We start from the raw sequence: 67,141 nt of genomic DNA on the forward strand, positions 1-67,141 counted from the left end.
AGTAGGGGTCAATAGGGTCCCAGGGCAAGAATCGAGAAAGGCTGTGACAGAGTCCGGAGAACAAGGAGCATGTGCATAGAGATCCCTGTAAAAAGCCTCCAGTGCCAGACTCTTGTCCACCTCCGAGATGGCCCAAGAACCATCCGGTCGTTTGAGCTTCGCGATGTGAGATCGGGTAGTCTGAGCCCGAAGGCGCCGTGCAAGGCATGCCCCAACCCTGTAGAATTTTTGTTTGATTTTAACTAAAAGCTGCTCCGCCTTATTGGTACGCTGTAAGCACAATTGGCCGCGAAGTTCAGCGAGGAGACGCTTATTGCAAAGGGACGGATGCATGTGATCTTTGCATTCCATGGCTTTAATATCCCTAGAAAGATTGGATTCAACCAAGCGCGCCTACCTGGACCGGGCGATGGATATCGATGTGATGACCCCCCCAAATAGTGGCTTTGAAGCCGTCCCAGCAGACATCTTCAGGGGTGTCAGAAAGGGAGGTGGCAATAAAGAAGGCCTCAATCTCCTTGCGAATGTCTGCCACAGGGCCTCGGAGGGCCTGGGGGGCAGTCTCCACCAAGGAAGGGGTTCTCTACGAGCATCAGGGGTTTGGAGTGTAAGCAAGACGTATGCATGGCCTGAGATAGAGATATCGGAGATTTCCGCGCTGCATAGCATGTGAACCAAGGGGAGCGAAAGGAAGACGTAGTCAATATGTGAATACGAGCAGTGCACGTGAGAGAAGAAGGAGTAATCTCGGGAATCCGGGTGTAAATGCCTCCAACCGTCAACTAGACCAAAGTCGGTGATGGCAGTCTGCAGCGTCTCTGACATCGCCCCAGCAGCGTGATGCGCCTGCGCAGTACGATCCCACTTTGGGTTCCAGACCAAATTAAAATCACCTCCAAGGACGACAGGGGTAGAAAGAGAGCGGAGGAGGGCCCCCAGGTGTAGACGAAGAAATGCGTCTTGATTCTGATTAGGTGCATATATGTTAACGAAAGTACAAGAACCCCGACCCCAGACCATGTGGACCTTGAGAAACCTCCCCCACCGTCATCAGCTGTACACCTGGGGATCACTTCTCGCCAGCCCGACTTAAAGAAAATGACCACCCCGCTAGTCTTGGAAGGGGAGCATGCCCAATATTGGATGGGGTACCTGGGGTGAGACATAAGGCGGGTGTCAGTGGAGAGCAGGTGGGTCTCCTGAAGTAAAACCACATCAAGATCATGTTGAAGCAAATAGTGCCATATCTGGCGACGCTTATTAGGGGAGTTCAGCCCCTTCACATTAAGAGAGAGGAATTTAACAGGATTCGTCATAACACTAAAAGGAGAATACTGCGCACCCCCTCAACCCAGGCGGGTCGTGAGCCCCTCCGGCTCCCCCCAGCTGCCAGCCACCGCTGTGAAAGGGCAAGAAGGACAGCCCAACCCCCAGAACCAGCAAGGCACACCCCAGTAGGTCTCAGAAAGGTAACCCCCAGAAAGAGAGAGGGCAGCCCCCCGAATGCGCGAATCTAAGGCAAAAAGGCACACAGTCAAGAGAGATAGCAAAGTAAATGAGAAAAAGACAGAGGTAGAGAACCAACTGAGTCCATAAGTCCAAGAGAGACCCTGCAGCGTTCCCCCAGAGGATTGCGACATCACAGCCCCCAGCAAAGGAACATCCTAGGTAAAACAGTACGCAAGGAAAGAGAGAGAGAAAAAGAGAGAAAATATAAACAAACGGCCAACTGGGAAAGGTAAGTACAGAGATCCCACAGGCGGGCCATTCCAGAGAAGTCACTCTCCTGTGGAACTCCGATGTGGGGGCGGGGGGGGGGGGGTGGACGACACATAAGAAGTCAAAGATCTCAGCCGTCTGCATCCCGCATGGTAGAGGACTAAGCAAGGTTCAATCCGGCCACCGGGCCGTATCTGTAAGAACCGCCAGGCGTAGGGCAAGGGTGAGGCCATGCCACAGAGAGTCGTGCAACTAGAGGTCACTAGGTCGTAAGAGATGGAGAGCCACTCAAGGAGCGGATGTGGCTAATGATGTCCTGTTTGGTGTGCATTGATTCGAGCCCCTGCGATCGGCATCTAGAGTTGGGAGGAGGAACAGTGGACCACTCCAGGTAAAGAGTGCCAGGCAGTCACGCTCGAGAAGATGGAAGGTCATCAACGTCATCATCAGGGTCCACAGGAAGATGTAGGAGCTGCTGTGCCTCCCGCAGGGACCGAAGAACTCGCCTTCTGCCTTCCCCGGTGAACATCAGGGCAAAAGGATGGCCCCACTGATATTTAACATCAAGATCTCTCAATTTGTCCGTTACAGGCTTGAATTCCTTCCTCCGACGGAGTGTGGAGGGTGCCAGGTCTTGGAAGAATTGTATTGACAGACCATTGTAAGAGACCGACTTGATCCCTTGCACCTTTCTGAGGATGGCCTCTTTATCTGCAAAAAATGAACTCTCGTGATAATGTCTGGGACAAAGTCAGGGCGGTTGCGAGGGCCGGGTACTCGATGTGCTCTGTCAAGCATAGGTGGAGAAGCATCCTCATTCTCACAGATGGCATACAAAAGGTCTGCTGTGTACGCCAGAATTTCCTTCCCCTCCTTCCCCATGGGAACCTCCCTGATACGTAGGTTATTCCGACGACTACGGTTTTCCAAATCCTCCTGCTTCAGTTGTAGGGTAATATTTTGGTCCTCGAATTCAGTCCCCTTATTCCAGAGATGGTCTAGGTCTTCTGTCCTGGTATCCATTGTGCGTTCAAGACCATCAACTCTGTCACCTATCTCCGTAACCTCTCTGCGGATGTCTTGGAGCTCAACCTTGAAATCCTATCGGAGGGAGCCAATCTCATCCTTAATTTCTTGTAGAAAGGATGACATGAAGGCCTGAGTGATCAGTACGTCTGTGGCGGCCGATCCAGACGGCGCTAAGGAAGCGTTGGAATCCTCCTGTGTATGCGCGGGCATCTTGGGCCAGAGGGAAGTAACTGGATTCTCGCGGGCGGCCGCAGAGTCAGTGTCCTTAGTGGCCCTGTGCTTGGGAGGCATAGCAGCAGTGTCCCGAGTGACCAAGGGCCCGGCATCAGAGGAGGAACAACAGTGAGGCAGGGGATGGACCCGGGAGGGCGGGGGGCGGCAGCAAGGCGACGAAAGGTAAGGGACCCACGCCACACACTGTTGTCCAAAGGTGATCTGCGTAGAATGGGGGTCGCAGAAGGCCAAACATCCCCAGTCAGGAGAAGCTTCCCAGTCGGAGGTGGAAGAGGTGTGCTGTACCCCCCAGGGGACAGGACTCCACCACAGGCAGTCGCTAGGTTCCAGTTACATCAGGGGGGCCCCTAGCCAGGGGCCAGGCACAACAGTTCAGCGGAGGAGAGTATGCAGCAGGGCCAGGGAGCAGAGGTAGTCCCTAGGCCTGGTCTGGAGCCCCCGTAAACAGAGCGGTAACGTCCCACTCATCGCGGTCCCTCCAGAGGATCAAGAGCGACAGGGTCTCCACCAGGCAGTCACACAGTCAATGCAGGGCGGAAGGACCAGCAAAAGCAGGTCAGACAGCACGTGCAATCGTGGCATGGGCTCCCACTTGGGAAGGAGCCCAGGGCCGCAATCCGGTAGTGTGGGCACTGTCACTGGAGCAGGAGCACAGCAGGCCGCAATCCAAGTAGGGGTGGCCAGGCGCAGGGCCGGGAGGCCAAATCCGACAGGGCCCACCCAGCTGCCGAGAAGCGTGCTCGCCCTGCCCCCAATACCTGTCCTCCGGGGGTAACGGGCCACCAGCGATAGACTCTCAGGCCGATGGCAGGGCCGGGGAGTCAAGCTGGCGGGGGCTTAACGATCGCCCCAACGGGCACTGGAAGCCAGGAGGACCCCAAACAGCGTGCTGGGGCACGGACTGGCCCAGCGTCAGCGTCATCGCCCAGAGCTCCCCCGCGGAGGTCGGTCCCTCTCTGCTTACAACGGCAGAGCCAGCGATCGTCCGGCCGGCCTTCACCGCCGCCCAAGATGGCGACCAAAGGGTGCTGCGCTGCAATCGATCGGGAGACTCGATCCTGCAGGCTACCCCCACAGCATCACCAGGGTAAGCCAAGAATTCCGCCCGATGATCAGGACCAGTGACCGGGTTTGCGAGCAGTTGCGGGACACAGCGGAGCGGAGACTCTGCAAGGCACGTCTCATTCCATTCGTGCCGAAGCCATGTCCCCCCAATCCAATTTTTTAAAAATCTAAAAAAAACTAAAATAAATATTTTTTGAAGCTAAAGTCAATTAAATGGATTGCTCGTGCAAAATCACTTATGACCACATGGTACTGCAAACACAGGTTCAGGATCGCCACCACTGTAACACCAATGTAGGAAAGGGGAGTATTATGTGGTGTGGGGGTGAGGCCTCACCTTGTAATACTATCACAATATCCCAAAGTTGGTCCTTGGATTCACTTTAATACATCCTTAGTTCAGTCCTGTAGTGTAGCAAAGAACATTCCGACTTTACTAGAGGAACATGTGTTAAGCATTTTAGAGTACCAACGTGGATGATACGTAATTGACAAGACTTAAGAGAAATCCATCACCAATTTCAAAAACATAGAGTGTATTTTTATCTTAATTTAGACACTAAAACAAACAGGATAGCATACGTATAGCCGCAGTTATATATATGTGACGCACTATAAAATCAGTACAAAATAATCCAGTAAGAATTTAACACTGTGGTCAATGAGTAAAATCCACTAGTGACAATCGGTCTCTTGCAGGTCGACTTGCATTGTACTCTTGCAGGGAAAAGCTGATGCGGATCCCAGAACCAAGCCATGACTGTCAGTTAAATTTTACATGGCCCATTGAGCCCTGGTGCAGAGTTGTTCTGCTGAAAGTGAGCCATGGGAGAGCTACTTTTACCGCTGAAACAGTGCAGCTGGAGAAAAAGATGCAAAAGCACAATGGGCCTCTGCTGATGGTGGGTAAATGGTGGATGAAGCCCCCTCCAGGTGCAGAGTCAAATGCAGGGGTCTGTTGCCGGACTGGCGACCAACAGACTTTGACAGAGGTAAGTGGAGCAGAAAGTCCGGTGGTCTTGGGAAGCACAGAAGCTGCCTGTAACATTGTTGAGGCAGGACACAGTTCCCACAATGCACTAGACCAGCTGGATTTGGGTCATCCCTCAAAGGGCCCGATGGCCAGCAATTCTTCGGATCCAGAGCATTGTTTTACCTGCAGTTTGCAGGGGACTAGTGCCACTAGTCAAGGAGAGTCTGACGTTGCTTCAGGCTTCCACATGGGTCCCTCCGTCTTGGTGAACCAAGAGATAGCCTAGGAAGAGTCTTGATTAGACAGTTGAAGGTGTGTTGCCACAGGGACAGAGTATCCCACTTTTGCTTTGGTGTAAGTCCTGTGTCACTGACAAAGGTCTCTTCTTTGTCCTCTTCAATGCAGGATGCTCAGAACTGAAGTTCTGGTGTTGGGGTAGCCCTTTTATCCTAGATTATAGGGTGTTAGGGGTGTGGGTGCACATGGCCAATGGCCTTGTATCCCCAATGGCTAATCCGCCCCTGAAGTAGCCACATACAGGGGTGTAGGCCACCATTCCTACCCAGAACCCACTATCTCTACCACTTAAAAAAATGGCAGATGTCTTCCTCAGCTGTACAGAGCAGGCAGCCCACCCTAGAGATGTGGCTAGCCTTCTGGGGGTGTATGCTTCCTGACTATCTAATTTCCCACCTGTCCAGGTGGAAATGTGCCTGAGGGCAGGAGGATGGCTGTTCCTTCCATGAGGGGGCAGCTAGGACGCATATCAGAGGCAGTGTAGCCTTTGAAGTTCACCAGTCTGATGTTCCACTTCATTAGCTAGTCTAGAAGGAAGTAGGTGTAACCTCCTTCCTGTCCAAGCCTTTGTTCCTGACTCTTGGCAGTGTTCACACTGCCTGGCAGGAGATCAGAAACCTGTCTTGGCGGCAGCAAGGGCGGGCTGTCAGCCAGAAGACAGGGAAGGCTGGGGCACACAAGAGGGCAACCTCTAAGGTGCCACCTGGGTGCATGCACATCATTCCTGGCATGAGATTCATGTCAGGAGTGAGAAGGCATGTTGTTTGATATCAAACATGACATATTTAGGCAGTACCATAATGGATCTGCCAACCTCTGGATTGCCAGGTGCCAGCCCATGGAGCATCTATCACTTTTAGTGTCATTTAATGGTAAAGGGCACCATAGGGACTAATAGGCGGCAAGAACAGAGGGGAAGGCATACGGCTCCTTGCGGGGTGACTGACTATATTCATGTGCACTTACCGTTGAGCGCCGGTGAGGCCAACCATCCTTAAGACAGGGGTTGGGTTATGGAATTCGAATTAGAGTTCATAGTCAGCGCTAATACGCACTGACACCAGATTTTAGGTACAGTAGGAGTATAGGGCGCTTCTTCCCAGACTCATATTTTTATTCTCACTTCACTTCATCACATGGTCCTGACGAAGAGCTATTGGATCCACTAGGGACCGGCTGCAGCGCGAAACATGTTGACCTAAAACGACACTTTTCACACACATTTTACTTCACGGATGTGAGAGCAGCGGTAAAATACTCACTTCTCCTCCACATTTGTTCTAAGGAGGGTCTCCACATCCTGCACACCTTTTAACCTTATCTTCTGGACCCCTGAATAAAACTTGGTTCTGGGTACCACGAAAGACAATTTTAACTCACCCACTCACTTCTACAGGCCCACACACCCACATGCACAACTGCTGCATCTCCTTAAAAGATCTCCGCTAAAGAGCCCTCTCGCGGGACCCGTCGGGGACAGCAGCGCCACCCCCACGAGGAGCAATGCCCGATGATGAAGCATGACACTTGCAAGGGTGTGTGAGGGCACCAAGTAAAAAAGGAGGTATTCCCCACCTTCACCACTATCCAACTTTATTGAGAGAACACCCTCACCAATTCCCCAACCATAATAGGCTGGTCTATCCTCTCTGCTTTAGGAACAGCTACCCCTCCGTGAGTATAACTAATAGCCTTGGACCTACATGCCCATACCCTTGATATAATGCCCCCTGGACTTTAGGAGGCCTTCCTTAGGGGTGACTGGCATATATCAAGGACAGTGAATTGACTTTGCCACACATGGTGAGGGAAAAGTCGAGTTCGAGCAGTTTGCACTGCTTCTGCAGTCTGCAAGGGCAGGTGCGCTGTCAGTAGCTTGTTTGGGTCACTCAGGGTGGCACAAACAGTGCTGCAAGCCCTGCGAACCCTTTTACCACCCATGCCCTGGGTACCACTGGTACTATATACTAGGGTCCTATAAGGGGGTAAAATCCTTGTCAAATTGGGATTGCCAATTTACACAATCATTTTAGGGAGAGAGCATAGGCACTGGGGCCTGAGCAGCAGGCTCCAGTGCACTCTCAGAGACATAACCATCAGCATTGGAGAAAATAGTTTGCGTGGGAGGGAGACTATCCTAAAAGGGCCCTTTCATACAGTTTAAAGTTCCTTTGTTTCACTTATTTGGGTCTTGCCACTGCTTTCTAGCATATTTGTATGTTTTCCTTTTATATGACCCCCATATACACTGCATCATGCTGAGGCATGGGGGCTGTATAATCTAACATCTTTTTCTTTGCCTGATTACGGTGGTGTAAATTATACTGATTCTATAGTGAAGCCCTTATTAACTTTCAACATCGAGTTGCAAGGAGACTTACCTTCTGTCAATGTGCATGGTCTGGATAATTTAATTCCTCCTACTATGCATAAGACAGTTAGCCCCATTCTTTCTGGTGAGCCGAATTCTCGAGTTGGTTGTGTTTCAGCTCCAAGTTGTATACAGAGAGAGTATATTACTCACAAAAATACAACCAGCCACGGCAGTCTTTTTTGGAATATTGCTGGATTGCCGAATGAATTGGGATCCGAAGAATGGGTGCCTTCATTGAAAAATACAGCATTGTATGCCTACAGGAAACTTGGATGTGTGATATTGTACATATAAATGTTTTTTACTCTATTCATACTCCAGCCAAAGTCTCCTTAGGTGGACATAACAAAGGAGGATTATTAACTCTGGTCTCAACGACACTGAACGGTGGACTTGGAAAAACCCAGCTTGAGTTGCAACATTTCCAGTTCATTAACATTTTATTCAGGAAAAATCTGACACTGGTTGTAAATTTTTATCGTAACAACTTCAACACCACAAACATTAGTATAGCGCAAGAACTGGAAATTGACACATAGAGGAGATAAATGTGGACTTTATAGTGCTTTGGCAGGCAATTTTAATTGCAAACTATGCCCCCTTTCAAAACAGTCTGCATGTCATTTATTGGCTGGGAACATGGACGGTGGTTGTCATTTTTAGGTCTCGGCTAGCGAAGGCTGCTCTTGCGCAGTCTCGCTTGCGAGAGATAATGACTTGGAGAAGAGGGGCTTGAACCCGCCCCTCTTCTCCCCTGTTCTCCATTGGCTGGCCTCTTGAATGCTGGCCAGCCATTGGAGAAGAGGTCCGTCACTCCGAACAGGCCCCGTCCTTTTCGGATTCTGGGGCGTGTTTTTTCCAACTTTTCTAATTATCTCCTCCAGCCAATGGCAAGAGGAGAGTAAAGAAAAACACGCCCCCGAATTCGAAACCGCCGCTGCCTTTCTCCGAGGCATTTCTGCTTCGCCTCGGAGAAAGGCGGCGGTGTTCATGGCTCTCGCCAGGTAAGTCAACAGTGCTTTCCATGTGTGTGTTAACAGCTCACTCGCTGCTTGTTCCTCTACCTTCGCTCTCCTGGCGCAGGGGGGGGGGGGTGGAAGCTGCTACTTGGGTTCAAATTCCATGTTCCCTTGTTGACCAGATTGTGTGAGTTTAGTCACATCAGTTTACTTCATTGCGTCTCATTTTCTGTGCTCGTCGCACGTGGGAGATTCTTCAAGTAATTCAGTTCAGCGTGTGTTATGTAAATAACTCGTAGGTATGACTGAATAGCCTCTAACGTTGCTCGATCTATGCTAGAATATTGGCCACATGTAGGTGGAGAATGACGGTTTACTTATAGAATCGTTGTTAGGACAGGGAGGTTATCACTCTGTGCGGTGATATAATCTAGCAACACATTGAAACTTTTAAATGTTCAATACATTTGTGTGACTTTTAGTCTTTTCCTTATTTTTCAAGTACTTTTGTTGTGCGATTTGCATGCCAGTACTTTCGATGGCTCGGCTGGTGCTTTGGCTTCTAAGGCCAAGCAGCAGCCATATGGATACCGGGTCGGAACTGGCTCAGCTCTCCCTATTAACGGCTACCGTGCCCTCTTCTAATCGGGCGATCGCCACCCTTCCAAAACAGACGTCAGTGGGAGGGCCGAGTCTGAGGGAGGGAGGGAGGACCCTTTCGCGAAGCCGCCTCCCTGCGCTCCCGGGGCGAGGAATCCTACACAGTGGCAGAAGTGCGCCAGCGAAGCATTTGTTCGGTGTTGTGGTGCATGTAGCATTTGGCACCAAATGAAGTTGTGTATCCCCTCCTTTCATGGGATACCGAATGCACAGCACAGGCTTCTCTCCATTTCCTTGTCTCTTCCCCGGGCGCACTGAAGGTATCACTAGAGCTGCCTGTGTTGTTTATGTTTAGACCACCGCGTGGTTTGTTTTGTAAACACGTCTTGTGATTTTTTTAAACTCCTACAAACTGAGGTGCTTTTAATAACCAAAGACGCCCACGTGTAGTCGTGGTGTTGCAGCAGCACATAGTTATGTGAACTGGAGCTGCTGACTCAAGCTCAGTTCTCTCTCAGAACAGAGTCTCTTTACTCTGGAATTTTAAATCACAGTCACGGGGAAACTCTCGGGCATCTCACTGGCAATCAGTCTGTGTGTGACGTCTAAAAAACAAGATATCTATTCACACACAGGGGTTTCTTTGGCGTCTTTGATTGGACTATAGTGTCCTGCTGGAGTGTTTTATTTCTTTTCTGCGCATTTAGTATTTCCCCGTTCGCCAGCAGTTGGCACTTTTTAACCTTCTTTTTTCCATCGAGCGTTTTCAAGTATTTCGCTAACATCTAATCACCCCAAGCCGCCTATCAGAGTGTAACAAACACCAAGCCAACTCGCAGAGCGGTTGTCACACCGGCCAAAATAGTTTCATAGTTACGTGTGTTACAGCTGCTTCCATCACTTGCTATGATCAGACTCTGTAAAAATTGTTCCTTTACAGCTTCTAATCGTAGTTTTGTCTATATTTCTGGCCATTTTTTTTAATCAGCCTAGTTCCTTTATCCACTAAACAGGTACCTGTGGATACTGATGCCCCAGTCTAATTGTACAGTATGAGAGACACTTCCGTAATTGCTATTATTGGCGTTATGACACCAGTTAAAGCACTCCAATCTTTATTAGTGAAATTTACTTCATTTTTTATCTAGTGCATACATAATGCCTAGTGTTGTTTCTGTGCTTTACAGAGACTGAAATAATATTTGCGATTTTAGATTGACAGTTGTGCTCCCGATTTACCTTTACATTGATCATCACAGTTTGTATTTATATATGTTATCGGAATATTGATACCGTATACGGTCAGAGAGTAACAGCGCATTGCAACAGTGCTGCATATTCTTGAGTAATGTAAACAAAACAAATGAATATGGACAGAATAACTGGAAAAGACCGTAACGTACAAGGAGAGGTTCCGTGTTTATCAAGCATTGGTTGAGGTAGCATGGTTCGAATCAAGCTTTCCTCTTTAGTGTAGTCGCTTCGCTCAATATTTTAAAGCACAGTTGGAAGTTTACCGCTCCTGCCCGGTCACCTCTCCTGCTCATGCCTAAACACCGCTCCTGCCCCATCAGTTCTCCTGCCCCGTCACCACTCCTGCCTTGTCACCTCTCCTGCTTCGTCACCTCTCCTGTCCCGTCGCTTCTCCTGCCCTGTCACTTCTCCTGCCCTGTCACTTCTCCTGTCCCGTCACTTCTCCTGTTCCGTCACTTCTCCTGCCCTGTCACTTCTCCTGTCCCGTCACTTCTCCTGTCCCGTCACTTCTCCTGTCCCGTCACTTCTCCTGTCCCGTCACTTCTCCTATCCCGTCACTTCTCCTGTCCCGTCACTTCTCCTGTCCCGTCACTTCTCCTGTCCCGTCACTGCTCCTGTCCCGTCACTTCTCCTGCACCGGCACCGCTACTGCACCGTCACCGCTCCTGCCCGTTCACTGCTCCTGCCCGTTCACTGCTTCTGTCCGGTTAGCACTCAGTGGCTCTGTGTGTGGGTGCAAATGCAATAGGTCTCGCATTTGAGAGTGATTAAGCCATTGACATTGTAAATAACAATGTTGTTTCTTTAAATGTTTTAAAAACAAAAATATAAACAAAAATAATGTCATGAGCAATGGCAATAGCTCTAACTTTACCAATGCCGAGACCATTGCATTGTAAATGCTTGTTATCATAATTCTTGCGGGAATATTTTTAATTCACTGTTGTCAAAATTTTCTCTATTTTTAACTGTTGATTTTACTGAAACAGAAGGTTCCGATTAAGTAACATATGTTGGGAGAGACCAAGGCACTTTAATTGATTTTATCGCTTTTCTAATCATTTTAATTCACATTCTGTGATTTTTTTACTATACATAAAATGTGCTTTAGTGATCATTATCCCCTGTCTTTGAAGCTGAAGAGTCAACTTGATGATCTAACTGCACCTCCCAGATCATCCCCCTTAGCTTATGTTAAAAATAAGGGGCTATTACGGAAGTGGTCTCCTCTAAATCCTGACTTTGTTTTATATCAAATCATAAAAACTAATTTAAGACAAGTTCTGGCCTGCCTGGAAGATAATATAAACTCTCAAAATATAACATCTTTCGAGGCAATAACAGAGACAATAAAGGTGCTATTAACCAAGAAACAAAATGTCAGACCACGGAGTACTAAAAGGTGGTTTAATAGTCAATGCACTCACCTCCATAACAAATTAATTAAGACACTAAAAGTCAAACCCCGAAATACACTGGATGTAAAGCAGTCACGCCTTGAATACAAGCAGACGCTAGAGAAGCGCAAACTAGAAATCAGGCAAGAAACCTCGGAACAACTCCATGTTGCATGTCAGAGCAAAGACTCTAGACTCTATTGGCAAATTGTCAATCAGGAGTGTCTTAATGGTACTAATAATGGTAACATCGATTTGACCATTATGCCTGAGACTTGGGTAGATCACTTCTCTGGTCTTTACAAAAGTGGTAGTGACCCTGATGCTAGTATTAATTTCCAATATGGAGCATCAACTTTAACACCCCCGACATTAGATGAGGTGGACAGGGCCTGGTCACAGACTGTGAAGAACAAGGCCTCTGGCCCTGACGGTATACCCGCGGACTTGTTTTTAGCTAATATTCCCTTGTGGCTCCCGCTGCTAACAAATATTTTGAGATGCAATGTGGTCCAGGGTCCCCCTGATTCTTGGAGAACAGTCACAATAGTCCCCTTATTAAAAAAGGGAGACAGGTCGGATCCAAAATGCTACCGGCCCATTCCTTTAATTGATTGTTCCTGTAAGATTTTGGGCCGGGTGATATTAGAGAGGTTGGAGACCTGGGTAACAGAAAATGGGAAGTTTTCTGATATCCAATATGGCTTCAGGAGAGGCCGGGGCTCGGTGAAACAGTGCCTTGATCTGCACCTGGTCATAATTAAGTACACTTTAGCCAAGTCTGGATCTCTCTATCTTGGGTTCATGGACTTGACGTACGCTTTTGACTGGGTGCAGAGAGGAAGACTCTGGGAGAAGATGTTGACCTTGGGCATGGAACCGCCTATTGTGCATTCTTTAGCAGCAATGCATCAATCAGGGAGTGACGGGGAGAGTCCGATATGGAGCAGGTGGTGAACTCACCGCCCCAATAAAGATGGATCGCGGGGTCCGACAGGGCTGCGTTCTCGCCCCTTTCTTATTTTGTTTATATATAAATGATCTAGAAAGCCACATTAAAAATGGGAATGTTGATGCTCCCCTTATAGATCGCAGGCCCCTACCAGCATGATTATATGCTGATGATTGTGTTTTAATGTCCAGAACGGGGGTGGGGTTGCAGAGGCTTTTAAACAGTTTTAATAATTTTATGAATGATCTTGGCTTAAAAACTAACGTAGCGAAATCTCACATTATGTTGGTGGGTAAATCCCCCAAGATTTTAAAGACATGTTTTGTAAACAATGAAAAACTGTCCTACGTACCCACTTTTTCTTATTAGGGAATTCTTTTTGACCAAAATAGTTCTTGGTCCTATTTAGTAGAGGCAAGGACCAGGGGATTCAATCAAAATGTGGAGGCTATCTTCAGATTTACTAAAAAAATTAGGCTCCTGGCCCATAAAAGCCATCACAGATATCTATAAAGCCTGTACGTGTGCTGTCCCTTTATATGGCGCGGGAGTCTGGGGCTCATGTAAAATCATGGGCCTACAGAGAGCTGAGAACACGTTTATGAAATGACTGCTGCCAGTCCCTAAAAGCACTGCTGCTACCATTTGTCATAGTGAACTCGGTGTTATCCCGCTGTCTTTTCATATACTATTGGCACCTTTATTACTATGGCACAACATTTGGGCAAAAGAAGAAGCAGTTCTGAATGGCGCTGTTATTTTAGATTTTTTTAAATTGAACTGTGCAAAAGAAATTCCCTGGATTACCTATAAAAATGATCAGCTGGAGAAACTGGGACTGTTGGATTGTCTCGACAGCCCCGGAAACATAGCTAAAATATCAAGAGTGAATCTGAAAAGAGAATTTTTAACACACTCCTATTTGATTAGAGACAATCAAGAGTTGGTAAAGAAAAGGGTTGTTGACCATTCATTGCTAGTTTGCTCTCCAGGAACTGAGCCCTATCTTTCTTTTTATTTTACCCATGTCAAAATGTTTTTTCTAATAAGGTTCAGGATGGGGATTTCCCACTGACTGGTTTCATATCCTCGTGATGTGTACTGTGATGCCAAACTGGATTTGTGCCCATGTGATTCAGTCCAGAGCACCTTGCATTTTATGTTTTTTTGTAAATTTTATATTCAGTCAGTCAGAAAAACTTTATTTCGGCTACAAGCCATAAAAGTCATAAAATAGCATGGTATAATGTTAACAAGAAGGATAAAAAGATTTAAAACATGATTCTGAGTACAGATACAATTCAGCAATTCACGGATTAAAACAGAATAATAACAATAAATAGTACCAATATAGTTGCCTTAGTGAGGTAGTAGTTGTCTTCTGGTTAGCCACATAGAAAAGAGAAATTTAGCTATCACAGTAACGTATAGGGGGGAAGAATCATATTTCAACAACCTGAAAAGATCTCTGTGGTTCGTAACCCCTAAATTCTTAGCAAGTTGAATTATCCATTTTCTACGGGAGGTTTTATATGCCGGGCAGAAGATTATAACATGAACCTCCGTTTCATCAGTGGCACCACACCCAGGACAAGATTGTCTGGGTAAGCCAACCCATTTATTTGTTCTCGAAAAAAGGGGGAGAGACCCATGCCTAAATTGTAGGAATAATTTTTGGGCCATTACCGGGTGAATCAAATCTATTGCAGACTCGAATCTGTAGCTGATTTTGACCTCGAGAAAAGCCGAGGTCAAATTTGCAGTGTTAGCAGATCGAATGATCTGAGTCAACTTGTGTTCCTGCAAAATTTTTGCCATGATCTTTTTGGCAGAGAGGGGCAAGTATCCTCAGGTGAGAGCCAAAGGTCTTCTCTCCCTATATCTCTGAGTGATTTTCTAACGTGGGCTAACCAAGGGATAGCGCCTGCCTTTGGTAGGAATAAAATGGACTTCAGTTCCTCCTGAAAGATGGCAAGTTCAGGAGTGCTCCATAGTCGTCGCCAATACATTACTGGTCTGGAGGCGACCATGTCCGCAATTGGTTGAATACCGAGGTCCATCCTGAGCGGCTGTATAGGGGTGCTCATCGGGAGTGCAAATAATTGTCTAAAAAATGTGTTTTCTGACTTAGTTAAAATCAAGGATGGGTTATGGCCCCATAGTTCGGCGCCGTAGGCTGCCACCCCCCTTGCCTGGGTTTTATAAATCTCTACCAATGGGCTGATTAGTTTTAAGTGGCTATTTTTGAGCATCTTTAGAATCCCCCCTGATATCTGGACGAGTTTTAAGTTTACTTTTGAGATCTGGGCAGCCCAGGTCATTTTGTTATTGAGGGTCAGGCCAAGATAATCAAAAGTGTTCACCCGTTCTAGAGGCAGGCCATCCAGTTTCGGTATGGGACGGTTGGTGGTATCTGCGTGAAACACCATGTATTTAGTCTTGTTCACGTTAATGGTTAGGTTCCTTTTCCTACAAAAGGTGGCAAAGCCATCCAGGACTCTGACCATACCCATAGGTGATCTGGACAGAAGCAGAGTATCATCCGCAAACATAAGTACGGGAATTTTCCTGCCTGCCAACTTAGGGGAATCTATATCACTTAGGGCCAGAATGTCTTCAACCAGTCCATTCAAGAAGAGGGCAAAGAGTGTCGGGGCTAGAACGCAGCCCTGTCTAACTCCCTTTTCTACCCGGAATGGTTCTGTGAGTTCTCCATGGAGTCCGAACCTGACTCTAGCAAAGGTATCTTTATGGAGGCGTTCTAATAGATCACAGAGGTAGAGAGGTAAGCCCATCCCCTTTAGTAGCTCCCACAGTTGGCTGCGGTCCACCATATCAAAGGCAGACTTTAAGTCAACAAACGTGAGGTAAAGACTGCCCCCTGCTAAAATTATACTTTTCCAGTGGATCATTTGCAGCCTAAACAATTGGTCCACAGTTGACATTCTAGCTCTAAAACCCACCTGGAGAGGGGTCAGAATGTTGGTTTGTAGTCTCCCTAAGAGAATGCGAGCAAAAATCTTCTGGGCAACATCTATTAGGCTAATAGGCCTATAATTGGCCGGATCAAGTGGCGAGCCCTTTTTATGTATTGGTATGATCTCGGCTCCAGCCCAAGTAGGTGGTAACGGCATTCCTGCTAGAATTGCGTTAAAAAGACCAAATAGATATGGGACCCAGATGTCGGGCTCACTTTTAAAGAGATCACCTGGGATCCTATCTAAGCCTGGGGCTTTATTGGGTTGGACTTTGCTAAGAGCAACTCTAACCTCACTGAGGGTGCACATCGGGGTCAGGGCCTGAGTTGGAGGTAGGCAAGGACTAGTGTGGGAAAGGGAGGTGGACAATAGTGAGGTCTGAATAGCGTAAAGTTCTTTAAAATAAGTACGCCATATTTCTTGCCCAAGATTAGGTTGGAGCGCTTGGGTTGGGCGTGACGTTCCAGTTTTAACTAAATTCCAGAATGATCTTTGGTCCCTGTTTTTTAGTGCATGGGAGATTTCCCCCCATCTGCAGATTTCCCACTCTTTTTTAGCTTCATTGATGATTTTCTTAAAAAGGGCCCTAGCTTCCTTTATTTTTGGCTTGGTTCCATTTTTAAGCGTTATCAGGAGCAATAGCTTTGCTTCCCTGCACGATTTATTAAACCAAGTTGGATTCTCCCTTGTGGATGGAAAATTTCTCTTGATAGCCCGGCTAAAGTGGGTCTCAAGGGTGCCACATAGTTCTATGTGTGTGGCTCCAATCAGCTCAAAATCTAGATGAGCCTCTGGTGTAGTTGGGGCTCCCATTAATTTCTCCAAAAGAGGATAGATCTCAGAGTACATTGCACCGAGATTCCTATCAGATAGGGCGATCTTCTCCCATCTAACTCTTCGGGAACCATCAGATGTAATCAAGGGAACAACACTAGGTGGATCAATAGAAGGGGAGTGGTGGTTTGTAAAACCCTCCAAGGTGACAATGATGGGATTATGATCGCTTTCGCAGCGTTTAATAACTCGAAAGTCCAGGATCCTTGGCCACAGTCCCATACTAAGCATCATATAATCAATGATGGACGTTTGGTCATTTCTTTCAAATGTTGGATTACCTGGATTATCTGCAGGGAACCTACCATTGCATGCCCTTAACGAATAAGTAAGTGTCAATTGAGTAAGTTGGAGAACCAATGGCGTCCAGGCCTTCGTAGGATAAGAATTGGAAGGTGGTATAGCCCACTCTTGGTCCTCTTCCTGGGATACAGAGGAGATCAGCCCATTCAAGGGTTCGTAGTGACAGTTAAAATCCCCACCAATTGCCAGAAATTCAGTGTTAATAGTGGAACTCAAAAAAGCATCCAATCTACTCAGAGTGGTGGACTCCTGGCCATACCTCACAGGACGAGAATATATGTTTATGATGGACAATACCTGGTTTTCACAAGCGGACATAACTACACACATGATATCCGGTGAGTCGGTATTAATTCTCTTGAGTGCACATTCCAAGTGAGTCCGTACCCAAATAGACAGCCCTCCGGAGGGCCTTCCCCCATTTGGCCTTACTGCAGGTTTATATTAACCCAAGATGTGTTTTTTTTAAAACCACTCTTAAGAGTTTTAATATTAGAGTGTTTATCTGCGTTACATTATCTTTTGCTTTTAAAAGATTAATTAATTTGCCTTATGGTCTACAAGTATATTTCTTCCGCTGTCCGGCTCCGGAATATTGTTGGAAAATGACTCTTAGGATTATGTGCTTAGGCCTCAAGATTTTCATATGTTGACTTAATACATTATAATGATTAAGCCTGACAATTGAAAGTGATAACTATCTATAGGGAATCTGTATATAGATGTTCCTCTCTTTATCCAGCTGTTAATTTTTGCACCTAGGCACTATGGCTCCCTGCTCGCCAGACCACTTTTAAGTTGTATTCTGGCTGGCAGGCGGCAGTGATACTTAGAGGTGCAGGTGTGCGGCAGGGGCATGCTGCCACCCCCGCACCGCCATAAATCGTTATCGTGCCCTTAGTGTTTGGGCTGCTATTTTTACTTAAAACTATAAAAATTCATATCTCCTGTGCCCCTTATTGGATTTTTTTGTTTTTTATGCCATTTCTTTCAGTAAAATGTACTCTCTTTTTGAATTTGGTTTGGAATTTTTATTATTTGATGTTTTGAATTTGTTACTGTTTAGGCACCTCACAAATACTTAACATATTTCCCAAATTAAGCCTGCATGCTTAGATTAAATTAGTGATTTCAGGGTTCACCCTGACATGTTAGTGTCATTATTCCTTGAGATGAGCGAGCTCACCCCAAATATTAATCCACTTTCTTGCAACATTCAAATCGTTCTTAATCCAAAGAAAGATAATGTAATAAAATAATTTTCTACATTCAAATAAAATGTAATATAATTAAAGCGATCTAATTTTGAGGTTTGATGCAGGGTTCTGTTATTAGAAGATTGCCCTCTGTAATCTAAAGCAGGGTAAAGTAATCTGTCATTTCCCATTCCATAATTCAGTACATGTAGGAAAGTGCCCCTTTATGAATTGTTTCCCCTAATGTTTTGCCAGATACCTGATGCCAGCTTGACTGTGTGTGCTGGGCTGTGGGTACTGCTAACCAGGCCCCAGCACCTGTGTTCTTTCCCAACATGGTCCGTGACTGGCTACCCTCCCCTCCCAGCTTTCCACACCACCTTGAAGAATTGTCATAAGCAAATTATCTTTGGAAGGCGGGGGGTCAGGGACCCCCCGGCCGTATTTATTATACAAAACAATAACAGGATGAATATCAGCATTACATCAGTTATGTAAGAATAAGCAAAATTCATGACATTAGATTTACAGTATCGTAGACAAATATCAAAGGCTAACCTTAACAAACGTCTAATACAGCGTGTTTCCTATCCGAATCTAACATCCTGCCTGAATTTTGCATTCTAACATTTCTGGCCGGACGGCAAGGTCGCTAACCGGTGTCAAGTCCTACTAACCACGCCCTTACCCACAGGTGCGCATGTGCGACAGGGGACCGCCTACCCCGTCGGCATTGTGAACTCCATTTAACCAACAAGGAGGGCCCTTACACTTTGCGTCATATGCTGACGTCATGGTGTATGTGCGGGGTGGCTACCAGCCTAAGGAAAGCGTGACTCCCTCCCCCGCATTTTTAGCAGCTAGCGGATATTCCTGCCTCTGAAGTTCTAGGAGGGACCAGTGGCCCCTCCCCCTGGGCCGCCCCCTCCGTGGATGGTGACGCCCCCCTTAGGACCTTAAATTGCTGCTCACCGATCATGACCTTACCGCCTGACCAACCCTAATAAATACGACGATGAACCTAGGGAAAAGAACTCGCTAAAGGACAACTACACTACACTAAAACCAAACCATATAAATACAAAGCATGCTGTGCTAATGGGAAAAAAGGCCTAAGTACACACCATATTACCTTTTTAATGACAACATAATCAAAGCTATATAACGGGAAAAAGGCCTAGGTACCCACAACATTGTTTAATAACATAATTACACCTGTACAACGGGAAAAAAGGCCTAAGTACAGACAACATTCCTACCTAGCCACCACCAATCCTACCTTTCAACGGGAAAAAGGCCTATGTCAAACTTAACTAGCACCCCTGACTAGCATTGTTCAGTAGCTTGTTTTTAGGGCTGGTGGGTGGGGAAATAATTAGTACGCCCCGAGCGTGGGGCACACGGAAGACGCGGGGAGCGAGCCAGGGGCAAGAGGGCGCCCAGCCCGCTCCCCGCGCCTTATATTGGGAGTTAACGTCGGCCCGGGGGGCCCGCACCCTGGTCGTCCCGCCCCCCTGCCCCGGAAGCTGAAAGGCTGCTTTCGGGTCACGGGGGAGGCATCAACCTATCGGTGTTGGGGGCGCGCCGAGCGCGTCATCGCCCCGCGACACACCCCCAACAGCAAAAGGCCGGGGGAGGGGGGCGCCGCACCGCCATGTGGGCGTGAGGGCCGAGTGGCCCCCACTTTACACATGGTCCGTGACTGGCTACCCTCCCCTCCCAGCTTTCCACACCACCTTGAAGAATTGTCATAAGCAAATTATCTTTGGAAGGCGGGGGGTCAGGGACCCCCCGGCCGTATTTATTATACAAAACAATAACAGGATGAATATCAGCATTACATCAGTTATGTAAGAATAAGCAAAATTCATGACATTAGATTTACAGTATCGTAGACAAATATCAAAGGCTAACCTTAACAAACGTCTAATACAGCGTGTTTCCTATCCGAATCTAACATCCTGCCTGAATTTTGCATTCTAACATTTCTGGCCGGACGGCAAGGTCGCTAACCGGTGTCAAGTCCTACTAACCACGCCCTTACCCACAGGTGCGCATGCGCGACAGGGGACCGCCTACCCCGTCGGCATCGTGAACTCCATTTAACCAACAAGGAGGGCCCTTACACTTTGCGTCATATGCTGACGTCATGGTGTATGTGCGGGGTGGCTACCAGCCTAAGGAAAGCGTGACTCCCTCCCCCGCATTTTTAGCAGCTAGCGGATATTCCTGCCCCTGAAGTTCTAGGAGGGACCAGTGGCCCCTCCCCCTGGGCCGCCCCCTCCGTGGATGGTGACGCCCCCCTTAGGACCTTAAATTGCTGCTCACCGATCATGACCTTGCCGCCACAGGCCAGCATTGTTTACCGACGATCTGGCCCCCCCACAACTCCTGCCTAAAGGTCATCCTTACCTCAGAGAGCCCTTCAACCAAGCTAGGATATTATCACACCATATTCTATTCCCTGCCTCCGTCAAATGGACCCCATCCTGTAAGTACAAATCCTCCCCCCAAATAGTCCCATGTGGGATGGTCTGTAAGTGAGTGGTTCGGAAAAGTTTTTCTAACTTGGTATTGATCCTCTTTACCGAGTGATTCAATGCCCTGACAGAATCACCCCCACGCCACTGCAGCCGCGGTATCAGCTGGGACCAGACTACAGTGCAGTCAGGGCACACCCTCCTTACCCAACCCGCTGCTGAAATGATCTCTTCCAGGAGGACCCTCCTACCCAGTCTAGCAAGGTCATTCCCCCCCAGATGAAGAATCACCACCGCCGGTGGGGCTGTATGTTGGGCGACCAACTCCGCAAAGAATCCCCTAAACTGACTGAGGCAGAGACCCCCCCCTCCCAAAGAAGGAGATGGACCAACCTTCGTGTTCTAGCTCCCTTCTACCCTTGCCTGCAAAAAAGACATTTTTAGCACGATTGACATAAGAATGACCAACAATCCAAACCCTGCCTGACCGCGTCCTGTGTTCCTGACTGTTCACACCACGATGAGTCGCCGATGAATCCTGATGATGACCCGAAGCCAGCTCTCCACCTGCGTCACAGAGCGAAGGAACTGCAAAACCAGAACAGAACAACCCGATGTCAGTAATACCCTAGGTACTTTACAAGATGTGTACCCGCACATACCGTTTGTAGCAATTGGAAATGGGTGACCATCTCCCAATTCTTCTAACACTGTTCACATGTAAACCCCTTGTGATTGCCTCAGTGGCTGCACCTATCCTAAAGGAGTGTGTGCCAAATTCCTTCGGGTCAAGGCCCACCCTGGCAATAGTCAACTCCATGACTCTTCTGAACTGGTATTTAGTTAACGGGGTGCCGTCCGCGTGTAATAGCAGCGGCCCACCCAACAGTGCACCTCGCTGCTTGATGAAAGTTTCCACGTGGTGTACCGGGCAGCAAGGATTGGCCCTCGCCCTCTGCAGTACCACAGTCTCCCCCCGGGACTCCTGATCAGTTTTCGATCTCCGAATCGTCACCCACAATGTGTCTCCTTGAATTGTTGTGTTCAGGAATTGGATACCCCCCTGCCTATCTGCCTTAGAAGCTGCCACCAACTCGCTCAGCCTCAACGCCCCATAAAAGGCTAATGTAAACGCTGCTTTAAACAATTGTATCTCCCAGCCCGAGCTACAGACGTCATGCAATGCAGGCAGTAATGCCGTCATCCTCTCCAAGCCTATTGGTTTCCTAGTGTCAGCCGTGCTGCCCTGTAAGCGGCGCCAACCCCTCAGACCCTTCCGCACCGCAAAGCTGTTAGTCGGATCTTTTACCCCCATCGCCTGTGCGTAGAAGGAGACAGCTGCCCTATGCCTGTTAGCTGTGGCCACTGAGCGACCCTCCTGATGCAAACTACCCAGATAATCTGTAAAGCTATTTTCCAAAGCCCATTTGGATTCCCAGTCACGCCCCAAGAAAGTGCAATATGAACCAAACGCCCCTTCATATGCTGTCCTTGTCTTGGGAGCTAAGCTAGCAGCCACGAGGTCCTGTAATTTGGGGCACCAATCTGCCAGAGTGCTGACGGGAAGTGAGTCGGTGTAGGCTCTGCTGATGGAAGATGTTCCCTGAATACCTGCATTTTTTGGCGAGAGAGTGCATCAGCTGCATTATTAAGGACACCTGGTACATGTTTTGCCCTAAATACAACATTCAATAGCAAGCATCTCAACACAATCTCCTTCAAGAGGCGGAGTATGAACTTACAGCGTGCCGCTTGCTGATTGATGCACTCCACCACCGTCATGTTGTCTGACCAGAATATTACTGATTTGTTACGCAGAAGGTCTGGCCAGACCATTAATGCAACCCAAATGGGGAACAGCTCCAGAAAACCAATGTTGGTTGTCAACTCACTGTACACCCATTCGTCCGGCCACCTGTGGGTGACCCACTTGTTTCCAAGGATGGCACCAAACCCAACACTCCCAGCAGCGTCAGTCCATAAACCTAACTCTGCTGAAGTAATGGGGGGGCCGGACCACACAACCCTGCCGTTGAAGTCCTCCAGGAATGCCATCCATATCTGCATGTCCTGGCGTACCTCAAGCGACAGTCTAGTGCGGTGGTGTTTTTCTCGCAGGCCCCTCATAGCCTGCGCAATTGAGCGAGAAAAGGGGCGAGCCATTGGTATCACCCTCAATGCGAAATTCAACTGGCCCACTGTTTCCTGAAGCTGTTGTAACGAGACCTTCTCTTTGGCCAGGCACGCGCGTAATGCCGCCTTGAATTTACATACCTTCTCCTTTGGGAGCCTGAAACAACCCTCCACAGAGTCTATTTCAATGCCCAGAAATTCTAAGCAAGTAGCTGGCCCCACTGTCTTCCCCGGCGCCAGCGGGACCCCAAAAGCCCGCATGAGCACGCAAAATTCCTGCAATGCCCGTGCACACTTCTGAGACCCAGCCGCACCCAGGAAGAGAAAGTCATCCAGGTAGAGCATGACCTGCTGATGCCCGGTTGCCTGCCTCATTACCCATTCCAAGAAGGAAATAAACGTCTCGAAATAGGCACACGAGATCGAACAACCCATGGGCATGCATTTGTCCATGTAATACTTCCCATCAAACTTGAACCCCAAAAGGTGGTGATCCCCCTGATGCACGGGGAGAAGACGAAATGCAGACTCTATGTCGGACTTGGCCATCAATGCCCCTGGACCCAGGCCCCTAAGCAACACCACCGCGTGATCAAAAGAGGCATATTTTACACTGCAGACATTCTCATCTATGGCATCATTCAAGGATGCCCCCCTTGGGGCTGAGAGATTATGAATGAGTCTATATTCGCCTTTCTCTTTCTTAGGGCCCACACCAAGTGAGGAACAAACAAAGTTGGGCACTGGCACCTTGTCAAAAGGTCCTGCTAACCTACCCAGGCGTAATTCTTTTTCAATTTTTGTAGCCACTACCCCTGGGTTATGCTTTACAGACAGTTGGTTCCTGCACTCAGTCTTACCTGTGTACCCTCCCGCCGGTATCCTGAAACCCCAAGAAAATCCCTCCTGAAGTAATTTAGCCGCTGCGTGATCTGGGTATCTGTTCAGCCAGGGAATCATTACCATGACATCAATGGGAGTGTGCGATACTAAACCCTCCTCTAGTCTATTCAGGTTTCCTTCTCCCCCTGGAGCCCTGGTTGCCACCCTTAAACCTGCAGGAGGTCTCGGGTGTGAGGGGTGCCCGCACAAGGAACAGGCGTGTTTGAACTTACATGTGCCCGCTGCCCTAGTGCAGGACCGTTTGTTGAAATCCCAACATACGCCCTTTTTATCCCCGACCCCTTGCCCTTTCCTGGTACCTCACTTCCCTGCGCATGCCGAAAGGGCTGTTGCGGCTTGGCCGGGTATATTTTCTGTGAAGCGGTTGCCCCCATCGCTGCTGCCCCCACAGATATCTGATTGTACCATGACAAGGAGTCCACCACATCCCATGCTAGAGAGGGACTGAATTCCCTAGCCTTCCTGAATGAAATGTCATACTCTTTCCACCCATTCCCCACTTGCGTCTCGCTCCACATGGCAATCCGGCACTGGTAGCAGGCCATTTCAGCTTGTAAATTGGGCGACCTTTCAGCTGTAATGGCACTAAACACGGAAAAGGCCCTCATCCAGTTAACAAATGTCTCCTCAACTCTGAACTTAACCAACTCTGTTCTCCATTCACTGGGCAACATCCATTCCTTTTGTGACTTGGCGTATTCAAGTTCCCTATTATCGAGCAGCAAGGAGAAAATGTTGATATATTTGCCCGCCCAGATCATCTCTTTCACAGCCTGAGACACATGTTGCCCCAAATTCTCCTTCCTTGAGGGCATAGCACCATCTTTAAGAAATGGCAAAGCCACCTCCTTACCATTGTCAATGCCTTGCGACGTCGCCCCATCCTTCTTCGCCGTCTGCCCGCTGGCGGAACCTGTTGGGGGAGTAAGTGGTGCCAATGGAGCCCCTTCCCCCGCCCTGGCCAACTTAATCATCTCAACCAGTTTCAATGCTTCTGCTGAATGATCCTGAGAGGATGGCAATACCCCCCCCCCAACTGTAACCAGGGCAAAACAGCGGCTATCTGGGATGCCAATTCCACCGGGACAACATTATTCGGGGGGATTGGGACTCCAACGGGGGCAATGCTCCCAGGGGTGGCAGGGGGAATGACCCCGCCAGGGGCGACCGGCAAAGCTGGTATAAGCGGAGCTGGCCCCGCCGGTGCCAATAGGGGCATACCGGGAGCATCCTTAGGCACTTCCCCTGGCAAATCCTCCCCCTCAGCTGTCTTCTTGTGCGTTGTGCATGCAGTTTTCTTAGACTTGCCCCTCTTAGGAGGGGTGACAAACTCCCCTCTAGGCTGTGGTGGGTTGACTATCCTTTTTGGCCTGCCTTGTGGACCCGGCGGCCCGTCCAGCCTCTGATTAATCTATGCCACATTCCTACCCAACTCATCCACCTTACCCAAGCGCCTATCAATCGCCGTCATCCTGCGCATCATAGCCTGCATCATTTGCTCCATGCGGGAACTCCTATTAACTCATGCCCCCGGCATAATTCCACAATCGTAATGCAAACTAGTCCTAGCCAAACACCGGCGATTGTACCTTTTTCAGATGTAGGATGTGAAGATGGCCGTAAGCACCATGCAACTGTGACCGCAAAACACACCAAGCTAGTCTTAGCGTGTGGGCGAGCGCCAACCCCTTGTAGGAAGGTCTCAAGCCCCGCGGCCCTCCAGAAGCAATGAAATGCAGGCCCGCCTCACTCCCCTTACCACCGAAGACCCGTGTGTCCTCAGCCCGTTGCTGTGCTCTGCCGTGATCTGCCGTCCGCCACCGGAAAGAAGCACCAGCGTCAAGCTTCCTACGAAAAAACAAATATTACTAGCCTGGACAAACACTTTGTGAAATAAACCCCAGTGCCTGGAATAAATTCGTAGCAATCAAAAAACAAAACCCCTTATTGAGCCCCACAATTCACACCAAGCTCATTAAATTACTTCGAAAACCGGGTTAAAAACTGTTCAACGTAAGCCGCCCTGCAAATAAACCTTCCTGGGAAAATGAAATGAGTACTGGTCGGGAGAAATCACTCAAAAACCTGCTTCAAACTATTTAAAATTAAGCATATACTATATAGTCTCCCCTCCACTGGCTGCCCTGCTGTATCCTGCTTCGCAACCTGCACAAACCAAGCAGACACCAGTTCAATTAGTATCAGTTTAAATCAATTGCCTGCAGCCTATCCCGCTCGACCGGCACCAGCTCCCACACCTTACCGGTCGTTTTTTAAGCACTCGACGCTCTCCCCAGTCCTGAATGGCACCTGCAGCGCTCCGTGAAGGATATCCGGCGCGTTCTCCACCGGCTTACTGGAACCGCTCTGCTTCCTCCGTTCACTCCACTCCCCCCTGTTTACACGTGTCTCCCCTGAACAAACGCCCGCAGCCTGATTCCTCCGAAGGCGCAAAGCTGCCGATCCTCAGTCGACCCTCGACCTGAAAAAACACAAGGAAATAATTAGTACGCCCCGAGCGTGGGGCACACGGAAGACGCGGGGAGCGAGCCAGGGGCAAGAGGGCGCCCAGCCCGCTCCCCGCACCTTATATTGGGAGTTAACGTCGGCCCGGGGGGCCCGCACCCTGGTCGTCCCGCCCCCCTGCCCCGGAAGCTGAAAGGCACCTTCCGGGTCACGGGGGAGGCATCAACCTATCGGTGTTGGAGGCGCGCCGCGCACGTCATCGCCCCGCAACACACCCCCAATAGCGAAAGGCCGGGGGAGGGGGGGCGCCGCACCGCCATGTGGGCATGAGGGCCGAGTGGCCCCCACTTTACAAAAAGTACCTTTGGCACACCTGTACATATAAGTCCCTTGTAAAAGGTACCCCTGGTACCAAGGGCCTTGTGACCAAAGAGGGCCTCTGAAGGCTCTAGCATGTATTATGCCACCCTGTGACCCCTCACCTTAACACCCACACAGTGCCATTGCAGGCTGCGTGTTTTGGTACAGACCAAACTGATGAGTCGACATGGCACACATATCTATGTGCCATGCCAACCAACACTGCCTGTGGCATGGGTAAGTCACCCCTCTAGCAGTCCTTGCATCCCTAAAGGCAGGGTGCACCATACAATAGGTGAGGGCATAGCTGCATGAGCAATATGCCCCTACAGTGTCTGGTCTGTGCCATTCACAGGCATTGTAAGTGCAGTGGAGCCTTTTTGAGTACATTGGCTGGAAGTTTGTCAACACGAACTCCACAGCACCACAATGGCTTTACAGAAATCTGGGAAGTTTGGTACCAAACTTCTCAGCAAATTGAACCCACACTGATGCCAGTGTTGGATTTAATGTAACATGCACTCAGAGGGCATCATAGAGATGCAGCCTGAAAAACGACCAGTCTTGATCCACGCCAGAAAAAACATGTGCTCCTTGCACACTATTTAGCTGCTGCACTTTTCCACCTCCCTTCAGCATGTGGGGTAAAGTGACATGAGCACGGAGCTCGATTCTTTATTGGGTAGCTACTCCTGTCTGTTTTTGTGAGTTTGGTCTTCAGGCAACTGGTAGGCTCCACTGACCGACATGAATTTTGTGACCTGCCAGTGAGGGCCTGTACACCTATCTCTGAGTCACCTCCTGTGGCTTCCACCTTCCTTTCTGATGCTCGCAAACACTTGAGGTCTATGCCTGTGCCTCTTCGGCCCAACCGGTGCTATTGCTAACACCTGGCTAGGGCCACCTTCTAGAGCCACCTTCTAGAGCTGCTGTAAGGACAGCTCTCGTCTTCCTCCTATAACCTCACATTGATCGCGATCTGCTGTCCTAAGGTCATGTGAGAGTTACTGCCCAGAGAGGTATACACTTCTGCAATGCAGCTGCCTTTGATGTAGATAGGTTGTGAACATGACGGAAGCTTGCACTGCTACTGAACAAGCTCTATCTGCTCCATGCAATCAATGTCTGCACTGGTACTTTTAAGGTATCTATTGCGTGTGTCTATGTATGTGTGTGGGTGTGTGTGAATCCGGCTGTACTGCGGCTCAGCCTGTGGTTGTTGTGGTTGTATGAAGCTTGTTTGTATGGCTACTACATGTGGCATACCAATGCTGTGTGTGGGATGTTGCAGAGCTGCTGCCTGTGTTCTGTTCGTGTGTGGTGTGTGTTTGTGGTATGAGTGTAAAGCTGGGGCTGTGCCCCTGCTGATGCTCTATGCATGCTCTACGGTAGACCACTCATATTTGTACATGCATGTCTGTCAACATTGCACTTTGCTTGCATGTCTTAGCTGCTGATGACCAGGTGGTACTTATTCTGTGTGTGCAGGGAAGCTTGCACTGCTGATGCCCACGTGGTACTTATTCTGTGTGTGCAGGGAAGCGTGCACTGCTGATACCCACGTGATACTTTTTCTGTGTGTGCAGGGAAGCTTGCATTGGTGATGACCAGGTGGTACTTATTCTATGTGCAGGGAAGGTTGCGCTGCTGATGCCCAAATGGTACTTTTTCTGTGTGTGCAGGGAAGCTTGCACCGCTGGTGACCACGTGATACTTATTCTGTGAGTACCAGGGAAGCTTGCACCGCTGGTGACCACGTGATACATATTCTGTGTGTGCAGGAAAGCTTGCGCTGCTGATGCCCAAATGGTACTTTTTCTGTGTGTGCAGGGAAGCTTGCACCGCTGGTGACCACGTGATACATATTCTGTGTGTACCGGGAAGGTTGCACTGCTGGTGACCACGTGAAACTGTTCTTTCTGTCTTACTGTTGAGAAGACCTTTTCACTGTTCAAAAGCCAAAGCGACTGGTATTATCAATGTTTGTGCAAAAACATTCTCAATTCAGTCCTGAGCATGCTTCGGCTCTTTAGGAATATTCTCGGCTAACGACAATATTTCACTTCAAGTACTTTGCGAGTAGCAGTTGCACATGTTTAATGTGGTACATTCTGAGCAGTTCACGAATGCGCACCCCAGTGCCACAGGAAACGTTACCACAGTTGACTCATATTTTGTAACTACATAAATGCTGAGGAGAAAACGTTTACATTTCCTCTCGGATCCTGGTCTATTCTCCCCTGACATTTCCCGCATCCTTGTGGAGTGCAAGACAGATGTCAGTGTTTGACTTGATTACCTGCACACCCAAACCTTTATTTGCTTATTGTACTTCTTTAAAAAACTGTAATGCCTCATAATACTGATTGTGGGGTTAAAGAACACCAGGACAATAAACTGAGCGTGTTTAACAGCTGCTAGAAGGCTCGTTTCCAGTGCACGTAAACCCGTACACCTGTTAATATGTGACCAGGAGGAAAACGTCACCCGGTCTCGTTTTTCGGTATATAAGTAAATCAGGGGTAAACACTCCATTTTCTCCTTCCGGCTGCAGCCCACATGTGAGAGACAGTGAACTGTGAATGTATGATGACGCGCTGACACTTTTCTAAGCTCTAATGGCGCTCTTGTACTCTCTCTTCCAGATCCCCAAAATGTCATCCTCTGTGCGAGGGTGGTTGGCGGGCAGCATCCTCCTGCTCTGCGTCGCCGCCTCGGTGTCGGAAAAGAAACAGGTGAAAGTCCCTCCCTACCTGGCGGATGTAGAAAACATACACCTGGTATCCGACCCGGCAGACATCCTCAATTCGGGGCAGTTGAAAGCGAGGATAGCAGGTACGATAAGTCCTAATATATTTGCATGTGTTTCCACCCTGCCCTAAGCACCCAACCTTGTCTCTTTAAAATATCTTTTTATAGTTCTTAATTTACTCTGTGTTTCTATAACTGGCTCTAGGAATCGGTAACTTAGGGTCAACATGGTGTGAGAAAGTACAGTACTAATGTCAGATACTTTAAAAAACGCAGTGGCTGTAAATGATTATCAGGGGGTGATTGAGAAACAGTTCTGCGGTGATACTGTGTAATAAAATAGACTCTATATCCATCCACTGTCTAAATGTATTTATCTGTCCATCAGTCTGTAGATCTATCTGTTCATCGACCCACCCATCCATCCTCCATCTATCTATCTATCTATCTATCTATCTATCTATCTATCTATCTATCTATCTATCTATCTATCTATCTATCTATCTATCCACCCGTTGTCCAGTCTACTCCACCTCCATCCATCCCAGAGCCATATACTACCATTTAACCCTACAACCCACACTCATCCATTATTCCATAAACCTAGCCAATCTTCAGTCTTTCCGTACATCGACCCGTCCACCCGACACTACATTCATCCATCCGTTTGTTCATTCATCTGTGCATTCATTGTCCACCTCTTGTCAAAACCATCTTGCCCACTCACCCATCAGTCTGCCCACCCACTCCCCTCTGGCAAAAAAAACCTCGAACCTCTCCTCCACCCAAAAGCTCATTAAAATATCCATCTCTGATATAAACAAAGAACACTACTGCTTTCAGCATGCTCACCCACCAGTCCAATTAAAGTGCAAACGAGACGCACTTTTCAAGTGTTTCCAAAAAGTATATCTTGGACGAAGCTGCAAAGCTCCAGACATCACAACTTCACGTTTTTTTTAAACTATGCAGCTGCGTGAACAGCTAAGCATGCAAAGGGAAAAATATTCATAGCCAAAAAAGGGCCCTGTGGTGCAAGAAAAAAACGTTCTCGAGGCTGTCAGGGCTGAGAGTGCCCCCTCCCTAGACAGCCGTTTACTAGTCTTAGGTCTGGTCTAGAATCAGCTAAAGCTCCGGTATTAAAAACAATCATAACGAAAAAACACACATATATATATATATATATATATATATAAAAAACCATAGGTTTCACACGTTATAGTTAGGTGGATATTTCACTCGTAAAAAACCAATGAAATTCCCCCGTTATAGTTAGTTCAGATAACTATAACTTGCGCGCCCGCAATCCACTGCTCATGACGTCACATATTACATCACTCATGACATGGTCAGTGGCATCACTCATGACATCACTGATGACATCATCCTTGTGATAGAGTGGCGGTCGCGCAAGTTATAGTTATCTGAACTAACTATAACGGGGGAATTTCATTGTTTTTTTACGAGTGAAATATCCACCTAACTATAACGTGTGAAACCTATGGTTTTTTAAGTGAATTTGCAAGGTTTTTTAAATGCTAATTCCTAACTATAACGTGTATGAAACCTATGGTTTTTTAAGTGAATTTGTACGTTTTTTGAAATGCTAAGTTATGTATTTATTAAATTTTTTTTTTTAAGTTTTTCACCGTGCGCGCACGGTGCGCACACGGTGCACGTGTATAGATATTTATATGCTTTAAATACTATTTTCTCAGGAAATACTGAACAGATTGACACCAGACCTGCAAAAGGCACTTCCCTGACCTGAGGACTACCTCTCTGCCAAATTTCAAGTAATTGTGTTCAGCCGTTCGGGCTGTACCTTCGACTAAAGGTCCTATGGGGAAAACGCGTTTTGGGACCCCCTTTTTTCTCGGCCCCCGCTTGACGAATCACCCCGAGACTTTCAGGGTAGGAGCTGAGCAGAGCGCCCCATTTGTTTTGAACATTTCGCGAGGATTCGTCAACCGGCGCCATAGTTACTCAAAATAGAATTTTCAGATTTCCTATGGAAACACGGTCCTAATTATAACTATCTACTGGCGACTGCCAGTAGATAATTACCTACTGGCGGTCGCCAGTAGGTAGTTATAGTTAGGACCCTGTTTCCATAGGAAATCCGCAACATTCTATTTGGAATAACTTTGGCGCCGGTTGACGAATCCTCGCGAAATTTTCAAAATAGGTGGGGCGCTACGCTCCGCTCCTACCCTGAAAGTCTCGGGGGGATTAGTCAAGCGGGGGCTGAGAAAAAAGAGGGGTCCCAAACCTTTAGACACAGCTACAGCCCGAACGGCTGAACAGAGTTACTTGAAATTTGGTAGAGAGGTAGTCTACAGGTCAAGGAAGTGCCTTTTGTAGGTTTGGTGTAAATCTGTTCAGTAGATCCTGAGAAAATAGCATTTAAATCAATATATATATCTGTGGCAGCTTACGGTGCGCTTACGGTGCGCTTACGGTAAGCTTACCGTACGCGTACGGTGCCGTGCGCGAGCGCGATTCTGATTGGCTGTTAGATCTTAGTAAACATTCGAATCGGTCGAAACCAGGAAGCGGCGGCCGCCATTTTCTATCTCGCACTCTGAGGGGGGGGGAGGAAAAACAAAGGCAAAAAACATGTAAAGGGGCTGTTTAGACAGCTCCTAACCACCTAGCCTTGATGAAGGTGTCCCCAAAGAACCCCCAAGGCCAAAAATGCAATTTTTTATTTTTTTTTAAATCGCCGATTACGCTTACCGTACGCGTACGGTAAAAATAATTAAAATGTAAAAGATTACCTTTCACAACGAAGCGCATAATATGTCCTCCATGTGCGCACGGTGCGCGAAGCGCATCGTGCGTACATGGCCCATCCAGCGTAACGTGGGCATGCGGTGCGCGTAGCGCACCGCGTGCCCACCGTGCGTGCACGGCACTAACTGCGTAAAGTGGGCACGCGGTGCGCGCACGGAACGAACTGCGTTAAGTGGGCGCGCACGCCACGAATGGCGTAAAGTAACTTAGCATTTAAAAAACCGTACAAATTCACTGAAAAAAACATAGGTTTCACACACGTTATAGTTAGGAATTAGCATTTAAAAAACCTTGCAAATTCACTGAAAAAACCATAGGTTTCACACATGTTATAGTTAGCTGGACATTTTACTGATAAAAAACCAATGAAATTCCCCCGTTATAGTTAGTGCAGGCAACTATAACTCACGCGACCGCAATCCTCTGCTGATGCTAATACTGTATTTAGACACTTATTTGCCCATGTCTTCTTCCATTAAATTTTAGCTATACATATATTACAAATATTTTTTTTTCATAAAGACACATATGTCATCAGCAGAGGATTGCGGTCGCGTGAGTTATAGTTGCCTGCACTAACTATAATGGGGGAATTTCATTGGTTTTTTATCAGTAAAATGTCCAGCTAACTATAACATGTGTGAAACCTATGGTTTTTTCAGTGAATATATATATATATATATCTATATATATATACACAGGGACTTTTAGTTCAGCCCTCTTCATTCGTTGGTCTGTCAAGTGTCACTCATATTTTGCTTCCACCCACCAAGGTGTACACCACGAGGCAATAGGTTGCCCACATCATAAATTGGCTGTTTTGTAGAGATGGATGGTATTTTACAGGCGCCCAGCCAACTAGGCATTCAGAGCCACCTGAAAAGGAGTGCGCTATGTGAAACTCAGCGGCGGGCCTAGTGGAGTGTTACTAGATTTCTTCCCCCATTTTTTACTTTTCACATTTTTTCCATTTCTTTTGCATATTGAGTATATTTAAAAAAGACTAATTAAAAAAATTGCATGCTTGTCAACACCAGGCCTATTAGGTTTGCCAAGATTTGTTTTCAATTGCGTTAAGTTCCCTTGTTCACTCACACAAATTCATCCCTAAACCCCCCACTTGTACCAGCCTGGTCAAATATGGGATCATGGCAACAAGAACATCCTTCCCTGAACTACCCTGCCCTATCTACAGTACAGCATCCACCCAGCCACTAGAGGTAAGCGGAGCTCGGAGGCTATCTGTTATATACCTAAACACCCATTCCATGGTAAAGCGTCAGTCAGATATATTCCTCTTATAAGGCTCGAGCAGTCTGACATCCTCCTCCTAACAGAAACCTCGCTGTCCCAGGATTCCTCAACTGATATCCTGGCAGCCCTACCCGTGGACTACTATATCCTCCAAGCCAACAGCCCTCAGGGGAAAGTGGGCGGAGGTGTAGCCGCTATAAAACACCATGATCGGAAATTTACTGCTTTAACATCGCTAGATCTACTGTCAGTAGACAACCTTGTTGTCAAATTAGAATCCGAGGCAGCCCTCCTGATCTGTGTCCTGCTCAATAGGCCCCCCATAACATGCCCCTTTCCCCACAACTTTTGGGCGAACAGGTGGCGCATCTAATAATCAATCATGCAAACATTTTGATGATCGGTGACTTTAACTACTTGGCTAATGACACATCTGGTAGCCCTCAATCCGTCGAACTATCTGAGCTACTTATGGGGTTAAATCTTACGCAACAGGTGTCCTCCCCCACACACATCAAAGGGCACATACTCAACCAGGTCTGCACTACGAACCTCATCACGTCCACCATGTCGGTTACACTTTGCACATGGTCGAATCATCATCTAGTTAAATTTACCATCAACAGCATGTCCATGGCCAAAACCCCCACCCCCGAAGGGAAAACAACTAGGAACAGCAGCTAGCAACAACTATACACTCCTCAGGAAAACACACTTTGTCCGATGTCATGATGCCCAGAAATGGTTCTCCACTATCCTAAAAACCCAACAACTATCTCTCCGACAACTTAAAAGGAAGTGGAGACACAACTATTTACCTGAGGATAAAAAGACCTATCTAGACGCTATGAAGGCCTATAAAAAAGTTATCCTGACCACTAAAGCTACCTATTTTTCCTCTAAAATCTGAACAGCAACTAATAGGTCCAAGGAGATTTTCTCAATTGTCAATGAACTGTCTAATCCTGACAGAGTTACAATTAAACCCACTCCCTCTCAAACCCTTTGTAACTCCCTGAATACCTTCTTCATTGACAAGATCACAAAAATTAAGTCCAGCATTTCGGCTTGCTCGAACCCTGAGGCTAGCCCTATTACATCTAAAAACCCCAGCATCTTCACACAATTCCCTATAATCAACAACCAGACATTCTTGGATCTCCTATCCAAGGTAAAATCAGGCTCTCCCAGGGGCATCTTAAAAAGAAATATTTACCGCCCTTCCCAATCCAGCCTTATCTCTTCTGAATGAGTTGCTGTCCCAGGGCCTTGTCCACGAAACCTTCAAGGACGCAATTGTTGTCCCCCTCCTGAAGAAAGCAGGAGCGGACCCCCAAATCCTGACGAATTACCGTCCGAATTTTCTTCTCCCATACCTGGCCAAGGTCTTGGAGACTTATGTAACTAGATGCTTTTCTGGATTCTAAGAAGAGTCTGAATACCTCGACCCCCATCAGGCAGGGTTTCGCCCAGCACACTACACAGAAGCCGTAATACTGACAGTATTAGACACTCTCCGCAGGGATGCCGATAAGGGCTCCCCGCAGGCCCTTGTCCTGCTTGATCTTTCTGCGGCTTTTGACACAGTAGACCATGCCATACTGGTCGACCGTGTCAGAGATGCAGGATCCAGGGACTAGCCCTGGGCTGGATCAGCTCTTTCTTGGAAAACTGCTCTCAGTCGATCCACATTGCTCAGTTTACTGCTCCCAGAATAAGGACCACATGTGGAGTCCTGCATGGGGTATTCACTCTCCCCCTCCTGTTTAATCTCTACCTCCTCCCACTGATTCTGGCTCTGAATGAGAGGAATGTCTGCACTTTCAACTATGATGATGACTTCCAACTAATATTCCCCATCAGCTACTCTCCCGACTCGGTCCGAGATTTTCAGTCCACCATGCTATTCATCAGTGGGTGGATGAATAGCAACCATCTAAAACTCAATCCAGACAAAACCGAGCTAGTTCTAACTGGCGGTATCCACAACAACCCCTGGGGGCCACACTTTTGGCCAAAGGAACTGGGCCAATCCCCCTCCCCTTCCGCCTCGGCCAAAAGCCTCAGGGTAACAATAAACCACGATCTCACCATGAAGTCTCAAATTGGGTCAGTGATATCCACATGCTTCTTCTAGCTGAGAAAAATAAGGAAGATTAGAAGATTTCTCACCCTGGAAGCCCTGACCCAGGTGGTTCTTGCCATGGTTAAGTCCCATGTTGACAACGCCAACTCACTGTATTTTGACATCCCTCTATACCTAACCAAACGTCTGCAACTGGTACAGAACCAAGCAGTGCGACTGATCTTTCAGCAACCTAGGCACCATCATGTCACCCCCCTCATGAGGAAGCTGCACTGGCTCCCCATCACACAGCGCTGTGCCTTCAAGGTTTGCTGTCTCTTCTTCAAATCCCTGAATGGAAGGAGCCCTAAATTCTTGGACAGCCTTATTCTGAGGCATGTACCTTCACGCAACTTGCGCTCGGCCCACAAGCACCTTCTGTCTATCCCTTCCTTCAAACTAAAGCACCTGGGTGGTGCTAGGTTTGCTGTCCTAGCTCCACGACTCTGCAACTCTCTCCCCTTTGAGATTCGATCCTGCACCGACCTCCTAGGCGTTAGGAGGCTCCTCAAAACGTGGTTGTTTCAACAAGCTTATGAGTAACTCACTAGGATTTAGGCACCTCTCAGAGCAGTGCCATGAAACCAATCCGGTGTACGTGCGCTTTATAAAAAATGTTAACATAACATTTAACATAACTTGTTGCTTGAATTCCATGGATCGGCGACTGTCAATGAAGCACGGGGATGGACCACAGATGAGCTGCAGGATATATATTGCCTGCTGCCCCAGTTGAGAGTGGGGAGACAATTTCCCTGCAGACAGGGGGCGCAATTAATCCTGAATTTTGGGTGTAGAGGGCTAAGACCCCCAGCAGGACCGGCTCGAGCGCTGGTGGCAGCTGTCACCAGTCTTTTTTGGTGCTCCCGTTCTCCACATCCGCCTTCGCCATGAATTCCCTCACTACCACTCTCCAACAGTGCACCTCATCTCTCCACAGTCTCTCTCTGAAGTACATTTCATTTAATAGTGCTACTCATAGATCACTCACTCTCAGTTCTGTGATCTACATGGTACACATTCTTTGCAGCAGGCACATTAACCCTCCGTGCTACTTTACGATAAGCCAAAACTGCAACTAGACAACATTCTGAACTTTCTCTAGTAGGACCATTAATCACCAGTTATCTTGACATGTTTATTGTTGCCTGAAAACGGCCTGATGCACAAGAAAGTCCATGCGCTATTAAACCAAACATTTTTTTTTAAACAGCGCCCCCACCTGGTGCTGCTGCACCAGTAGCATGGCCATAAAGCCAGTCCTGCTCCCATCAATGGGACAGGACAAGCACTTCCAGAAATGAGATTAGAGCTAACCTCATACTTATTATGTGAGGAAAAAGAGCTATGTAGGTGGTGGGGTGTGATACTTCCCCCAAATTCCAGCAAGCAAAACATGTTAACAGATGTCTTGTAGATGATTTAAGGGAGAGTAGACTTCTCCTCTGAGATTTTTTGAAAGTTTTAAGATCAAATTTTCTGAAATGCCACAGACCCTTATGGGCATTCATGAAATATTTCAGTACTTTCGTGGTGCACCAGGGAAGCCTTGCCTTTCCTAGGAGTTAATCTCCTTTATTTCAAATGTCTTAAGTCAGAAATTACTTCCAGTATACCAAGGTCATCATTTTTTCATGGGTGAGCGCCTTATGCCAAGGAGTACATTCAATATGACAGTGTCGGAAATTTACCATGGATACTTCAACCACAGCCATGGGTACCTCTAAAAATTGACTCCCGTATATAAGGGTCAGCATTTTGCCATTGACACCCCTATAAAACGAGTAAAGGAAATCTTATGACAAGAATTACCTCAAATATCGGTTCCAACATTTTGCTATGGATCCATTTCATCTGCTAAGAGTTACGTGCATCATGTCAGGGCCTTTGGTCAGGTGTGGTGGCGCGTGTTCTCTTACCCTGCCGCGGTGTATATGACTGGGCTAGCGGCTATCTCAGTTAGACAGTTTGAGTCCCCAAAGCCAATGATGGTGTCTTCATAGAAGCATGCCAGGGCCTGCAGTTTGCCATAAGTAACACCTCCTATCCATATTCTTTTAATGCCCTTGTGCATAAGGCAAGAATAACCTCCAGTATGCCAGACCAGCAGCACATATGCATGCATAACACACATACATTGACACACACACATTCTCTCACACACATTCTCACTGTATATTTTGCACTCTTTCGTACATTTGTACTCTGTCACACTCACACAAAGACACACTGCCACTCACACGTCCATTAGCCAATCTGCTTTTATTGTGTCAGAAAAGCTTGCCCTTCTGCTTCTGCTATACCTGCTTTGCCTTTTAGTGAAGATTCATAAAAACATATCCTCTATAGGCTATTCAAAAATAAAAATATATTGCCTTGTCAATGCATGTTACAAGTATGATGTGAATGAAAAGTTCACTCCCTTAAAATAGCTGTACGGGGCTTAGATTTGGTTTCATATGTGGATCAGGCGGTTACCCTATTGGAAATGAACAAACCACGTTATAACATGAATATCACAGCATCCAACTGATCTTATGAAATGCTTGACTTCGTCAGCAAAAACTACATATTTTCCAGTAACACTGTGCGTTTTGCATTTTTAGAGACCCAACTTACAATGTAAAAACAACTACAAGTCCTGGAAGTCCTGGAATGAAGCACTGTGGTGAATGGAAAGCCAGGAATGGCTTAAGGTGTCACATGATACTCAATCCATCACCATACCCCAAAGGATCAGCCCTAGTCTCCCTCCTCGCCTAATCCCACATTATCAGTCCACTCTCCCCTCTTGCACCAGCCCCATTGTTGCAGATGGAATTAAGTAGGCATCTATAACTACGGAAAGAGTAGGAATTCTGTGGGTGAGCCTTTGCAGAAATATGTGTATATTCATGAGAGCTGTGTAATTTTAATATGTTCAGAGTAAAAGGTGTGCTAATTTAAGTGCTCGGTAATGGCGAATAGTGTGAGTGAGTGAAGCGTGACAGGTGCAAGTGTAGGGTGAAAAATGTAACCATGTGAGTGTCGGAGGAGCTGCACGAATGCAATGTGAGAAGAGGACCCATGCGAGTGTCGGATGAGAGGAGTGCATGCAGAGTGAGAGGAGTGTGTGCAGGGTGTTGTGACTGGTGTAAATGCAGGGTGAGTGGAGTGCTGTGTTTGGTGCAGGATGAGTGACCAAAGAGAAGGGTGATCTGTGAGAGGGCCTGGTGAGTGCATGGTGAGAGGAGTTAGTGCAGAGTGAGTGGTGTGTTACTTTGAGTTCCAGCAGACTACTGTCCCTGTGTGCAGGCAGGATGTACAGATGCCTGTATGAGTGCAGGCTGAGAGGTTTGTCCTTGAGAGTGTAGGGTGAGAGGAGGAAGTGCAGGGTGAGTGGTTTGACTCCAGGGTGAGTGCAGTGCTTGTTTGCGTGGTTTGAGTGCCGTGTCCAGGTGAGTGAAGGGTGAGCTGTGTGACTGACCAGAGTGCCTATGTGAGTGCACAGTGAGTGATGTGACAGTGTGAGAGTAGGGTGAGGGAGTGACTGTAGGGTGAGCTATGTGACATGAGTTTGGTTGTGGGTGACAGTGAGTGTGGGAGGAATTAATGCATGGTGAGTGATGTGCTTGTTTGATTGCAATTGCAGAGTGAGAGTGACAGGTCAGTGAAGTGTCACATGAGTGCAGGGCGAGTAGTGTGCTCGTGAAAGTGCAGGGTAAAAAGCGTGAGTGCATGGTGAGTGGTGTGAGTGCAGTGTGATCACTGTGAGTACAGGGTGAGCGGTGTGCTCATGTGACCGCAGGGTAAGTAGAGGGAGAACAGGGTGAGTTCATGGCAAGTGTGGTCGCTGTGAGTGCAGGCTGAGTGGTGTGCTTGCCTGAGCACAGGGTAAGAGGTGGATGAAGTGGTGAGTGCAGGGTAACAGCATGACTGCAGTGTGATCGCTGTGAGTGTAGGGTGAGCAGCAAAAGTGACAAGTGAGTGGAGTGGAGTGTCGTGCGTGCAGGGTGAGCGGTGTGTGAGTGCAGGGTAGGAAAAGGGTGAACGGCGTGAATGAATGATGAACAGTGGGAGTGCAGTGTGATCTGGAGTAACTGCATTGTATTGACAGCTGGTGTAGGGTTTCAGATATAAGTGACACTATTTCTATTATGGCATCAATCATGACTGGAGGGTGGAGGAAATAAATATTGTGCTGATCCTGCAGCAGACTTTCAGTTTGCTGCAGGATCAGCACAATATTTATTGCCAACTGATCGGATTTATACTGGCACCACTAGCATGGTGATGTCCCAGCCAGTACAAAAATAAGCCAAATCACCTAAAATCGGTATTTTTAGCACATATTTGTGCATACTTCAAACAGCAAATATAAATAGCACTTTCAAATGTGTTCTAGGCCTGCAATAGTGGTCCATGACTAATAATTACAGGAAATAAAGATAGAAAAGTCATGCTACAAGAGAATACATACCATTCTATTTACAGTCCTATTAGTGTCAAAGGCGAGGCCTTTGCAGACTCTTTAACCCCTTCCATGCGTCGGATGGCCCCCGGCTGTCTGACGTCACAGTGTGCGTGTGCGGAGGATGGCCCCTGCCCACTCAATATTTCGCCCGCACCGCGGCTGAATTTACGCCGCGGTAAAAGTGCTAAACAACAACACATGGCTGGTATTTTTCTCTAGGAAAGGTGACATCCCTACTCGTGAAATGCCTTTTAAAAAAATGCATTCTACCGCTGTGGAAGTAAAAATAAAATACAAATGTAAGGAATAAGCAGAGTGTGGACCCAGGGGAACTGGAACCAGTGAAAAACACACAAATCCTCCTTAACCAGTTCTCAAAAGCATGTATATAGTCTTTTAAAGACATGTGAAAAATTTGGGTGTGGCGGAGTTAAGACTCTAGTCTAGACCGTGCCCAGCAGAGCCTTGCCCACACCAGCTCAAGTTGCAGTAGCCCGAGCTGAGATATACGACGGAGGGCGGGGGTGTTGGGGGGAGAGGGGAGATGGGCTAATGCCCTTTTAGCCCTATTGGTGTTGCGCGCCTGTGTGTAGCAACGCCCTGGCCATGTTGCGTGGAAATCTCACTGTAGAGAAGTTGGGAGTAGGCAAAGTGGGAAAACACTGGGGCTTATTTACAAACCCCTTGCACCGCCTGTACGTCACTTTTTCCCATGTTAAAAGTGACGCACCAGCGGAGCAAGGGGCGTGTAAATAAGCCCTACTCTTCCTCGTTGAATTCGGTAAAAATAGAGAGTCTTTAAGATGTGTGAAATTGTCTGACTTCAAGTGCTACTACATTAGCCTCAGGGTTGTAGTGGGAAAGAAAACAGGCCGAAGCACACAAAAAACAAGCATTTACAATGCAATAGGTCCCACATTTACAAGAGTTCGAGCTATTGGCATTGTAAATGATAATGCCTTTTATTTATGTGTTGTTTTTAAAACAGATAAATAAAAGGCATTGTCATTTACAATGCTATTAGCTTAGCGAATGCGAGACTTATTACATTACAAATGCATTTGTGCTAAAAAAAGAAAAATGTTAAGCATTAGGAGAGAGCGTGGCCTGGCTGATAGTGCTCGGATGCTGTAATTAAAGCCTCCTGAGTAACAACACGCGTAACAGGGGGTGTCGCCATGGGAGGTTACAAATTGAGACAAGGCGGCACTAAGTAGGGATTACTAAGCCTATTGACCAATGAACAGCCACAATTTACAGTGGGCAATGACACAAGCCAATTAAAAATATGGGTGTAGAGTGGGCGGAACTTCAAGTCCACACCTGAATACAGCAGACCTCGCAGAGCAGCGCATGCGCTGCCCAGGCTCGACCTAAAAACCAGCTCCGCTCAATGTGCGAACCTCCAGAACACAACTCGACGCAACTTACCAGCCTTGACCAGTGCTTAATTTGTGTGCCAGGGGTCTCATCAGGAGGCAACAGCAGCTTGCACCACACATTGCCCCTGCCGTGCTCCCAATGATAGTAACAGTACAGCTGCTAACCATCACATTCCTACAAGTGTGACAATTCCTACTATGTCAGGCCTCCAAAGCTATAAGAATGGTTTGGATGGCAGGTAATGTTATTTTAATATATATTGAATTAATAATTACCTGTTGTGGATATCTCTAAATTAGCTAGACTGCCACCTTGTGGCAGACTGTCACGAGCGCCAGTGTTGACAATTAAGTGCCGGTCACTGAAAAACACTGGCTCAACTTAAGGGATGGCCTTGACACAACTCCTCCCTACCTGCTTCCTGAATGCAACTATTGTCTCCACCCTCATCTGCTGACATTCAGAACCCACGCCCCAAAACTGCCATCTTTCAGGAAACTGCCAACCAGTCTCCAGAAAACAACTCCCGTCACCTTCCCCACCCCTCTTCCACCAGACAAATGACTCTTCCCACCACCCTCCAGAATACAACTAACCCCCACCCTCTAGAAAACAAGGTTTTTCCCTTTCTTGGAGCGGGGAAGCCTGGACCCCAGCTGGGTGGCCAAGAGGAGGTTGTCATAGCCCTAACCATGCCATGCAGAGGCAGGGAGCCGCTTTAGTGTATGATCTTAATTAGGTAGCCCCAGCGTTGGCCAAGGTAGCGCCCAGCACCTTGTGATGCAGGCAGCCCTGGGCATGTGCCAGGAAGCGACCCTGGATGTTGTGCTCAGCGCTACATGAAACATCTTCTCTTATGCTATGACTACCACTGTTGCTATAATCCAACAGCCTGTCCACTTACTCCCCACTTTAAATTTGACATTTGCATTTTAAATGTTTAGTCTCTTCTGCTTACTTGATGGAATAAAGATACCACAGACTTTGCAAGGGTGGCTTCAACTGTGCAAAACCATTAGGACACAGAACAAGAGGAGAGACGTCTACAGTGTGTAACCAAGAGGCTGCTGTGTTACATTATGAAATGACACATTTAAACAAACTAGCCCTGTTCTTCCACGCACTACACAATCGCTGCACGCTTAAGGGTGATGTTTCCACTGTATATATCTGCCCTGGCATACCTTCCCATTTGCATACATTTAAAATGCAGACTTTTTCCTCGATGAACTAGGGACAAAGGGCCATTCAAAAAGCCCACAAACACAGTTTAACTACAAGAAGGCGAGTCCGGGCATTAACAGTGCTCACACCTGGCTTTTCAGCACAATATTCCCACAAGAAAAACAACGAAGGGCAATTTATTTCAGTAAAATGTGTGCAATGGAGAACATCAGGCGTTAAAGACGGTAAAGGAATGTTAAAATGTTGTCTTAACGATTTCCAAAATTGCCTTACTCAAACAATGAAAGCAGTTTTAAATTGGCAGAATGAAATATAGCCACTTTCAGATGGCGAATGTGAATGGGAAGCGGCGCAGAGGGGGGTTTTCAGTAGTCGCCTGGGCGAACAAGAGCTGTAATTGTCCGCCTTTGAAGGAGAGATGCACGTGCCTCTGCTGCCAAAGAGAGGAGATTAGGAAGCACTGCCCAGAGTACTTAAAAAAATAAATAAATAAGTCTCTAGACTAGAGGGTGCCCTAAATACATAGTAAACTGTGAGGACCCTGTTGGCAACACTTCGGAAGGCGGTGCCTCAATAATGACTGAATATCTGGGAACATGTTCACTCCCTTTTCGTAACAAAACAGACCAGGCCTTGATGACTGATCCTATGTAAAAAGTCGGATTATGTTACAGCGGTTTCGGAGTATCTTGGTATGTATATCCTATCTGCAACTTTGCAGGCCTTATTTATTTATTTTTGGTTGGCAAACAAAGATTTACCAACAAAGAGAGAACATTGTTTTGTGCCTCAGGTTTATATCTCACGTGTCTTATTTCGTAAAAGCACCTTTAGGTTTACTTTAAGGTAGAGGTGTGGCACAGCGGCCAGAGCGACTGACTGCAGAGTTCGATTCCCGGCACCGGCTGCAGTTGAGCTCAGAATCATGTGACTCTGGCCAATAGCTCACTTATAATCTCCCCAGCGCCTTGAAACCTTTTTGCACTTCACAAGTATGGATTTATTATTCATTTATTTACTTGAGCATCATTTGCGGCTAGTCATTTTATATAACAGAGCTACCGCCGCCGGAGTTGGAATCACACACAACCCTGGCCTATCCTTCACAACAGCCTTGCTGTGAAACTGAAGTAAAGAACAAGGTTGCCAAGCCACCGAAGAAAATGAGGAACGGGGGGGGGGCCTGCGCGATTCACTTGCGGGAGCGAGCGGCTGGCGCCGCGATAATTGATAACATATGGCACCAGCCGCTCGCTCCTGCAAGTGAATCGCCAGACGTGCACGTGTTGCCATTGAAGGCAATGGAACGAGTGCACGTTTTTGGGTGAAAAGCCGAAGCGATTGCAAATGGTCTTTTGCCTATGCAGCGCATGGGCGCTGCGTAGGCGAGATCTAAAAAATAGAAAAGACAAAGTGCCGCCCACTCTATGAATCAGATACCTAAAAAAGTGGCCCACATTTGATAACTGGCCAGTTTTCAATTTAAAAAGACACATTGTTTTTGCAGAGTATAGGAGACGACAAGAATTTGTGCTTGTTGCAGGCAATGTCTGGGGCAATATCAGGGAAATCAACAGCAATAAAAACCGGTCAAACCAGACTATAAAGCAGGCAATTAAACAGAAAATAAACGGCCCACACACTAACTTTTCAAACCAGTCGTTCAGGTACTGCCTGATTGCCCTATGGCCCAATCCAACCCTTATGGGTGTAATAACACTTCACTCATCTCTAACTAAAATCACACATTTGACAGGAAAATCAGGATAGGAGCGTATGGCTCACATCTCTGAACAGGACATTGCACTTAAATATTTTTGTCATCAGAGGAGTAGAAGCATTTCTGCTATACAAAAAGAAGTGATTGACATAGTTTTGTCATGGAAAGGTCTGGTGGGGGAAACAGTTTTACTTTTAATACTTCGAAAAACAGAAATTAGTATAAAGGAAGTATTGGTTTGAAGCACACAGGCCAGCCTTCTCACCCCAGCAGAGGCACATGATTAGAGAAGCGAGAGAGAAAGGCAGTTACCACCTTGCTCTGCTGTTACACACAGCTTCTATCAAAATAGAACGTCGTCCGCCTATGCAAACTAGAACTGGGATTTAGAATATTGGGCTGCATCTCGCTATCTCTCTTGGGATATTATGCAGCCCATGGAGGCCTCTGGGGGTTGTAGTCCTAAACAGGCAGACATACATAAAAAGGAACTGGAAGCTCAGTCAATGCAACAATCAAACCGAGCTGGAACTGACTGTCCTCCAGCCAAGCACCACTCGTTTTAGTGCCCTGTACTCTGAGGGGCTCCTCTCAAGCTGAGAAAGAAGGGGCCTGAGACGCCACTGTTTGTCACGTCGTTGTTGCCATTGTTTTCCATGATAACTATTTCTTTCGAGCTGGCAGTGGCGGCTCCTCCACTAAGGCAGAAGAGCGTCGCCCTACTGAATAAAAATAAAATGATAATAACTATAGTTATTATCATTTATTGATAATATTTCAGTCAGAGGCTCTCAGGGCAGAGTGTGGTTGGCAAAAAGCAAGGGGAGGAGTGGTTTACACTCCTAAAGTGCGCAGGACCGCTTGGCTGGCTGTCTTGGGCCAGCCAAACAGTCCAGCGCACTTTGCATATTCCCCACCAGGCTGCATTACACAGCCTGGTGAGGTTCATTCAAAGCCTCCCATTCCCCATCTGAGCGCCGAACCACGGCGCTTAGACCAATCACAACGCTGTATTGCAGTGTTGTGATTGGCTCAGGGGAGCTCGGGAGCCGGGTGCTTCCTGCTGATACAAGAAAGACAGTCACCCAGGCCCCCGTCAGCAGCAGACTTGACTACGGAAACGCCCTCTATGCGGGAGCCCCGACCAAGCTCATCAAACAACTACAACGCATCCAAAACGCCTCAGCACGACTGATCCTCGACGTACCAACCTACGGCCACATCACCCCCCACCTGAGGGACCTGCACTGGCTCCCCGTCAGCAAGATGATATCCTTCAAGTTCCTCATCCACGCACACAAGGCACTCCACAAGACCGGCCCAGCCTACCTCAACAGACTGCTCTCCTTCTACATCCCCAACCGCTAGCTACGCTCCGCCGACCTCTCACTCTCCACCGTCCCGCGCATCCGAAGAACAACCACCGGCGGGAGATCCTTCTCCCACCTCGCCGCCAAGACATGGAACACCCTCACACTGAGCCTACGACAGACCCAAGACCTGCTGACCTTCAGGAGGATGCTCAAGACCTGGCTGTTCGATCAGTAGCACCCCCCCCCCCCCTCGCGGGAATGTAGTGCGCTTTACAAATGACTGATAGATTGATTGCTGCCTGCTGGGTCTGCAAGAAAAGGGAAGATGGCTGAGGACAGAGGAGAGGCGGTGGCCAGCCGTTACAGGTAAGTGCTTTTTTTCCCCTCTTTTTCCGCCGTCTAGAATGGGTCCGGTAGCAGCCGCTACTGCAAGCTGGATAGCATACATTGCGGATAGCATCTAATTTCCGAAACTTTATTTTCTGTGTTTTTTGTACTATCAGAGAAATCTATATCAACTACTGCAGTTCCCTGTATCTCTGCCTTCCTAACAATGTCATTCTAGATTTAAAAGATGACTGATGGCTAATATTCGAGTTAAAACATCGAAAACACATATTTTGATGCATTTTTATTGGACTAGCCAATAATTCAAGCTAAACCAGTAGGGTGTAGAAGCTTCTCAATTCCTAAGACTTTTGTGTTAGTCCATGAAGGCTTCTCTGACTTCCAAAAGTTATACATTGCCATTTTAGGATAAAAACAGTGTACAGATTACACAATCTAGGTTCTATTATGAATGACCACTTAATTCTGATGGGGCCAATGACAGGCATTACCAGCTCCTTTAGAATTATCAGTCTCACAGGAACATGAAGTGTCTAGTTTATATCACCTAAACTCCACCTTCTGGTTCCTCCAGAGCTTCCTGATTTCTCTGGGGACCCTCATAGTCGCATTTTTAACTGGCTGGTAATACCCACCCATATATCAGTAACTCCAAGGGGGATCACCAGCCTCCAAAGTGGGGTGCTCAGAATGCAGGACTTTAGCTACACAAGCTAGCGCTTGTGTCAGAAAGCTCTTTTCTCTATGTCAAATACACCCTTTTACATGCAGAATTCAATTCAAAACATAGCACACTATCCACAGTGCCTTTAATTTTCAAGAAACCTCTGGTCAGTATCTCTGGATTTGATTGCTTTACAACTTTCTAAATACTAATTGATTGTTGAAGATCCCTCCTGCCTAAAAAAAGGTGCAGCCGTTGGACCACCCTTCCCCTTATACTTGAAGGCTCATGGCCTCATTATGGGGTTTGCACTGACATTGGGTTAAAAGAGCCTGCAGAAATACCATTACCTCACAGTTTTGAATGTTTTTGGATTCTAAATCCGAGTATTCTTCCTGACACATGTTCATTCCATCTGCACGAGCTACTGTGCAGTAAGTTACTGTTCGTGTCTCACGTCTTCCTGCCCGGTATTGACGTCCCCCCCAACCCCCAGCCCATTGAGACTTAATTTCTATTCCATTTCGTAACAACTGGTTTGCTGCTTTTCTTTTTTCCATGACTGTCTTATGTGGCCTTTGTACAGACTGACCTCTGACCTTTTTGCCTCCCTGTAGCGGGTTGAGAGGAAGGGAGCTCTATTGCTGACGAATGCAAGTTTATGTAGCGCCTAGTGCCATCCTTCTGATGAGTCTAAGCCCCTACCATATTATGAAATGATGGGCACAGGTTTGCAACATGTTTTTCAGAGAGTGGGGCTGATTGAATTGACAGGGTTCTGGTTTATGACTGAAAGTTCTAGAAAGGGTTTAGCAGCCATAGACCCCATCAATCCTTTAACAAGCATTCACAATGCAATAGGTCTCGCAATTACGCGAGTTTAACTTATTGGCATTGTAAATGACAATTGACTTTTATTTATGTTTTGGTTTTAAAAACATAAATAAAAGGCATTGTCATTTACAATGCCAATAGCTTAAACTCGCGTAAATGCAAGACCTATTGCATTGCAAATACTTGTTTCTCTATCTTTTTCGTTTTGAGAGAGTATGATTTTATTTCTTACAGTAGCACTACTTAATTAAGCTATACTCCCAATGCCAATTTTTCATATAGGATTCTCTTATTAATAGAAGATACAAAATAATTGCTGCTTGGTATAGCTCTGTGTATATGGTGACATGAATTCTAATGCAATACACAATGTTCCATGTAGTATTTTCTGTTTCATTTATTTTTATTTCCTTTTCCAAAACTCAAAATAAAATTCACAACTTAAAAATATGGTTTAGTGCAGCAAGTACGTGGTTCATGGGACAATCATTGTTTACTCGGTGGTGGCCAATGGTGGACTCTACCTTCCACCAGCCATGCCCTGAGGCCTCAGGTAGAAAGAAGAACGCACTAATCGTGCAACCAAGGCTTACTCAAGGTGGTAGCAGCAGTTTCACCACTGGGAGAAGTCAATGTCCATTCTGAGCTATTATGGTTGTAAATAAAAGGTCCTCATTCATAGGCAGGTAAAAAGCAAACACAAAGGACAAAACAGTCATAACACATTTTAGAACTGGGACTGAAAGTTGTATGAGCGCTATGTGATAAGATGCTATGTTCAAAATACCAGCCATGTTTATCTACAGTCTTAATCTTTGGATTGGAAATTGAAAGTCTTCAGCAATCTCTGTAAGCCTTTGAATCTCAGTTTTATACTAGGGTAGCTGTTACAAATGTATCAAGTGGGCCCTGCCTTGACGGCTCTTCATCCGTCTGTGCTCAGAGGTGTGGTGTTCATGGCAGATCCGCTCAGTGTGCCTGAGCTCAGGTGGCTGAAAAAGTACAAAAATCTTCGAATACCCCAAAACCAACTAGCTGAAAGTGAACTGGGATTCCTAGCCCATTACAGGGAGATTTTTGGTTATCAAAAATAATTATCACAAGGGAAATATGCTAGTGTCCAGTTTATGAGGCTGAACTCCAGTTGGCCTACAAGGCCAAGGCTCCAATTACAAGATTACTGAAGTACTACTACTAGAAAAAGACATAGCACCCAAATAAGGATCCACTGGTACTAACCTCTCAGGCACACATCTGAAAGACAAATGGCCACAGTTAGATTTTAGGGAGACATAATGGGACCTTAGGTACCCACTGCATCTGGAAATAGTTTTTAGTGTCAGGGGCATCATATATATTCACCAGTCTAAGCCAGTGCCACCACCCCCTCCCCTCCCCCCAGGTACCAAGGATGAAAGGGAGGAAACCCTCATGTCCTTTTTCAATCTAGAAGTATGTCAATACAGAAGCTCATAAATTCACGCTGGTGAAGGGGGAAGTTTATGCTAAGCAAGAGCCACCGTTTTTCAGTGGTTCAAGCAGATCCTTAATCCTTGGGTACAGCAGATGATGTCAGGGATGGTCACTGCCAGCAGATAGCAGACTCTAGTGGCTCCAGGGTAGGCAGAGTTCCTAAAGTATCCTTCATGTACGGCCAGTCATCTTGACTTTGCTCTTAGGTCTAGGAAACTTCAATCTGGGGAATTACAACTGCAATCATCCCAGAAGGACAAAGCAGCAGGGCTCCTACAATGACTTAGGAACTGGCGAGCTCTGAGGAAGCAGCAACAGAATGCTCGCTCTAAAGTACAGCAGAATACAGGGAACTGGCTTCACTGGGCCAGTTCTTATCAATTTTAAGAGGACACTGGTGGGTTCAAAAATAGGTAAATCCAACCAATCAACCAAGTGAACATTTATCTATGCCATTCTAAGTTGGAGCGAGAGACAGACACCAAATACTCAAGATTACAACCAGAAGCCCTGTGCTGTTTCCGGACAGCTTCCACAGTATGACAAAGGAATATACATTAATCAAGGCACACTGTGAGTAGGTGGGGGTGCTTTTTGTTTCTGTCCACGAGAATCAGCAGCAAATCCCGGGTTAATCTTCCTGTTCCAGGAGGATCTTAAAACGGACCATGAACTTTCATGAAAGTGCATCACACACAGTCCATGACAGGCAGGGCAACTAGGAACAGGACCGTTGTGAATGGCTGCACAACAGCCAGTTAAGAACTGTCTAACCACAGAGCCCTATTATGATTGGTTGGTGGTTGACAATCAGAAATACTGACAGAGCCCTTCAGGCTATAAGATACATCAAGTGGGCGTGTCTGAGATAGTCCGGCAGATATCAATTTGGCTAATAACTTATTTTCACCAAAGGCAAGCAAACGAATAATACCAGTTAACATAATGGTTAGCTGTTAGGTGGACAGGACCTCTATAAAATGTGTTATGATAGAAAACCAGTTTAATTTATCTTCATGAAAACAGTATGCGATTTTTGCATTAGTTTGATGAACGTAAATATAATAGATTTGGGTATTTTGGTGTCTTCAGTTAATTGTACCATTTTATTGGCCAGGTTCAGTTAATTACATAAATGCAGACTATCCCCTCTCTTCAATCACCCCCTACAGGTGGAAGCGAGAGGAGAGGAACCAACGGTTTGTTGCAAACGCATCAACAAAATCAGGCACAGCAAAATGGTCACCGCAATACAGACACCGAAATGCTATAAAAAATAGAACTCTTCAAACAAATTTTATACAAATTTCAGAATAAAGTGAAACTTGCAAAATGAGTCAGGATACGGTACAGTGCTTCATATGTTTATTTCTTGCCTATTTGTCCTGTTAGGAGGTATCACATATATCTGTGCTTCAAATAGCAATTTTGAAACAGTTTTAAAATATGGAATCAGTTCTACTTTTAGGAAATATACACACAGTTTAAACACTGAGAATACAGACATTGTATTGTGACATGTACATAGCACTTACTACTTCCATATGGGGTTTTAAAGCACTTGCCTACATTGGTAGCACGCTACACCATGTAGGGTGGGTGTGTCATTGGAAGGGCGTGGCTTTATTTTGATCTAATATGATATGTGTTTCCATGTCATGCGTGATGATTAGAGAAATTCATGTCCAATATCAAGATGGAGCTACACATTGGAACTGGCTATCGACTGTACTAATGATTTAGCAAGATCATCAGTGTCATTCCCTTTCACGTTTTTCTCAGAACATTGTTGGAGTTTGTAGTGTCATGTGAGTTGGTGAGTTTCCATTGTTTGTGCATTCACGGTTATTGTTTATTGCTGTCTTTGAAGGGTTGTAATTGATAGGAATGTTGATCTGAAAGGTCACACCAGAATATTGGAGAGTTGTCTATCCCTGTGGATTGTCCCAGGGCAGCAAATATAAAGCCCACCATGTGTCTAGCAGAGTTGGGCCGGAAACTATGTTAGAAGTTGAAGGCCTCAAGGTTGCTATGATTGCTTTGGCTGTAGTTAGTTTTTTCTTCTCAACCCATCCTAGAATGTATAGGCTTCCGTGGTTAAGAACATACTTGGCCACAGTATGTATTAGAGCACCTTTACAGTTTGCATTGCTGGGTGGTGTTGTATATAAGTGGTAGGCCCAAGCGAGAGTTGGAGTGGGGTGTTATTCTACCAGTAAGTATTCATAATGAAGCTTTGGAAGTGAGTTATATTTAGTGATATTCTATCAGTGACTGTCAGGAGGACTTCGCCGCTTTTGCCAGTTTGTTTTTTGTTGATAATGGCAATTTCAGGTAGGATGACTTTATGGTATGTGGGTGTGGAATCTTCGCTGAGCTACATTTCTATAATGAGGGTGAGTCCTGGTAAGGTTTATGAGACTAGAATCAAATAAGTTGAAGTGGTTTTTGCTCATGAACCATGCATTGAAGAGTAAGGATTTTAGTTGCTGAATCTCTAGCCTATTGATGTTATGGTGTTTTGAGATGTGGTCTAGTATAGTAGGAGGAACAAACGAATAGGAGCTCTAGGGGTGGAAGCTGGCAGTGTTATAGCTTTCTGGGTGGGAAGGTGAAATCAGAGAACCTAGGAATCATGCATTTGATTTTGAGTTCCTCCTAGCAAGTGACATTGTGCTTGTCAGTTGTTTGGGTTGAGGTTTTTCAGTTAGTGCATTGTTTTTAGATATTATGTTTGCTTTTGGTGTGTTTGGTTGGATTTGTTGTTGAGGAATCTATGAGTGGCATATGTATGTGTTCTTTAAGTCCTTGTGTGGTGGTGTGAGGTCGGGGCGCATACTCCTCTCTTGTGGAGCTGGCAGTTGGCAAATGTGATTACTGATGTCAAAATGGTGAGATGGTGGCCTAGATTGGTTTTCTTCTGGAGGAATTGAATGTGGGTCCTCCTAAGCTGAATTTCTGATTACTTAATATATGTGTATTGTTAGCCAAGTGGCTAGTTGCTGTCCAGTGGTTAGGTGTATTAGTCACCAGTAGGTCATCAGTAGCTTTCTTCACCCTGTTAATGATTATGAGGGTGAGTCTTTAGGATTGATGATCTTTAGGAGCGATTAGTAGATATTGCCTGTATTGATGAGCGGCTGAATGCGTACCTGGAGTTTTGAAAGAGGAGGTGAAGAGTTCCTGGCCCTGGGCATTTTTCAGGCCCAGCCAGTACCACCCTTATCTTGACCCGGTTTACATGCATACCCTAAAGATTCTGTTTAAATAAGAGGGGAGGCCCATGTGATCGGGTGACTGGGGACAATGGAGCTGTAATCCTTAAAATAGAAACTCAAGCCCTAAGTTTTAGCACTATTAGAAGATGTAGACCCTGGGAAAAAATGAGCCCTCAGCCCTAGAAACAAGAGAAACCCAAGCCCTAATCCCTAGAACCAATAGAAACATGAGATATAATCCATAGAACTAATAGAACCACTAGGTCTTGGAACCGCTAAGTGAAACATTTGGATATAATAAATGACTTGCAGCCAATGTAGAATACAGCACACTTCAAAAGAGGAAACAACGAGGAGAAATAAGATGTTTCTCCTTGTTGTGCCTCTATCGGGAGGCATACAATTCTAACATTCCCAGGTCTACCAGTTACGCTAAATCTGGGAACACTTCAGGATACATGGTAGATGCATGGTAACACCCACGCTCCACCCATGTAACCCCTTTTGGGCGTAGTGTAACGCAAGGCAGATACTTGTGCTGCCTTACATTACATTACATTTGCCAAGCCATGCACGGGGCCTCTGCGTGGCATGATAAATCTCCTTCTAGGTTTTGGTTCGCCTTGCAATGAGCAAAGGCATCGCCCAACCTTGATAAATCTGGGCCTTAGCCTGCAGCGAATGTTAAAAGGAGGCACAAACTACTCGCAAGCTGCTCTGTTTTCTTGGCTACAGATCGCTCCAATGCACTTTCGCTCCTATGCTGGACTTCTGACGGGTCACCCTACACATTTTGAATGCTATGCCACACTTTAAAAATCCTTCTCTTAAATACTACTAGGCAAAGTCAGAGTTAGCACATGCATAATATATAGGATGTACACAGTTTTAAAAAAAACTTTAAAAAAAAAACACTGATCCCAATAGACACACAGATAAAAGTTCAAATAAAAAAAGCACAACAGAGACGTAAAGAAAAATTACAAATATTAAAATTAACACAGCAGTGTGTGGGTATGGGCAGTGGTGAAACCATCCTAGTTTGAAAAAAAAGGGTACAGATTGGGTTGGCTACAAATCACATTTAACTAATATATACACGACACAATAATAAATATTGCATGTTGCTCATGTACACAAATGAAGTATTGCGCTGAGGACAATGGCAGGTTTTGGGCTTTTCAAAGGTCATACCCGGGGAACAATAAGGAGCCTGGTATTGCCTTAAAGCCAAAGAACATACCACAATGGCGAAACGTGCTGCAACATAAATACATCAAACAAAAGGAATTCGGTTAGAGCGGAAACAGGTTTGTGTTTGTTATTTAGGTTGATCACAATTGACTGTATATTTCAATCAATGTGTAAAAATTGCAAGAAGGCCATAAGGTTGTACTACAAAATATAAAATAAATAACAGATAAAACATGCATAGTTAAGAATCATCAGAGACTAAAGACACACATCCGGTTGGCAGTAATGTATTTGCACAAAACTATACAACAGGCAGGCACTTGGTGGTAATACAATGCATTACCCATTGATTACCAGGTCCACAGGCAGTTTGACAGTAGTCGTCTTGCTTGTGGAACTTATATTGCGCAATGTCCAGGCAATGCACTTTGTCATTAAGGAAAGACACAAAACTTTTGTCTTCTGCTCTTAAACATGATCTGTGTTTGGAAATGTTCTTTTCACCTTTATTAAGTGCCAGCTGGGGTCTTAAATGTTCACTTGCTGACAAGATAAAAAACAGCTTTGGCAAAGGCTTGAGTGCGCCAAAACAAACACAGGTATGCACAAATGCTGTTCACGTGTGTTGCGTGCACAAATGCTATTTATCACAGTAAAGTTTGTTCTTTTAACTTTTGCCAATGCTGGGGAAAAGTAACAAAAATGTATATATTTCTTTATAGAATGTATATAGGGGGATAAAGGACTGGATGTGAGGAACAGCGTGAAAATTGAGTGTACTGTCAGACGTAACATAGTCCCTCGTGTATTCCAATGGGCACACTTCCTGGAAGGTGGACAGATACTCCATATGGCCAACAGCATGTGAACAGAGGGTAATACTAGTCTTGGTGGAGCCAAAGCCCGCTCGCTCTACATATATTTTCAAGCCACACCTAAAAAAGTGATGCACGTTAGGGACACTTGAAAGGGTTATCTACAGAGACATTGTTAATGGCTGGTTAAGGAAGCAGTATTTATCCGTTATGCACATTGCTGTTCAACGTTATATTCACACATCCATCTAACCCTCAGTCCTGTGCAGACAGGGAGGGAACAGAAGCAAGCCAAAAACATGCACCTTTGTTCTCAACAGTGGAACATCGCACTACAAACTCGGTCTGTAAATGCCCCTTTGGTTTCAGATAATCTTAAAATCTGGTGCTCAATTATAATACATCAAGAAAATGAAAAAAGATAATTTCTTAATGCCGTTTTGCTCCTATTCAAATTAAAGCATTTCTATTTTTCGCCAGGATTAACGGTGAAAAGTTCATGAAGCCCTCAAATGAGCCTACATTTCAGTAACAACATCAGGGGTGCAAAGTAGACCCATGCAGCCCCTGCAGTGCAAGGAGGCTCCGACCATTGAGGGACTCCCAATCCTGTGGGGTGGGGGATGCGGGGGGAGGGGGGGGGGGGGGAGGGTGGCAGATTCAACCCAGGGTCAAGGAATTTAAGTGAGCTATAAAAAACTCATAAGGGCCTATCTTCACAATCGGGGGTGGGGCTGTCACATCATTTTGCTTTACGCTACTGAACAAAATGGCATGAGTTCTGCTGTGAACCTTCCAAATAGACCACCACTTCAGCACGTAAAAATCACTGTGAGGATGTAACTACACAAAAAGACATGAGGGTGGCTAATGGTCTCAAACAAGGTTTCCAAATACCAAAATTCTCATTTTTACTAAAGGATTTGCCAATGATTGTCCAGGATCACCCTTATAGATAGATATAAGGGTATTCCTGTACAAAGTTCAGCAAGGGCAAGCAATAAAGCAGCACATGTAGGCTTAAGATAAACAAATTACTAAACTAAAAGCAAAAAGAAACAAGCATTGGCAAAGCAAGTACATCTGGCCGTGGAATATGGTGAGGTTAATTTAGAATTGGAAATGAATTGGATGTAAAGGGCAGCAGATATTTTCATTTATACTTGTGTGATGTCAACATGGTGATGACAAGAGAAACGCATGCACTAAAAGAAGACAACACAGTGACGTGATGCAAAAATTGAAAGGTGGGGGTGAAAGCAATTCAATTTTAAGGTATTTTCATGTGATGTAAAGATCAGCTGAATTTGGACGATTTGAATTGGATGCATTTGGAATCACTTCGTAAAACATCCAGTTCAGGGCTACTCCCTCACACACCATGCAGGTAGGCTGGATGTTGACTAAGAATATGTGCTCAACAGCGTCAAACAGAATAAACAGATTTGAAAGGTAAAAAGGCATGTTCCTTGAGTGTATGGAGTGCATTGTGCATCGTTGGCTATCTGAAGGTGACCATTTCAGAATTACAATTTGAAAGGTACGTTTGCGTTTGGTAAAGAGGGAGCAGTTGAAGGTCTTGTCTGGGTCTGAGTGGCAAATCACTTTCAATTAACTTCATAGATGATTTGGATGTTGGTGAGGAGACGATAACTGCTTCAGATATTCTGGCCAAGAAAGTTTTCTTAATTTTTTTTGTTTTACAAAAACATGGCTTGTTCTAATGACACCAGGGAGAATACATTGTTTCATTGTAGATTATGCCATTTTTATTTTAGTAGGAGAAGAGTGCTTCAAACTGGTAAATGGTTACATTTTCGGGAATGTGATCTGAAATGGTCTATTGGGTCTCTTGAAGGAGATGATTTGGAAAAGCTCTGATAGCCGGGGAAGAATGTAGACCATGCACACTTGGGCATGGTAGCTGATTTACCAATATAATGGCGAGAAGTGGTGTTCTTCCTTTTTTCTCAATTTTTGATGAAAAGGGAAATGAACTCAGTAGGTATTTTTGTAGACTGATTGAACTTGTTGCAGCATTTGGGTGTGGATGAAGGTTGGTTGTTTTCAGCATGAAAAACGTTTGTCTATTTAGGTGAATGTTATCCTTCTGATACAAAGGTTTGGTAAGGGTCTGCCATGTATATAAAATAATCTGAAATGTCAAAGTCCAAAAAACACATTCTCCAGGAACAACCTACACCATTTACACAGCCTGCTCTTGCCACTTTTTCCCCACCTGCTCACCCAACGCACCTCAATGCTAATTAAAGACAGTGTTGGCCCTTCTTACAAACAGATGTTCACCCACAGTTTAAAGGTGACATCTTTCTCAATATGTGTCTGTAAATGTCTTGATGGATGCTTCTAGTGGAGGCTAAAAGTTTAACGAGCTTGACTGCAGTCGCCATGCATGATCAGGTGTGACCGCATCTTCCTAAAGAGGTGGCAAAACCTTGCCTGAAAGATCTTGAATGACATGGCATCAGAAAATGTCTACTTGATGAAGCTTTCAGCACAGTGTACTACAAGAAAAGCTCTAATAAAATGGTGATTTACAGGATAACATGGGACATCGACACCCCAAGAAGGAACCAGGCAGAACATTATTCAGTTTCAAAGCGTGATAGAACTGCTCCTTTCTAAATTTTTCTAGCATTTCAGGAATAACAAATTGCAACCATGTATAGATCATTTTTATGGTGAAGTTCTGTCATGTGATCTTGCCTCATCTATGAATAGGAAACAGTGTATGACTGTCACCAATCCAAAGGAAATATTTTACTCTGTACCTTCACCATACAATTAACCTGGATTTTTAGAGAATACATGTGAACGTATGTTGTTCTATCCTGATGTACTTACCAATATGGGGTGGAAGCTGGTATGGTTGTGTGGCTTATGTGGTTTCATGTGGTAACCAGATTCACAATGATGCTCATCCAGTGCCAAGGATGCATTGAGAACAGGCTAAGGGAATTCATATGTTGAAAAGAAAAAACGTACCATTTGATATAATAAGACCACGGCTTCTCGCTGCCTTGGTAATGGACCTTGATTGACTTTTCCAAGAATTTCTAACAAGGGGTTATGAAGGACAAGGAAGACCACAAAGCAGACATATTATGTGGTGGCCCAACAGCAATGTGTTTCTCATTGCAATGGCAATTAATGAGACTTGATATTTGCCAGCTACGTGTAGGAAAAATAACAATACTTCTGGAATTGAGGATCATGAACAAACAGGCACTCCACTGGTATTATCAGCAAGTCAGTTTCTGTAGATTGGGCACATGATCAGTTGCCTTTGATGCCCCCCTACTGGAGGAGAAACACCACAAATATTTTGCCATATTCTGAAGTATATCCGCAAAGACTGCATTGCTAAATGTGCGAGAAACACAAAATTGACTAAACCCAGGGCAACTAATATGCACTGAGATGGGCAATGCAATTTTTTTCTCAAGATATATGGATCCTTAAATTAGTATGATGGCTAGTTTAGGCTGTTTAGGGCCCAAATTTAAGTAAGAAACCAAGATCAGGACCAGAGCCAAAACCTGAAATCAGCAGTTAACTGTGAGAGTGGCTACACGTTCCGTAGCCGATGAGTATGCCTTTGTTGGAAGTGGTCAGAACTCTCCCCTCTTGTGCGGAGAAGGGACCTCATGAACAACTTTAGTGGAGGCCCACAAAATAACTGTATGAGGTTCAGGTGTGCTGCCTTATATACCATCTCACAAAGGAAATATCTAACATTCAAGGTTCACTTGTTATTACTACACCAAATACTTCAAACTGTGACATCTGGCAGTTTTAAAGTAGCGGGTACTAGACTGCACATAAGGAGAACAAATATTTTAATGGCATCTCAAAGAGTACCTATTCATATAGGTGTCTCTCAGAACTCGTGGAGGACAAATAACAAATAAATTATAACTAGGGCTCCAGGTTTTACAGTATTTATTTTTTTCAACATTTCCGTCTGTATTTATCCATATTTAGTTTTGCTAATTTTTTTGGTATTTATCCATTTTTATTTTGAGTTTACTGTACAAATTAAGCTGCAGTGGGTATTTTTCCACATTTATTTAAATGATAAATGAATACTCGCATTTGAATGTCCTAAGGGTTTCAAGGGTATACAGTGCAATAGCGTTATCTGAAAACACCTGCATTGTAGAATAGCATAAATAAATGTAGATCTGCGTGTAATTAAGCTTCATTAAGAAATCTATTGTCTTTTTTTTTTTATCTCCCCCACCTCATAATCTGTACAGCTACTGACCTGGCACTCATGAGTGACAGTAGAATAAAAGCATCCGAAGAAAGTCTATTTTCTGTGTTTTTCTGTATTTAAAAATAAACACACAGGAAAATACATTGTTTTTTGCCCGCATTTTTCTGTAAAAAGCAGTAAAAACGGAAAACTGGGAGCCCTAATTATAACAAGGGAAAGGAGAAACACCCTGGGAGTCCTGGGAGTGGCAATGCCTGGTGCCAGAGAGTGGGTATGTAATGACATCTTTACCAATGGCAGTTCAAAATATTTCCAGGGGCCTTAGAATGGAGGGCAGGACATTTAAGGACTACAGACCAATGGGAAGAATCTCATTGGAGATAACTCCATGTTATGATTAAAAAATAAAAGACACTTTAAAACAAAATATGTGTTGCTTTCGCATTAGCTACTGAGAATAAGTGAAATACGCTAAAATTGTGTTTGTGATTGCATGATTGTTTGTTACCAGAGTGTCTGGTTGCTTGATTTTTTGTTAATGTGCATTACTATTGATGTCTGTGGTGTGTCTTTGAAGAAGGCAAATGATAACTTTAGATGCGATTGATTAGCAGGTAAAATGCTAGTAAGATCTTGAAAGTGTATGTTGACTTTCAGCAGAGGTGCCCGTGGATGTTCAAAATCAGTAGTGAATACAGATGACTTCCAGTATCCGATAATCAATTTTCTGTTATGCTGTTCTCTTTTAATCCTACAGTATTCTACACAAGAGACTGTGAAGAACTATATAAGCTGGGGCACACAGAGAGCGGCCTGTATGTCATTCGCCCAGAAGGCTCTCCAAAGCTGGTTGTCCAGTGCTACATGCACGACTGTGATGGGTGGACCGTGATCCAGAAGAACCGATTTGATACCGACATGACCTGGGCTGAATCGTGGTCAACGTACCAATATGGGTTTGGATTTATCGAGGATAACCATTGGCTGGGCAACCACTACATCCACCTGCTGACTCAACAGAAGTGGTACAAGATTAGGATCATATTGACAGATTCCAATAACAGAACCAGGTATGCGGAGTACGACAGCTTCCTTGTGAAAGATGCAAATCATGGATACGCGCTGCGATTGGGAACGTATCAAGGCGATGCGGGAGACTCTTTGACCAACTCGAGTACAAAAAGCATGCATGACAATATGAAATTTTCAACTCATGATCGAGATAATGACCGGTCAACCTCTTCAGAATGTGCAGATCTCCACGGGGGCGGATGGTGGTACGATTCCTGCTATGATGCCCAGTTGAACCGCAAGAATGACATCCACTGGCACACTCTGTGTGATCACAACTGTAGGAGCTCGCTTATGCTAATAAAACCTATCCACATGTACTGCAACAGAGTTTAAGAACAGCCTCCACATTGGAATCTACAAAAGATGAAGTCTTTACTAAAAGTATGTAAAATCATTCAAAATCATAGTATTGCCGATTTTTTGTTATCCATTAAAGGGTCACATATTCAATCTACATCTTGTAAATCCCTAAAGAATGCACATTATCCAAAACTACTGATCCTTAGCAAGCCCATTTGGACTAGACAATGCTAAATAAACAAATGCATTAATAAAAACGTAAATCTAAGACTCGAAATAATTTTCAGACATCGTTTCAGATTGTTCTCATCAATGCATATGAGAGCATGCAATACATTTAAAAACATTCACAGACGGTAGTACCTTTTATTGCTAGGACCTTTGTCTTTGTGCGCTATCTCATGTACATTTAATCTGAGCAAATTAAATAAATCTCTCATGAAACTTTTTTTTATTCACATCTACATCATCACAAGTCTCATGCAACGTACCAAGGTTGGTTGGTATACTGTGCTTTATGTGTTTAGTCCTACCTTTGTTTCTGTGGCTCCCTGTTAATCCAAATGTGATACGTGAGTGGTACGCGTGGATGATGTTAGCTGTGAGCAGTATGAGACAGAGGCTGAATATATAGAACATATACTTTCTATTGACCATTGACCACAACATAACTTTCTTTTGACCAGTAAAGGAATCTACATGCAGTGGAGTGCACCCTGCTTCTTTTTCAAGGTACACGTGCTGAATCAGTGAAACATGGTGGTAAGTGCAAGGAACCCCCCATCTAGCAATAGGAAGTGGATGAATCAGAAGGGTTAAACCAGTCTGCCCAGTTAGGACCTATCCCTAGCACTTGCAGTGGCACTCCAAAGGGGGGGGGGCCACATGAAAGTCCTTGACAATACTCTCACTGCTTGGCTAACTGCCACTATATCCCTGGACTGGGGAGTGGCTACTGTCTACAGTATGAAAGCAGAACAGAGACACAGCTCTCTCACTGTGAATGGTTCAGATAGAAGAGGTGCAAAGGTGGTTCTGCATCTTTTCCACTGGCAGTTAGTTCCATGGCCCCTGATGCCTTTGTACCCCAATCGTTACTCGTACAGCACCTTGACTGTTCCTACTCCAAAAGCATAACAAGCATTGGCATAGCCAATAGGTCTCGCTTTTGGGACCTTATAAGTAATTAGTTATGCATCAGAATATCCCTGGTGCAACAACACCAACTGTTGCATGGTTAAATACTTATAAACACTCCTCCCTGATAGTGACGCTCAGCAGGATGGCCCCGCCCTAACGGCTGGAATACAATGCCAAGGGAGAAAGGAGGGATGAAAAATTATTTGTAAGCGTGAGATACAGAGACAGATGTGTAAGGTGGCGGTATAAAGAGGTATGAGCGTATTTGCCACCATTGATGTAAAGGAAAGTGGAGATTTAGAAAAACAAATCGGGGGAACACATTTTCCCCATTCACTTCTATTGAAGCAGAGGCAATTTCAGACAGGAGACCGCTAAAATAAAATCACATTTTGCTTTAAGAATCAGGAGTCTCCCGCCTGAAGCGGGTCGATTGGCATGTATGTAGGAGGTGAAATCAAGATCAGGCAGCTTTGGTATCCTTCACTCCAGCATTCGAAAAACTTTGGGCCCCTGAACTCATTGTTTCAATTTCAGCACTAGGCCCAGGGACGTTCGTGGAGTTCGTGATTTGGGCTCCACTTAATGTGAAAGGGTGGGTGGTTGGTTGAGTGAGTGAAATGACTGATGTGTAGGTGTGTGAGTGAAAGGGGGATTAGAAGGATGATGGATACAATTGTGGATGGACGGATAAGTGAAAGAATGGATGAATGAAAGGGAAGGTAGGTGGATGAAAGGGTGAATGTGTGGATGAATGGAAGGGTGGATGGGTAAGTAAACAAATGGATGAAAGGATGGATGAGTGAAAGGGAGAGTGGGTGGGAATGGATGAGTGAAAGGGAGGGTGGGTGGGAATGGATGAGTGAAAGGGAGGGTGGGTGGGAATGGATGAGTGAAAGGGAGGGTGGCTGAGTGAAAGGATGGATGGCCGAGTAAAAGAGGGTTGATGGATTGATGGATGGGATGAGTGAAAGGGTGGATGGATGAGCAAAAGGATGGATGAATGAAAGTATGGCTGAATGAGTGAAAGGAAGGATGAATTAAAGGGTAAATGGATGAGTGAAAGGGAGGGTAAATGGAAGAATTAAAGGATGGATGGATGATTAAAAGAACGGATGGATGAGTGAAAGGGAGGGTGGATGGATGAGTGACAGCACGGATGAGTGAGTGGATGGGTGAATTAAAGGGTAAATGGATGGATGAGTGGTTGGGTGGAAGGATGAGAGAAAGGATGGATGAATGGATTGCTGAGGGAAAGGGTAGTTGGATGAGTGAAAGGGAAGATGGCTAGAGTGCAAGAATTAATGTAGTGAAAGGGTATACGTATGGAAGGATGGATGAGTGAAAGGAGTGATGGATGGATGGGCTTGGAGATGGATGCATAGGTTTGGATATAGATAGGTGGACGGACAGAATGGTGAAAGAGACAAGAGAGCTCCTCTGAGGATTGTCGTAATGACTTGTTTAGTTTGCATGGTGCCATAAGATTTTTGGTTCGAAGTGGGGGGGATTTTAATATTTTGGCTACTCCCTTGACTAGGCCCCACCAGTAATTTCCTGAACAGGACTAAAAGATGGCGGGTCACTGGGCTGGGCAGCTCTCATTCCCACACCGCAGACTTGTCTGCAGAGCTGGGCTCCTTGTCCGCGCTTAAGCGCTTCCATACAAGCCTTCATTATAGCGCCTGGCGCCAGGGAAGGGGAGGCGCTTTGGAGCGGGTCCAGCTAGCCGGCTCATTCAACGTAGGGCCGAGGATGAGGCCTGCGGGGGTGGGGGCGGGAGGGCCGGCAGCGAGGCCACTGTCGCAAGCAGGCTCCCAATTACAAAGATATTTGGCACCGCTGGCAATTAATGCCAACATGGCGGTGGATGAATGGAAACCGCACAGCGACCCGCAGGGATGAGGTGGCGTCTCGGGGGAGTGGGGTGAGGGGAGAGAAAGTGGGTGACGGGAGATAAAATGGGTGAGAGGAGACGGCTGATGGTGGGGAAGAGTGTGGGAGCCTGAAGAGAGTGGGAGAGAAAAGACTGGAACAAGTGAGGCACACAAAGAAGGAAAGGGAACAGAAAACAGACAGGATATAAAACTCATGGTACTAAACTGTTTTCATAGCTGAGAATCTGTAAAGCTATCACAACACTGGTTGGAGCCATGTCAACTAGGGAAACGGAGACAGGAGGGAGAAAACGGAGCAGGAGAAAGAAGAAAGGTGGGAGGAGGGTAAGATAATAAGATATGGAGTAAGAGGTAGAATGATAGTGAGGAAAGATAGGGAGGGAGGGAGAAAAAGGGAGACAAATAAGGGGAGGGCTAGCGAAGCTAGGGAGAGACAAGATAATTAGAGAAAGAGAGCTATGCAAGATAAAGAGAAAGGACTTGTCTGCAGAGCTGGGCTCCTGGTCCGTGCTTAAGCGCTTCCATACAAGCCTTCATTATAGAGCCTGGCGCCTGGGGAGTAGAGGGGCTATGGAGTGGGTCCAGCGAGCCGCCTCATTCAACACAGGGCCGAGGAGGAGTCCTGCAGGGGTGGGGGCGGGAGGGCTGGCAGCAAGGCCACTGTTGCACGCAGGCTCCCAATTACAAAGATATTGTAGGGAGAGACAAGGTAAGGAGAGAAAAAGCTTTCACTCTGTAAACAATTAACAAATCTCAGGCCACATAAATCATGCTCTTTATTTACCTCTTGAAAAGGGCTCAGCGGAGCGGAGTATCGGGGAAACAAGCAAGCGAGTGGTGCGTGCATGCAAACAAGTACGGGAGTTGTGAGCGCGCTAAAAAAAAAAAAAGTATATGCCGAGAAAGTACCTGAAAAGTTGAACCTGGTCGAAAGCCTGAGCGAGTCACTGCAGTCATCAAGGCTTTGTTTGGTGTGCGGCGAAAGTGAAAGCAGCGCGAATTAACGCGAGACGCGGCGGGGGAAGGTCGGAGAAGCGTTCAGAGAGCAAGCGAGAGGAAAGACAGATGGCGCCTGAGCGGGCGCTGAAAGCAGCCGGCTGTGCACGCGCGCGTAACCTCAAGCGCTAGGCCAGCAAAAGCATGGGGTAGCACTTTTTAAAGCCCACTACTAAATGCCTCGCAGAGAAGCGCATGCGCTGGCTCAGGCGAGACCTAAAAACGCAAGGGGGTATCCTCATTTTATACTGGAGAGTGGGTATGAAGCAAGACTGTGTACATCTGCTAACTACCAGGCAATATAGGGGCGTGCTCGCCCACGCCAAGATTGTTGTCATTTTGACAGTGATGGTGGAACCTTCCTTGGAAGGGACACTCAAAACAGCAACACAAAAGTGGTTCCCGCTTGAAACCAGGCACAACCATTTTTGTCTCGGGAGGGCAGTTAGAAACTAGAAACTGTTTCTTAGCTTTTTAGGTCAACCTAGAGACAGCTTTATCAGTCTCACCAGACTCATGTATTAAAGAAAAGACTAAACATGAAAATACATACACATTCACAGATAGGCTTTAGGTCAGCCCTCTTCATCCAATGGTCTGTTCAACTGTTGTTCACATTGTGTTTCCACCCACCACTGCATAGAGCATGGGGCAATGAGTTAGCCTGCACAACCATTGGCTGTTGCACAACATGTTTCCACCTTTGCAAATCCGCTTTAAAAGAAGTACACTAAAGTGCCAGACTTGATGGACCATTACTCATCTTTGCCAATGTACTTTCTATTCTTTAGCCTCTTTTATTGTTTAGTCATCTTGGTGTTTAAGCCATGTATTAACCTCACAGTAATTTAAAGCCAACAGTACCTTTCCATTACAACAATAAGAATCATATATATTTTTTTAATTACCTTAATTTGTGTTTTTAACAAAACCGCAGCTGTTATACATTGTTAGATGGTATAAGCAAGTGTCCGTTTACAACAGAGCATACATTTACATTCGAACAGAGTGGTAAATGGCAGTTCAGATTACTGTAGCGGTTTAAAATATATATATATATATTTATTAGCAGTTGGCAATGCACAGACAATCAACATCATTTCAAACAGAAAGATTTACATAGCGAACGTAGTAACATAATAAGCACTTATTGCATAGATCAACACAGCAGGCCATATCAATCACATTCATGGAACATTCTCTGTATTTCGTGGGTCCGTACTTACCAGCTGTGTATGCATTAGACACTGGCGTCAAGGTAGCTGACTATCTATCACATCTTCGGCCATTGAATATCACAGTAGGAGTCACAAATGGCTCCCTCAGCAGACATGGAGTGTCCTGCCATGGTGGGAGGTGCCGGGTTTCTACGGAGGAGGAATGAAGTTAAGGGTTCCCAGATATCTCGGGGGTCTAGATATTGGTGGCATTAGTTCCCAGAATGAGGTAAGTTGTTCATGACAGTATATGAGGTCGGTGGAGCAAGTTTGGGCTGTTGGAGCCTTTGCCCTGCTCCAATGAATCACTACTCTACATTTGGCCATAAGGAGCATAATAGCAGCCCGTCTGCGGGAGTTATGTGGCTCATCCTTGACATAGCCAAGAAGCCCAAGGATCAGAGAGGGAGGGGTTGGCATGCCAGTGACATCTCCTAGTATATGAAAAATCTCAGACCAGTAGGTAGCAATCTTGGGACAGTGCTAAGCTAACTGCATGAAATCGGCATGGGGTGCTAGACAGCGCTCACAATGCGAATCAGGTACGAGTCCCATTCGTGATAACTGTACTGGTGTTTGGTAAAAGAGATGTAAGAATTTTAAGTGTATGAGGTTTGAGCCGGTAATTGGGGGATAGCAGTTCAAGTTGGCTGCAGCAGAAAGTCCACTGGGCATCAGTCTAGGGGGTGCCGAGATCAGATTTCCAGGCTTCCTGAGCTTTTGGAACGGACACTGGAGCAGACTGTTGCATGTGAATGTACAGGCACGTTATCAGCTTACATTGGGACATGATAGTGTAGACATTCTAGTGCTGTGAGCGTCTGTGGAGGAGCAGGGAAGGTGGTGTGGATCACATGGCAGGTGACTTGCAGCTGGAAATACAATAGGGTGTCTAATAAAACAGGGACAGATATAGTAGTAACTGCAGAGGGGAGAAAGAGGTCTTCAGGCTGTAGATCAGCTAAAGTATGAATACCTGATCTGCCTGCGCATCTCATTGCGCCCGTATCATGTAGTGGCGGTAACGAGAGGTGGTTAGCTGTAGAAATGGAGAGGGCATATAATAGTGAAGTACCAGCGCGTTTTCCGAGCCCAGTCCACGTCCAGCAAACACATTGTATGCGTCAATTTTGGGCCCAGTTGGCTTTTAAGAGAGGAAAAAAGCCGTAGCAAGTGGCCAAGGGGAAGCTCTGTCTGTGTCACATGTAGCAGAAAAGGTGTGGGTGAATCCAATAGCATAGGTACTGGGCTTGGGCACACAGTGCATTTAATTGCATGTCTGGGGCTCCCATCCCCCTTACGATTGCGGCAACGTAATTAGTAAGTAAGCCGGGGTTAATGATCAGCCGATATCAATGAAATCAAGTTAGACCATAGGCGTTTAAAAAAAACAGACAGTGAGGGGAATTGGAATATTTACGAATAGGTAAAGGAACTTGGGCAACGTAATCCATTTAGCTAGGGAGAAACGGCCCACTAAGGATAGTGGTAATCTAATCCACACCAGGATCCAATCTTCCAGCTAGTCCACAGCTCGTCCATAGTTGGCCCACCACAACTGCTCAGGATCCCTGCTAATACAAAACTCCAAGTATTTAGTTGGGCCAGATGCCCATTTCAGCAAGCATTCTGTGGAGAAGAGTATGGTGCTTTCTGTCAAGGGGAATAAAACCGATTTGGCCCAGTTCACATGCACGCTGCAGTAGCCGCCAAATGATTTTACTTTGCATATTAGTGGATCTAGGTTGGTCTGGGGTCAGTCTTGTAAAGGGTAATATCATCTGTGTAAATCAGGCCATCGGGTGAGAAGCTTACGCCCATATCAGCGTGGTGTTGGCTCAGTTGAGCTGCAAGGGGCTCCATAGCTGCACCAGAGCGACAGGGAGAGTATATAAAAGTCGGATTTGTGCAATAAACCAGGTGCCCAGTCCCATCCTCTGTAGCAGTGGGAAGAGGTACGACCTCTTTAGCGAGACAAACGTCTTTGTGGCGTCCAACAAAATAGCCATGGCTGTGACTTGTGGGTCTAGGTGATGCATTACTGCAGAGGGTTCAGAGATTAGGAGATATCGATCTTCCAAGAATGTAGCGAGTTTGATCAGGACATACCATCGTGGGTAGCAGTAGTAGCAGTCTGTTTGCCAATACTTTGGCAAAGATCTTATTGTCTGTGTTGGTAAGGGATAAAGGACATAGGTCTTTCAGTTTTTTAGCTTTGAGAAGCATAACTATGACAGCTTCTCT

The 67,141-nt window shown here is 45.9% G+C and overlaps 1 protein-coding gene across 2 annotated transcripts; it reads left to right on the forward strand.

Moving 5' to 3' along the window:
• Window positions 1-28,870: 28,870 nt before the first annotated feature.
• LOC146861600 (fibrinogen-like protein 1-like protein) lies at window positions 28,871-60,094 on the forward strand. Of its 2 annotated transcripts, XM_085645987.1 has the most exons (3): window positions 28,871-29,067; window positions 29,152-29,341; window positions 59,030-60,094. In XM_085645987.1, exons 2-3 carry the CDS (start codon window positions 29,161-29,163, stop codon window positions 59,677-59,679), a joined length of 831 nt encoding a protein of 276 aa, XP_085502113.1. In that variant the 5' UTR covers window positions 28,871-29,067; window positions 29,152-29,160; the 3' UTR covers window positions 59,680-60,094. The 2 variants fall into 2 exon arrangements, with proteins under 2 accessions (XP_085502113.1, XP_085502112.1); XM_085645986.1 differs by lacking the exon at window positions 28,871-29,067 and having other exon boundaries at window positions 29,130-29,341.
• Window positions 60,095-67,141: the final 7,047 nt, after the last annotated feature.

This window comes from Triturus cristatus, chromosome 3_1, assembly GCF_964204655.1.
Source record: "Triturus cristatus chromosome 3_1, aTriCri1.1, whole genome shotgun sequence".
Lineage (NCBI taxonomy): Eukaryota > Metazoa > Chordata > Amphibia > Caudata > Salamandridae > Triturus > Triturus cristatus.

Coding starts and splice junctions, on each gene's coding strand:
- LOC146861600 (XM_085645987.1), top strand. CDS start 29,161: ATGTCATCCTCTGTGCGAGGGTGGTTGGCGGGCAGCATCCTCCTGCTC. Junction 29,342..59,029: donor GTTGAAAGCGAGGATAGCAG/GTACGATAAGTC, acceptor TTAATCCTACAG/TATTCTACACAAGAGACTGT.